This window comes from Ambystoma mexicanum, chromosome 2q (genome assembly GCF_040938575.1).
Source record: "Ambystoma mexicanum isolate Mex_15411 chromosome 2q, UKY_AmexF1_1, whole genome shotgun sequence".
NCBI lineage: Eukaryota > Metazoa > Chordata > Amphibia > Caudata > Ambystomatidae > Ambystoma > Ambystoma mexicanum.
The window spans coordinates 872,516,861-872,588,949 of record NC_090924.1 but is presented as its reverse complement, the minus strand read 5'-3'; positions in this window follow the sequence as shown (position 1 = coordinate 872,588,949).

The window sequence follows — 72,089 nt, the reverse complement described above, 5'->3', positions numbered from 1 at the left end:
CGTTGACCTGGTTGCATGTGCAGCATGGTCTGCCTGAGGTAAGTGATGACTATGAGCCTGGCGCCTTAGGCGCCAGGACTGATTCCTACTTTGAGCCTGGCGCCTAAGGCGCCAGGACTGAACCCAGATAGCCCCTAGCCGGGGCTTCTGAGGTTTTACTAAATTTCTGGATGCCTGCTTCCGGGGCGGATGGGCTTGGTCCAGATGCCCGAGGGTAGGCATCATGACACCAATATGGATAGCAGTGTTTCGGGTATGCCCCAGCTTCGCAACTTTTGCCATAATAGAACTCTTTCATCTTGGTCAAAAGCCTTTGACAAGTCAATCCATGCTCCATATAAAGGGGGAAGAGTTATCTTTTTTTGTCTGCTCATTTAAGAGGTTTAGAATTAGACCATTTATTGTGGTCGACATTCCCTTCCTGAAGCCTGTTTGATAGCGTGAGAGTATTTCATGTTCTTCAACCCAGTATAGGATATGGTTTAGGAGGAGCTTCATGAAAATTTTGCTCTCTACGTCGAGCAGGGCTATTGGTCTATAATTAGCCGCTGCTCGACGATCTCCAGTTTTAAAGAGTGGTATTACCAGCATTGTTTTCCAAGAGATTGGAACTGTTTGATTCCTCAGAATTTCTCTAAAGAGACATGTCAGTAATTGTGACCATAGTTCTGGTTCATTCTTGAGTGTTTGGTAAGTTAAGCCATTCAGGCCTGCTGCTTTAGAGGTTGAAGCTTTAACTATAATCTCCTGGATTTCTTTTGCATCAAAATCTAAATTCCAGGGTGTGTCTGGGTTTATCGGAAATTGTTGAATATTTTGGCTGCTAAAGGTTTCTCTTCCGGGAACAGATTGCATAGTTAGTTACCCGTTTCCCCTTCTAGATGACTTATCATTGCCCAAAAGTTTTTTGAACTGTGTTCTATTAGGGTTTTTAGGACACACTCCCCATCTTTTTGCATTTGTGCTTCTTTCTGCAGATATGGCCAGGATTTACAATTAATTTTCTCTTTTTTAGTTCTGTTTTATATAGCTCATCCAAAAGTCCTTGAGCTCTAATTTCTCTTATGGCTTTTCTATGTTCTCTTTTTCTTTCTTGAGTGATTTAATCGAATGTATGTAGATGTTTCTGCTTTTCTATACCTGTTATTTCGCTTGGGGGAAGGGTTTCCCAGAGAAAGTTGGTCAATCTCTGTGGATTGCATTCTGTTTCCCGAATAGGGTTTGGAATTTTTTTTAGTTGTTTATTGAGCTTTATTCCTCCACTTTTATATTTCATAACCCTCACATTGCCTTTCATTTTCTGAAGGTTCTGAATATTTACATTTGGTGTGCGACTGAAAATATTAGGAAGGGTCAGCTCCAATCTACTATGATCACTACCCCCATCTTGCTTTATTCCAAATACTAAAGAAGATGTGAATAGTCTCTGGGAAACAAAGATGTAATCCAGGGTGGAGGCAGAGTTTCCTCTGTGCCATGTTGTAACTGGTTCTTGGCCTACATCTGTGGATCAATTTACCATTCTCAAATCCCAATGTTTCATAAAATCTAGCCACAGTTTTCCCCTTCTTGATTTCTCAATTCTGGGAGAGTTCAAAGTATTTTCTTTTTGTTGAATGCAATTTGCATTGAAGTCTCCAGCTAGAGTTATATGGCTGCAGGTCGATTCAATTTTTATCCTTACGAGAAGGAGACCTAGATTTCCCAAAAAATTGATCCGTTTAGAACTGGCGGGGTTCCAGTAAATATTAATGAGATTCCATATTGAGGACTTACCCTCATAAACTGTATGTGCTTTGCATGCTTGAATTCCTATATGGTTTTCCCATATTGGGACTATATTTTTGAACATTTGATTTTTTTTAAGCCATAAGGCCACCTGAAGGTCTACCCTGTGCCTTTTGGGATGCTAAAAGTCATGATACTGTATACCCCTCAATATTAAGTGGATTAACTAGCCAGGTTTCTTGTAATAAAATTATATCCCCATGGGTAAATAAATGTGTGCTCATATTTTTAGATTTGATGTTACTCCAAATGATCACATTTGGGCTCTCTTTTCTAAAGTTGCTGCAGGCTTAGACCCATTTTCTGAAACACTTGGGTGAGAATTTCTGTTAGATTGGAGAGTACACTTTCCTGTATCTTGACTTCTTGTTCTATGGTTCTCCTCTTGCTGAGTTTTTGTGCATTCAAGGTCATTTCTTTCTCCTGATTTGAGGCAGAGGTTTCCGTGGTGATGATACTTTTGGTAGTTGCATTTCCAAAGCCACTAACCGAAATTTCAAGTCCATAGGTTTCTAATTCTGTTGATTCTTTGAGCACGGCATTCATAGCATTGAGTGAACTAAAGACTAGTACTACAAAAAAGGAGTCTTGTGACATTGGGAATGTTACACTGGCTATATCTTCCGATGAAAGAGAGTAAAGATTTCTTACTTTCTTTGTTATGCTAAGTATAACAGAGCGGTTTTATCGATTTGTACTGTTTGGTGTTTAAATGAAGTCTAAGCCAGATTCTGGGCATTGCAAAGTCCTTGGTGTTGTTTGTGATTGGACTCTCCAAATTTTTTGTCAGGGCTTTTACTGGCCAATTTGCAATCTCTTGTTTGTCCTCATCATTTAGAGACACACATTTCCCTTGACCATTTTGCGTCGTATCTGTTTCCACTTGATTTAATTTGGAACCACAATTGTGTCTAACAAGTCTGTTTTATCATTAGCTGGACCTTTGATTCCCCCTGGCCCCTTGCTCTTTGTTGCTAAAAAGATCGGTGCTATTTTTGGCTTAGAGACATCATGTGCCGATAGGGTGATTGAGTTATTTTTGGCCTTTGATTTAAGTCCTTTTTGCAGGAAAATTTGGGCCCATTTAATTGCAGTTTGTGCCACATTTTTTGGGGGAGCTTTTATAACTTTTTTTTGGGCTCACCGAAATGTGAGAGTTGTTTGAATCATCAAAGAAGCTCGGTTCTCTATCACTTCTTGATTTGCTTCTGCGCCATGGTTTATCATCGTTTTGCAGTCCAATGCTAATTTTCTGCAGTGTAATGCTCTCTCCAACTTCCTTAGCAATGTCTGTAGAACTTTTTCCACTAGTGTTGGAGTTTATTTTTTGATTTTTCTTCTTTCCCCTTTTCATGTTTTTCTTTAAGGTGTTCGATACTTCTCGGGATTTATTAGTTGGATTTCCCATATCCTCATTTTTTTGGGTGATTTTAGGGGTTAGTAGGTTTTTTGATTTTTCCATCATGTTTTTGTTATTGGCGTTGCTTTGGTCCCCTTTTTTTTCCTTCGAGATCTTGCTTGTTCCCAATGCGTTTTTTTTTTTGTCCTTTCTTTCTCCGCCTGGCATTTTCTGAGTTTTCTTCTTCCTCTGGAAGTTTGACTATTTCAGGGTAACCAGCCGAGAGGTGGATCTTTTTGCTCTTCTCTTGGGGTTTCCTGATTGCTTTTAACTATTGTCTCAAGAATTTCAACTTCTTCATCCACTATGTTGGCCAGTCTCCCAAATTCCTCCAATATAGAGTCTGACAGTGGTGTATCGTCAAATAAAGACTCCTGAGTGTTTTCATTTCCTCGGTTTGGTGGATCTGCCTTTGGATTTCCTTTCAGCAGGTTTAATGTCTCTTCTAATAACTTTGTATTCTGTTCTTCTCGTTTGCTTCTTTTATGCACTGTATAGAGGAAATGTCGAGACCTTGTTTCGTTATTTCCAATCGTATGTCCCGCAGGGGCAGGGTCATATTTGTATTAATTGCAGAAACGAATCCCACCAATGTTGATTCGCTCGAGGATACTTCTTTTGTGACTTCTAGCAATGTACCAGTTTGTGTCTGTACCTCCATCCTGAGCATTTCAAAAACTGACACTAGTGAGTTCAGAACGGAATTCAGTGCTTTTAGTGTATCTTGTCTTCGAATCTGCCTTTTCCATGGAGTCTTCACTCTCTACTGAATTTTTTGGTTCTCTTGCATTCTCATTTGAGTTTGTAGATGATGTTATTTCTTCCTCTGCACCTATGAGGCTTAGACCAATCCCTGTCCTTTCTAGCAAGAGGGGGATTTCTGTGCTTGATAATGGGACTTGGGGGGGGGGGGGGGGGGGGGGGGTTGTGGATGTTCCCAGCATATAATTGAGACTCATTCAACATCATTATGGCTCTTATGTCTTTTTTTGCCAAAATGGTTCTTAATTTTTTGCTGGATCTTCTTTGTAGTTATAGTGTATTCTAGCCCCCGTTTCCATTTGTTTGTCAGTATGGTGCATGGGTTTTTTTTCTCCGTGCTCTGAAGTGTCATATTTCATTCGCTTCTTCAGCATGTATTTGCGTCTGAATATGCTCTGGTGTATTCAGGCATACATTGCTTTGAGTTGGCTGACTAATGAATTCGTTGTCAGCTTGGTCGTCCGCCAAATATGACCCATCTTTCTCTTCCTCTATTCCTTTTGTGCTTCGCAGTCTCATTTCTGTCAGCCAGGGGAGTTTCCTTATTAAATGGACAAAGTCTTGATGGTGCTCTCAAGGCAGAAACTGAAACACAATAGTTGTTTCTCCTCACTCTCTTATTGACTAATAATGGGTTCTGGTGCTTTATTTAGCAGATATAGGGGTACATTTTCATTATGCCTAACCTACTGAGCACTTGCTCTGTGTTTTAGTTCAGATGAACCCCTCTTATGTTGTTACTTTCTTACAATATGTCGAGAGGAGGGAAAATAAAAAGAGGGAGAGAGGAAATGAACGTTTCTCTTTCGCATATAATGGTCACTATGCTAATACAATCTTTTGACAATTTCTTTTAACAGTCTGATCTGTTAGAAAGGTGCAGCGGTATCAAAGGAGAAACCTCCCGCAGTCTCCCACTTCCACCACAATCCAATTTGGTAAGAATATATTTTGAATTGTACCTTTCCAAGCCGGGCCTCCCACAGTCAGCGTTCAGCGTCTCCCAGCAAACGTGGCACGGCGAAGCAGCAGCTGAACACTGCTTTTATTCACTGCGCTTTTGCGGAGGCTTTTTGAAGATACGGCGCGGGATGCACACGGTACCCCGCTTTTGGGTTCTGAGATGCGCCGGTCCCAAATGCAACACAGCTTTTATTTTCTGTCGTTTCCTCGGTCTTGATCCGTGCGCACCTTCACCAACCAGAGCCAAACAGCAGCTCAAACAGTGTTGTAAAAAAAAAAAAAGCACCGCCCTGTACTTCGCACTCGGGCTTCACCTACTTACTCTTTAATTTCTCCAGTAATGGCGGATAGTTCGCATGGTACAGCACCTCCACCTTTGTCGACAATTTTATTCCCAAGTCGGTGAGGGAGTGCTCCACCCATCTATAGGGGGAAGTGTGCTTCAAGGAGTGGGCTGCTGAATTTCTGTTTTAGAGGTGTTTTTTTTCAGTCCCGCCACGCTGCCAAAGCGCGCCAGTTTGGCTTCAACTACTGGTATAGCCGTATTCGGGAGGGTCAGAGAGAGTATCATATCGTCCGCAAATCCAGCTATTTTATGCGATTGCCCTGCGAAAGGGATGCCGGTTATGAGGTGGTTGGCTCGGACTGCCTCGAGAAATGGTTACAAATGAAGGGTGTACAGTATCGGGGACAGTGGGCACCCCTGCTTGGTGCACCTCTCGACATGCACCGTATCTGACAATTGCCCATTCACCGCTAGTCTGAGGGTTGGGTGTCTATAATTGGCTCTAATCCCACCCATGAATTTGGGGCCAAAACCCATCCTTAGCATAGTTGCAATGAGGAATCCCCACTCCACTCGATCAAACACCTTCTCGGCATCAATTGCCATCAGGAGGGCGGGGATTCCTCTCTTGCAAGCCTTCAGTAGTAAATGGGCCAGCCTCCTGACGTTGTCAGAGGTCTGCCTGCCTCTGACAAATCCCGATTGATGTAGATGGACTAGCTTAGGAACCAGGTGATCTAATCTTTTTGCCATGATCTTAGCCTGTATTTTGAAGTCGGAACTGATCAAAGCTATGGGGCGGTAGGAGGTGCACTGTGTTGGATACTTGCCCTTTTTGTGAATGAGGACAACTTTCGCCTCCTCCATAGATCTCGTGATTGCGCTATCCTGCCCTATTTGGTTAAAGAGCGTGGTTAAGATAGGGGTAAGTATTTCCTTATGCCGTTTGAATAATTCCGCGGCGTAGCCGTCCGGGCCCGGCGATTTAAAATAAGGCAAAGCTCTAATTGCGTCCCTAACCTCATCCTGTGCGATGTCCCTTTGCAGCATTTCCATCTCATCTTGCATTATGCGGGGCAATTTAACCCTATCCAAGTAATTTACTTGGGAAGTGTGCACCAGAGTGTCAGATGTGTACAAATCTGAATATAATCGGGTGAATTCCCGAAAAGAAATTGTACACAGTTACAGTTTTTGAACTGGTAGCCCCAACCCCACCTTAATTTTTAATATCGTTTTCTCCTTCTGCTCCTTTCTGAGCATTCTCGAGAGGAACCGGTCTGCCTTATTAGCTTTAATGTTAAATTTCTGCTTGAGGTATAATAAGCTCCGTTCAGCCGCTCGAGTCTGGATCAGGTCCAACTGGCCCCGGACTGCCCTGTGTACTCCCTTTTGGTAGCCTGGGTTTGATTTCTTTCCCATTTTTGCCGTTATCCCCCTTAGTGTTTCCTCTAGCCGCGCCTCCTCTACTCGCAATTCCCTATCCCTTCTCGCTTAAATCGCTATTATGACCCCTCTGAGTCGCCTTAATGGCGTCCCACCTAAGCTGGAGTGTCGTGTCCCCTGCTGAGTTCTCAGTGAAAAAGGTTTCTATTTCCTCCTCAATTTCTCAGACCAGGACTTGGTCTTTAAAGAGAGCAACCGGGTAGCGCCATTTCCACAGCCCAGGGGGTCTTCCCTTCGCTTTCAGGGTTATCGTTAGGGGGGCATGATCAGACGGCGTTGTGGAGCCCATGGAGATGTCCAACGCCCTCCCCAAGATGTTGGCTGACATCCAGATATAGTCTATTCTCGAGTGGGTCCGATGAGGATGGGAGTAAAAGGTATATCCCCCTGCATCTCCCTCCTGGCATCCACCAGACCCAGGTTACTGATTTTCTCCTTCAAATCATGTGTTGGTCTCCCCTGTGGGCCAGGCCCTCCCGCCGTTCTATCCTTCGCAGGGTCCAACGCGATATTGAAATCGCCAGGAAGAATGATAGGGTGCTTGGCAAATTTCTCGAGCTTCCCCCACTACCCTCTGGAGAAAGAGATCTTGGGCTGTGTTGGGGGGCGTATATCGTCGCGACTGTGAGAGGGTGTTCGCTGCCCTCCAGAGAACCTGCCAAAAACCTTCCCTGGTTGTCAGTGACCTTATCAGTGATATGTAGTTCAAGGCCATCTCTAAAGGCCAGCAGGACGCCAGCTTTCTTTTCAGCTTTATTTGCTTGTAATGACCTGGTGTAGCCCCAAAGCTTGACCCTTCCTCGATCAGCCGCTCTAATATGAGTTTCTTGGAGCGTAATAATGTCCGGCCGGTCGCGCCTAATAAAGCGCTCTACTTTCTTGCGCTTAATCAGTGAATTGAGACCATTCACATTGAGGGAGAAGATCTTCAATACTCGTTGGCTAGACATGGTAGTTCAGTGGGGATTACATAGATCGCGCGGCGCCCCCACCCCCCTGCCTCCCTTGGTGTCCGGAGCACCTCTCTTGAGCTCCCCCTATTGGGTTACGCTGTACCAACACTTCATTTGCTTCTGGAAAACTGGTTCTCCAAACATCCCCCCTCCACTTTTGCACCCCCTCCCCCCCTTCCCTCTGGCAGTGTGAGACAACTGGCCTCAGCCCCCCTCGAATCAGAACCTCGAGAGTCGTCCCATCAAATGCTATTCAACTGTTCCAACGCAGGACCGCCCTGTCCCATTCCAAGAGCCAAGCCCCCCCCCCCCTGAAACCCTAAAGGTATTGTTGAATATTCTCGAGCTTGCCAAACACTTTATCTGCTTCTATGCCCTCCCCAGGCATCCTTTCCTTGCACCGTCCTCCGGGACGTGTGCTGGAGCTTGCTCCCGGTAATGTTCTATTCACTTCTGGGGTTCCTGGTCCTTCCTTGGTGCCAGACCTTTCTGGAGAGATTAGTTGGCGTTTTTCCTTGACCTCTTTGACCGGGCCGTAGACCATTCCCATTGTCTACGTTCTGAGCGCTGAATTGAGGGCGGAATGGGAGAAGGTGGAGGGTCCTCTTCCAGCCCCAACAGGGCGAGACCATGTTCACAAGTGGTAATCTTCTGAGCTTTCCATTGCAATTCAAAGGCCAGACCGAAAGGGTGTAACCATCTGTAGCGGGTGCCTTGGGCTCTTAGGTGGGAGAGCACTGGGCCCATTCTTCGGCGTTTGTTTAGGGTTGCTTGTGCCAAGTTTGATTTAGCGCCATCTCCTTGCCATTATACGTGAGACGGCCTGCCTTCCGAGCTGCTGCGAGGCTCCGTTCCTTCATCGCGTAGCTATGCATAGCCACTAGGATATCTCTGGGTCTAGCGCCTGGCTCTGCTCGCTTGGGTCCCACTCGATGTAGCCTATCTAATACCATGTGCTCCGACTCTGGCGCTTCCAGAAGATCCACAAAAAACCCCTTTACTGCCTGGGACAGATCGTGATCCTGGGTATCCTCCACAAGGGCCTTAATACGAATGTTCGAGCGCCTAGACCTGTTTTCTAGGTCTTCCACCTGGAGTTCCAGGTTGTGAGTGGCTGTCGCCAACGTGTCTAGGAAGGAATCCGTCTTCCGTGCGTCCTCGGCTAAGTCCTGAATTGCCCTCTCGTTCGTGTCCACTCTTTCTTCTATCTTGCCAATATCTCTTTTGATCTCCTGCAGACCCTCTGCCAGATCCTCCCTAAGGGCGTCCATTTGCTTTTGACCTGCTGTGGTGATCTTATCCACTATGTCAGCTAAGAGGAGCTTCAGTGCCGCTTGCGTAATGGTAGTTCTTGAGCCTCAAGGTCCGCCTGGGGGTCCCCCACAGGCCATTCTTTGGAGTTTGCTCCCGGGACGTCCTCAGTTTCCTTGGCCCATATCCTGGTGAGTGCATTCTCCTGCGGTCTCCTCTGGGGTCTTTGGAGGGGTTGTGTATCCTTGATTTTATTCTTGGGCATGGTGAAGGCGACTCAGTGCTATGCTGAGCTATGGGCTTCCGGTTTCCACCAGTAGAAGGGAGAGCCCACCGGATCTCCGCCTAATAGGTCCACTTCCCCTGGTCAATCTGGGCTGCACGCTCTAGGTGGAGTCACCCCGCTTGCCCGGGAGTGAGTACGTCTGGCCCCTGTCGTGTCAGTGATCTGCTCTGGGTGCCGCAGGGCTGGGGTAGTGTGCGTCACCGTGGGAGGCCCAAGGGGGCCTGTGCTACTTCGTTTGGTGTGATTACAAGTGTGCTTCAGTCCAGGGCAAAAGCGCTCGTGAAAAAAAAGGGGGTCACATAGAAAGGGGGGGACACCCAACCCCCCCTCTCTTCTCCCTTCCCCCTCCGTGAACCTCCAGCTCGCCAGCTGCCTTTAGGTTCCAATCCCAGGCGAGGGCGGATCAGTGAGGAGCGCAATTTGGGGCAGTTCTGAGGGGTGGAAGTGGGCCCGGTGAGGAGGGGCCAGCAATCTCACCTCTTTCAGCTTGTAGGCCTGGGATGTTCCTTGGGGTGCGGCGTCCTCTGGTGCTCATGTGGGCCCTGTACTGCGCAGCCTCTCCTGGGTACGCACACCGCTGGAACCGATGCGTGCTGTTGTCCTCGAGAGGCGGGGCTCCGGCTGGATACCCCCTCCACTGCCGTTTCTTGCAGCTGGTGTGGGCAGCGTTATCGGCATGCAGGGGCCGGCTCACGCTCCCCGCCGCTCAGGACCCAGTCCCCGGCCCTTCCATGGGGGCGAGGTAGGCAGCTGTTCCGATGGAGGAGGGGAGCTGCAGGGGAGTTGCCACAGGCCGCGCCGCCGATCCGCCAGGCCTCGGCACGGGGGTTCTTTATGAGGTTCTGCCCCTGCCTCTTCGTTTCCTGACAATGTGCAGGGTGCTGGATGTGCTCCGAATGCCGCGTGGGCACAGCGGGCGCCACTTGCGGGTCCACAGCATCGCTCCCTCCGACCCACGCTAGACCGGGGACGGTCCCTGTTTGCTCCCGTACACCCAAAGGGGGGGTCCGGCGTCAGCTGCTATCACCTGGGGAGGGCTGTAACGCTTAGCAAGCCGTTATGCTGGGCTTCGGGATCGGGATCTCGGTGGCTGCGGTGTTTACAGCATTGCGGCCATCTTGGAATCCCCAGAAAAGTAAATCTTTAACCGTACGTCAGACACACATCGCAAACACGTTTCTACGTCCCTCGAAGGTATGTCGAAAAACACAAAAATATACATCTGCTTCATCTCCTATATCGGAAGCTTTACATTCACATCACACTTTTCAAGCTAGAGATGATTCTATTGCTTTCAATTTCCAAAACGCACCTAGTACAGGGTATTGGACTAAAGAAAAGTTTGAGAAGACTATAAATAAAATTTCATGTTGTGTAAACATTTTGGAAAAGGACCCTTTAAAACAATATTTCGAAGGGATTGTGTCCTCGACATATTCCTCATTTTAGATATCTCCTTCCAGCTCTGCTGGCCTCGGAAAATGTTTTCTCTCTAGAGGGTGCTGCGCGTCGACGTCCTCCGAGTCGATGTCGCTCGACTGCCGCCGTGTCGACGTCATCCTGCCTATAAAGGCTGCGCGCAGCGTCCGTTGCTCAGTTCCGTTTTTCCGCGCTTACTCGGTGCCTCGGAATACCGTTGCTCAGTTCTTGTCAGATTAATCCTATTTACTTCGAGTTATTCGATCCGTACTCGATGGCTTCCTCGTCGGAACCGACAACTCCTCGATCTGGCTTCAAAAAATGCGGAGATTGTGGGAAAAAGATGTCGCTGACTGACCCTCACAGAGTTTGTCTGTGGTGTTTGGGAGCTCAACACCATTGTTCGGAATGCGAGGACTGTATGTCCATGACGGCTAAGGCCCTGAAGGAGCGTAGGGGGAAGCTGGAGAAAGGTAAGACTTTTAAAGCTTCTTCTTCGTCGACGAAGTCGAGACACTCGTCTCCTCGTCACCATTCGCGCTCCAGGTCTCGGAGTGGGTCTCATCACTCCTCGAGATCGAAGCACTCGAAGAGGAGACGTCGAAGATCCCCTTCTCCGTCTTCCTCTTCCTCTGTTTCGCCAAAAAGAATCCCTTGCCCCACGAAACATAGTTCCCGGGCTGAATGGGAGGAATTCCGCAAAAATATGATGAGCGTCTTCGAGAAAGCGGCCTCGACCCCCTCAAAGACTGCCGAGAGCGATGCTCTGGTCGAAAGACCCGAAGGTCAAAAACGCTGCGAGTCGCAGTACCCGGCGAAGGAAACCTCTCGACTATGACCTCCAAACCTTCCTCGAAGGTTCCGTCGATGCCGTCGACGAGGGTTCCGTCGAGGTCGATGTCTTCGACGCCGTTGTCGAAGGGACCTTCGACACACGGGTCTGTCGACTCGACGCCAGCTTCGACACCGGCATCGACGCCAAGAAAAGTCACGGTTACGACACACCCAGTGACTATCCCCAGGTCCTCGAAGTCGATGGCTTCGAGATTGTCGAGTAGAATTCCAATTCTGTCGAGGTCTTCGAGGCCTCCGCCTTTGTTTTCGACGCCACGCTCGAAGCCTTTGGCGTCGACGACATCGACGTTTTCGAGGCCGATAATGACAAGTTCGGCTCCCTCTGCCTTGGAAATGGGATTTACTCCCTTTGAGTTCAGAACAATTGAGAACTATGTCCTCAATTTTGGAAGAGGGTGAATTGTCTGAACAGGAAGACACATTTGAGTTGCAGGGACCTGTAACCCCAATTAGAGAGGAAATTTCCTCTGAAGAACGCAGGTTAAAGGATCTTCATGATTCCTTACATGAGGCAAGTGGGTTAGACACTTCCCCTGAGGTGGAGTTTGCTAGGCCAGACCCGGGGGAGCATGCTGAAACCCCCTATAGAGCCTTAATGGCCAGGATCACAGAGTTCATGGGGTGGTCTGCACCTTCAAAATCTTTCCAACAAGATGACCTCACGGATATTCTTGACAAAGGCCCACAGGAGGATCCTGTGGTGCCTTTTCATAAAGCTCTTCAGAGGAAGATCATGACAAACTGGGAAACCCCAGATGTAGTACCAGCAGTAAATAAAAAACTGTCTACAAAGTACAGGGTATCTTCTACAGACCCAGAGTTTTTGTCTAAACACCCATCCCCAGAAAGTCTGGTGGTACAGGCAGCATCCTCTACCGATGTCAAAACGGCTTATCCTACCGTCCCACAGGACAGGGACGATAAAAAATATGATGCTATGACAAAGAAAGTCTTTTCAGCATGTAGCATGGCGTTAAAATCTGTTAATGCTACTTGCACCCTTGCTAAATTCAGCCATACACTTTGGGAGTGTGCTTCTACAGCGGCTGACTGCATCCCGGAGGGAGAAGAAAGGGATGCGTTCCTGAATATTATACAGGACGGTAAAGATGCCATGTGCGAATCCCTCCAGACGGGCATTGATTCGGCTGACAGTATCAGCAGAGCAATGGCGGCAAGTACATCAACCAGGAGATTCGCTTGGTTGAGAAAGTCTGGTTTTGCCCCAGATGTGCAAGCCAGGCTCTTGAACATGCCATTCGATGGCTCTTCTTTGTTCGGGAAAAAGGCGGATGACAGTTTAGAGAAACTGCAAACTTCAAAAGCAGCAGCAAAATCCCTAGGAGCTGCAATCCGTCAGACTCCTTTTCGTCCCACAGGAACCTCTGCGAGGGGCAAGTCCTTTCGCTTCTACTCCGCATTCGGAAGAGGTAGAGGACGACCGGCTCAAAGGGGACAAAGAAGAACTACCCGAGGTGGACGGGGTAGATATTCAAAAGCCGCAGCAACAGCAGGTGCCTCTTTACCATCGGCATCTGCATCAGCCGTCCCAAAACCACTCTGAGGATTTCCCTCACAGGACACCTGTAGGAGGCAGGTTGACTCAACATCTGGCGGTATGGCAGGCTATCACGTCAGATGCTTGGGCATTGGAAACAGTTGCCCAAGGTTACTGCCTGCCTTTCCTACGTATACCTGAGTCATCCACCGGGGATCAGCTCTCAGAAATCTCCAGATCCGCTCCTCTTGCAGGAAATTTTGGATCTGCTAGAGAAAGGTGCTATAGAACCAGTACCTGTAGCGGAGAGGCTGGTACTCCCCTTACTTTCTCATTCCAAAGAAAGACGGAGGACTGAGACCCATCTTGGACTTGCGAGAATTGAACAAATTCCTCAGGAAAGACACATTCAAGATGGTCACTCTTTCTCAGATCCTCCAGGCCCTTCAGTTCCAGGACTGGTTGGTATCTCTGGACCTTCAGGACGCTTATTTCCATGTGCCTATCCATCTCAAACACAGGAAATACCCGAGGTTCGCAATTGGCAACTCTCACTATCAATTTCGAGTGCTGCCATTTGGCCTGACCTCCGCCCGAGGGTCTTCACCAAGTTAATGTCGGTAGTGGCTGCAAGTCTAAGGAGGGAAGGGATTCACGTCTACCCCTACCTGGACGATTGGTTGATCAGGGCTGTTTCTTCGGAAAAAGCTCAGATCCAGCTAAATCACGTGTGCCACTTCCTTCACAGACTGGGCTTCTCCCTCAATTTAAAGAAGTCACAAATGATACCATCGCAGAGACTCCAGTTCATAGGAGCGATCCTGGACACTTCCCTGGGAAAAGCCTCGCCACCAGAGGTGAGGGCTCAAGATATTCTACAGATGGTTACCAAGTTCCAACATGCCCAACTTCTCCCAGCCTTCGACTTTTTGAGGTTGCTAGGCCTCATGGCATCCTGCATTTTCCTAGTGCCAGAGGCTCGCCTGAGAATGAGATCCCTCCAGTGGGCACTGAGGACTCAGTGGTCACAATTCTCAGGGAGAATGACAGATCTTCTTCAGGTTCCCGGCAGGGTGGCTCGAGACCTTCAGTGGTGGGCCTGTCAGGAGAACATTCTGAAAGGAGAACAGTTTTGGCAACCCTGGCCGGAGATAACAGTAGTCACGGATGCCTCACTCACGGGGTGGGGAGCCCACGCCAACGACTTGACCATCAGCAGTCGTTGGTCTCCATCGGAGTCCAGACTACATATCAACCTGTTAGAGCTGAGAGCCATCAGACTTGCGCTGAAGGCGTTCCTGCCAGCTGTACAAGGGAAGAACGTCCTGATAATGACGGACAACACGGTGGCCATGCATTACCTCAACAAAAGAGGAGGCGTTGGATCACTACCCCTGTGCAGAGAGGCGATGCAGCTCTGGTTTTGGGCAATCCAAGAAGGAATCTCTCTATCGGCAGTTCACCTAGCCGGAGAGAAGAACTTGACAGCGGACGCTCTGAGCAGGTAGAACACAGTCTCCCACGAGTGGGAGCTAGCTCAGGAAGTCCTTTAAGAGATCTTCGCCCTTTGGGGAACCCCTCAGGTAGATCTGTTCGCCACCAGCCTAAACAGGAAATGCGACCTGTTCTGCTCAAGGGAATTCCCCCCGAGAGGAGCTCTGGGAGACGCGTTCATAGTGGACTGGGAGTTTCCGCTTCTGTACGCGTTCCCACCGGTCCCTGTCATTCCTCAAATGATCAGGAGGTTGAGAAGATTCCGGCGAACCATGATCCTAATTGCCCCGGATTGGGCCAGGAGAACGTGGTACCCGGACCTTCTAGACTTGTCCATCTGCCCTCCAATTCGACTTCCACTCAGAGAGAACCTACTCTCACAGAAGGGAGGTCAGGTTCTCCATCCAGACATGAAAACCCTCAACCTTCACGCTTGGCTTCTGAAAGGCTGAGGTACAAGGATTGGGACCTCCCTGATGATGTTATGGAGGTGTTGCTTTCGGCAAGGAGGCCAGCAACAAAGTCTTTATACCGCTGCCGTTGGAACAGATTTTGCAGCTGGTGTAGAGAACAGAATATCAACCCTTTTTCATGTGGTACACCAATGGTTTTGTCCTTCCTACTATATTTGGCAAATTCAGGCCTTCAAGTTGGCACCATTAAGGGCTATCTCGCAGCGCTATCCATCTTTAAGCGTACTGCGGAAGAACCATCCTATTTCAAATTACCCTTGGTAATACAGTTTCTAAAGGGGCTAACCAATGTTTATCCCCCAAGACCATTCAAAGTTCCCCTATGGGATTCAAACTTAGTACTAACTTTCCTGATGGGCACACCTTTCGAACCTCTCCATTCTTGTTTGTTAAGATTCCTTACCCTTAAAACTGTTTTATTAATAGCACTTACATCTGCTAGAAGGGTGAGCGAATTACAAGCTCTTTCTTGTAAACCCCCTCACACAATATTTCACAAAGACAAAGTTGTCCTGCAAGTGAAGCCTAATTTCCTCCCAAAGGTGGTTTCTGAATTCCATATCACTCAGAAGATTACCCTACCATCTGTCTATCCTCCTCCTCACCCGGGGAAAGAGGAAGAGAGGTTACACAGGCTAGACCCTAGGAGGGCTTTAAGTTTTTACATCAGTAGACTAGCCAGGATAAGACAGGCAGACCAGCTGTTTGTAGGTTACGCAGGTCACAATGTGGGGTTACCAATAACTAAGCAGACCATTTCCAGATGGATCATTCTAGCCATTCTGGAATGTTATAAACTGGCAGGGAAAGAGCCCCCTCAAAACCTTAGGGCTCATTCGACTAGAGGTATTGCAGCTTCATCGGCCCTCAAAAGAGGCGTGCCGGTTAAAGACATCTGTGCGGCCGCTACATGGTCGTCTGTCCATACCTTTACACGTTTTTATAATTTGGATTCCTCCTCCAGTTGGAAGGGCTGTACTGCATTCTATTCATCAATAGAAGACAGCATGAAGTCAGTACTCCCTCCTCCGATAATAGAATACTGCTATGGGAGCCTATCTAAGATGAGGAATACGTCGGAGGACACAATCCCTTCGAAGAGCAAGTTACTTCTTACCTTGTAACGTTCTTTCGACGGGATGTTCCTCCGACGTATTCCTCATCGACCCTCCCATCCATCCCCGCAGTTCTACTTCCCTTGTTGTTGCAGCTTACGCTCCTTCAGGGTGATTAGTTTAGTCCAGAAAGTATTATTGTGGGCTACAAAACGGAACTGAGCAACGGACGCTGCGCGCAGCCTTTATAGGCAGGATGACGACGTCGATACGGCGGCTGTCGAGGGACATCGACTCGGAGGACGTCGACGCGCAGCGCCCTCTAGAGAGAAAAAAATTTCCGAGGCCAGCAGAGCTGGAAGGAGATATCTAAGATGAGGAATACGTCGGAGGAACATCCCGTCGAAAGAACGTTACAAGGTAAGAAGTAACTTGTTCTTTGATTTAGGAGAGGATGAACCTCCTGCTAAATATCAAAGGTTGTAACCTCCTGTCCAACCTACAAGAGTCATTTCAATACCAGATGATGAACAGGATCAACATCAAGGTGATCAAGGTTTAGGTGATAACGTTTATACGGATAATTATCAAGGTCAGTTTGTTTATCAGTATAGTCAGGATCGCAATGATGATCCTGACATTTGTGTGGCCATCCCCCGACAATGTTGATCAGCCTATAGCAAATTCACCAATGCACAACCAAATTCAGTACAATGAGCTGCTCATTAAAGCAGCTGGTCATTTTAAGATCCAGACTCAAGAAGTCCTGTCAGAGACAGATTTTGTCGATGACCTCTTTGGGGGGAAAAGAAGTCTGTTGGCCATTTTATTCCTTTACTTCAGTCAGTTGCTAAACATGTTCGGCCTTCTTTGTCTACTCATTCCCCAACCAGGACAGTCAATACCTGTATTGAGAAAAACTTTAAACCTTCACCTACTGATCCCCTCTATATTATAGGACAGCTTAAACCAGATTCTGTAGTGGTCACAACCACAAGAATAAGGGTGGGCACTGCATTCTGCCGAGGCACCGACTGAAAAAGAGAGCAAATGATATGCTCTAGGTAAGAAAGTATTAACATATGCAACTTATTGGGTACACATCGCTAATAGTACATCATTATTAGCCAGCTACGACAGTTCACTTTGGGATAGTGTCAATGATGAACTTGATGCTGTTTTTGATCCATTACATTCACACATTTGCAAAAGTGTCTGAAGGCTAACAAGTTGCCAACAACATTATTAAAACATTGTTTAGATGCAGTAGACACAGCTGGTCGATTTTTAGCTGAAGGTACTCTTTTAAAACATCTTTATTGGTTACGCCAATCAGGTTTTAAACTATAAACACAAGCAATACTACCAAGTATACCCATTGAACCCAATGTCTTATTTGGTAAGGCAATAGCTTATGCTCTTCAAAATGCTGAAGTGCATGATACTCTTAAACCCCTAGGGCAAATCTCGAATAAGCCCTATATCCAGAGTGGCGTTTTCAAAACGCCACTCATTTTTGAGGGCAAGGGTACCCACGCACATCACAGGCAGGTCATAATCGGGGACCTTCCACTCATCGGTATGCCTCCCAAGCTCAGTCGTCCCCTTATCCGTCCACCTTTCAAAAGGGTTACAAAAGGGGAAGCGGTAGAAATAGGGCTGCAGCCTGCAGAGACTCTGCAGCCCCTAATCAATGACGCACACATTTAGATTCCCTCCCATGCCTCCCCAGTAAGAGGTTGCATTTCTCTATTCACCCACGCATGGGACCCCCGAAATCATCCACCAAGACACAGGCAGGTGCTGCTAGATCATCAGCGGATTCTACAAGTAGAGATTGTCTCATCTACAGATAGGCGCAATAGAGCTGGTCCCATCTCACAAGGTAACCAAAAGTATCTCTCGAGTGTACTTGGTTCCAAAAAAGGACTTTATTTTTCACCCTGTGTTAGACCTGCGTCCAGCTAACAAATATGTCAAACCACAAATGTTTTGAAAGACAACTCTTCAAGAAGTAATCCCTCTCCTAAAGGAAGGAGATTACATGGCAACGTTAGATATTCAAGATGCATACTTTCATTTTTCAATGTGAAAAATACTTGCACTTCCAGATAGGAGAAACACACTACTTTCAAAGTGCTCCCTTTTGGCATTTCCTCAGCGCCAAGTGTGTTCACCAAGGTACTGGCAGTAGTGGCGGCAAGCCATCCCAGTGCACCCTTATCCAGATGACTGGCTCATAACAGGGGACATGCCACAAATGTGTCAACAGCACACTCAAACCACAATCGATGTTTTGTTCCAAGTGGGGTTCTCAACGTGAAAAAATCAAGTCTTGTCCCCAGCCAAGTAAAACAACTCTTGGACGCATGTGCATTGATACGAACACAAGAAGGCTTACTCTTCCCTTCCAACAAAAGAGTGCAAAGCTTGCTGTTTCAAATTCCTCATTATGTAGGATGTCCAATAACCATACGAATGGCAATGTGCCTTCTCAGGATGATGGCTTCATGCATATACCTTATCCAACAAGCACGTTTGTGCATGCATTCAGTGCAAGAGTGGCTAGCGTAACATTGGTCTCGAGCAAACGGTCTAATGGAAATTTCACAATCGCTGGTACAAGCACTGTAGTGGTGGTCAAAAGAAAGCCTGTTGAAGGGGAAACCCCTTTTGCAGCCTGGCAGTGCAAGCCACTCCTACAACAGATGCCTCACACTCAGGGTGGGGAGCTCATTATCTCCACCAAACTGGACACAGTGGGTGGACACAGTCAATGTCAAAAAACCACATCAACCTACTAGAGTTGCTAGCAGTGTTCAAAGCACTTAAAGCTTTTCAACATCAGCTAGCAGGGAAGACGGTTTTGGTCCTCTTAGACGGCAATACTGCCATGTTCTATATAAACCAGCTGGGTGGGACACAAGCTAAGTCTGTCCAAGTTAGCTCAGAGAATTTAGAATTGGTCTCTCCGCCACAACATATTCCTTATGTCTCAACATGTTCGAGGGGAACACAACTCTCTGGTAGACATTTACAGCTGCCTGCAGAGCACGAGTGGCAAATACACGCAGATATTTTACACACATCTTCACACAATGGGGGCAACCTGACATAGATCTCTTTGCAACACAAAAGAACGCACAATGTCCAGACTACGCATCCGGGTATCCACAGACGGGATCAAAGGGAATTGTCGGGGAAATTTGCGTATGCTTTTTCTCCCAACACCACTTCTGAACAAAATAATCCACAAGATGCACCAGGAACAAGTCACTCATATCCTGATAGCACCAATGAGTGCATGACGGCGATAGTTCCCACAACTGCTTAGAATGTCTCTTTGCACACCAGTCAAACTACTGTGCCCTTATAACATGCTATACCAGCATCAAGGGATAACACTCCATCCATGCCCTCAAACACTAAACTTGGCAGTTTGGCTCCTGGAGTCGTAGAGTTTGCACATTTTAACCTGCTGCAAATATGTATGGACATCTTGAAGAAGGCACATAAACCCAACACAAGACACAGCTATTTCAACAAGTGGAAGGGCTTTGTCATTTGGTGTAGAACACACAGCATTAACCCCATTGACTGTTCACCCTCACACATATTACACTACCTGCTTTACCTTTTTGGACTCAGGATTAGTCTTTAATTCCCTTAGGGTTCGTCTAGCAGCTTTTTCAGCATACACCACCCCTCAGAGTAAGTTGTCATGGTGGAAAGTACCAGTGGTTAAAGCATGTATGGAAGGGGTTAAAATATTACGCACTCTCAATTTCAAGTCCAACCCCTGTATGGGACTCATGGGTCCCCTTTTGAGCCAATGCATAAAACCAGTCTTGAGCATCCCACTTACAAAACGTGTGGCTATTACATCAATTAGAAGGGTCAGTGAACTGCAAGCCCTCTCAGCTCAAGATCCATTTGTTATTCATAAAGACAAAGTGGATCTAAGAACGCACACACACTCTTCTCCTAAATGTACCTCAAAGTTCCATGTCAACCACTCAATAGGACTTCCATCTTTCCTCCAAAACCCAACTAATTCAGCAGAGAAAAGCTTCCACACATTAGACATTAGGAGAGCTGTAATGTACTACCTGAATAAAACAAAGCCAATCAGGAAAACAGATCAGTTCGTTGTTGCCATAGCCAGGGGAAGAGAAGGGGATCCTGTCTCCAAGTCATCTATATCAAGATGGGTTGCAAAATGCATCTAAATGTGTTATTCTCTATCCAAGAAAACGTAACCTTTCACGCCCAGCACACACTCAACATGAGGCACAGGAGCTACTCTAGCATTCATTGCAAGTGTACCTTTAGATGCCATTTGCAAGGCTGCTACTTGGACTTCAATTCATACCATCACACAGCACTACTGTTTGGATACACATTCAAGGGGAGACTCCACGGTTGGACAAGCAGTGTTAAGACATCTTTTTACTACTATACCTTCTAACAACCCACCATCTTCTCCAGGTACTGCTTGCTAATCTATGCAAAGCATGTGATTCTAAGGTGGGACGAGACCTAACCTGTGACGGCCAGTCTTGAACCCAGTCCTTCTGTAATTTCAGGCTTGACTTCCATCGAAGACACCATCGGGGAGAGGGTTCCAGTATCATCCAACCAGGGCCGAGTGGCTTCCCTGTGGATACCAGATGAGCATAACAGAACGCAAAGCCTACAATAACACAATCCACCTGGGCGCCATGGAGACTTTAGAAATCGATCAATTGGCTCAGTTATTGGGACAGTTGCGTGCTGAAGTTCATTCAGCCAGACAAGAGACCAATGCTCTCCGGAGGGACCTAGTTGTAACTAAGGATCGTACCGAGGAAATCAGTAGGCAGTTACTACAATCACAGGCAGAACAGACTCCATTGCCTGGAAACAACCCGCCGGCACAAGCATCCACCTTATCAACTGCTCCCGTACAAATAACTCTTCCTGGAGCAGTACCTTTAGCATCATCAGAACGATTCTCGGGAAACCCCAGGAAGTATGCTACGTTCATGAATCAATGTTGCCTTCATTTCCTTTGCAGACCTGGTGCATTCTCCAACGATCAAGCACGGGTAGCCTTTGGTTTGTCATACCTGAGCGGTAGTGTGGCAGATTGGTTGGTTCCGCTTGTAAGCCATGATGATCCACTGTTACATGACTTTGGGAGGTTCCAGGGAGAAACGGAGAAGCTCTTTGCTTGTCAAACCCAAGAGCAAGCAGTAGATATCAAACTTTTGTCACTCGGGCAGGGGAATCAAGACTTATTAACATACATTGCAACCTTCAATAGATTAGTCGTTGAAGCTGGGTGGCCTGAAAACAATATAACCACGTTGTTTCACCGAGGTCTACGAGGAGAACTGAAGGATGTTCTAGCCCATGTGGTGACCCACCCAGAGATTGTACCGAATTCATTAATCTGGTTGTGCAACTAGACCACCGATTGCGGGACCGAAAGGCGGATCGGTCTTGATCAGACGCTTGGTCCGTGTATGTTCGGCCAAGGGACAATGCCTCACGCGTGTCAGAAAACACTGTAGAACCCATGCAAATCAGAGGTGTACGACCTCCGTTAACAAAAACGGAAAGAGACAAGAGAAGGCAACAACAGTTATGTTTGTACTCTGGAAAACCAGGACACATCCTCAAGGACTGCCCAGTGAAACACCCAAGGATAATTGTAGGGGTCACATAGAAGGACGATAGCAAGGAGTCAGAAAACTACCCAGCTCGACAAACTTAGAGTTCAGTTTGTCGAGTGAGAAGAAAGAGCCACCGACCTCACACTTTGCAATACCAGTGATCCTAATTAACCACCAACAACTGTCTCGGATGCACGCCGTTGAGGCATACATAGACAGTGGCGCAGTTGGGAATTATATAGATCGAGAACTGGCAGCAGAGATGGGACTTCCCTTATGTTCAAAGCCGACTACAGAAAAGGTAAACACTGTGGATGGGACAGAAATTGCTTCCGGACCAGTAACCCTACTGTGCCGGGATGGACACCAGGAATCGATTTCCTTTGATCTCATCAAGGCGCCTCAGTTCCGGCTAATATTAGGGATGCCATGGTTAGTAGCTCACAATCCTCAGATAGATTGGCGTGCAAGGAAGTTGACCTTTCCCGATGACTGCGCTCCTTCCTGCTATTACCAAGAGGAGAACTCCGACTTCTGCACCCCTGCGACTCCCAGAATGGCGGCATTAACACTTGGTGTAACTAGCACTTTACCGAGTGAATATCAAGATTTCCAGGACTTGTTCCTGAAAGAACAAGCTAACACACTACCGCCGCACAGGCCCTATGACTGCCAGATTGACCTCATACCTAGTGCACAAATTCCTTGTGGCAGAATCTATGCACTCACAGAACCAGAGAACCTTCATTTAAAATCTCGACCAGTACCTGGCAAACGGGTTCATTTGCCTGTCTAAATCACCGGCAGCCAGTCCCTTATTCTTCGTACCAAAGAAGGAAGGGGACTTGAGGACCTGCATTGACTAACGTGCATTAAACCAGATCACTGTAAAGATTCGCTATCCCCTGCCACTCATTCCCGAAAAGTTAGACCAAGTCAAGGATGCCCAGATGTATACCAAATTAGACCTTAGAGGAGCCTACCACCTGGTCCGAGCAAAAAAAGGTGATGAATGGAAAACCGCATTCCGTACCATATACGGCCTGTATGAGTACCAGGTAATGCCTTTTGGACTTTGCAACACTCCCACGGCATTCCAGTACTTCATGAACGATGTCTTGCGGGAATTAATCGATGTTTGCGCCTTGGTCTGCATAGATGACATCTTGGTGTACTTTGCCTCGGGACCAGACCATGTCAAGCATGTCCGCTCTGTTCTTAACAAGCTCTGCCAACATCGACTGTATGTGAAGCTTGTAAAATGCCTTTTTCACGTAACCGAAGTGGAATTCCTTGGTTTCATCCTCACTCCGAAAGGCATCAGAATGGATATGCACAAGGTAGACGCCATTCTTAAGTGGCCATCGCCAACTTCGCTAAAGGGGATCCAGAGCATGCTAGGTTTTGCAAATTTCTACCGCCGATTCATCCCCGACTTCTCTCAAATTGTACATCCGATTACGTTACTACTGCGAAAAAACAATAAGAAGTTCAATTGGACCGAAGAAGCAGAAAGGGCCTTCCAAGAACTTAAGAGAAAATTCACTTCCGCCCCAATCCTACAACAACCCGTCCGGACCTCCCTTATATCGTGGAAACTGATGCTTCCAGCATGGCTATGGGGGCTGTCCTCTCACAAAGGGACCCTGAAAATGGGCAGCTATATCCCGTGGCCTTCTGGTTGCAAAAATGTTCACCCCCAGAACTCAACTACGCTATCACCAACAAGGAACTCTTGGCTATTAAATCCACTTTCAAAGCATGGCGACATTATCTCCTGGGGGCCAGACATACCGTCACAGTAATCACGGATCATCGAAACCTGCAATAGCTGAAAACAGCAAAGGCTCAATCCTCACGTCAACTGCGTTGGGCCCTTTTCTTCGCCGAGTACGATTATGTAATCACATATCGACCGGGAGTTCGGAATGGAAAGGCTGATGCCTTGTCCCGCATGGGCATTGATGAAAAGGTATATACAACTCCGGATCCAATAGCCATCATTCCTGAGGACAAACTCTTCGGTCTCACAACAGCTTTGACACAAACAGAACTCCAAACGAAATCCAGCTTGTGATGAGTCCTAACACCTTGCTTGAATGGCGGACTCAAGGAGAACAATACACCATCAAGGACCAGCTACCATATTTTAGGGACCGTTTATATGTGCCCAAAAAGGAAGTACAACAGCGAATCATTTCAGATTACCACGATTCCCTGATGGAAGGTCGCCCTGGAATCACCAAAACCCTCGCCAAGGTAAAACAAAACTATTGGTGGTCTACTTGGCGTAAAGATATCATCCAGTATATCCAGTCATGTGGCGTGTGTGCGCAAAACAAATCGCAAAATCAGAAGCCAGCTGGTCTTCAACCATTAGAAATCCCTTCCGCACCATGGCACACACTTTCCCTCGACTTCATTACAGACCTACCTCGCAGTCAGGGTGTCATGATGCGTGCTCTGAAATCCCTGGAGCGGTTGGGCCCACCCCAGTCCCTGTCACCCAGGAGGACTCCTGCAGCACTAGAGTTTGGAGGATACGACATCCCGGCCGACTGCAGAGAGGTTCTTGCGAAGGCCATGGCATCCTCAACTCTCAAGTGCTACGGACACAAATGGAAGAGGTTCTCTGTCTGGTGCCGTGCACAGAAGATTAACCCTCTGCGGATTACGGCCCCTCAAGTATTGCCGTACCTATTGTCTTTGGGCAAGGCTGGCCTATCTCACGCTTCCATCAAGGTACATCTGGCTGCCGTCTCACGTTACACCAGAACTACAGGACGGGAGTCCTTGTGGTCTCATCGACTGGTGAAGGGATTTATAAAAGGACTGTTCTGATCATTCCCGCCGGTGAAGGCCCCTGCCCCGGCGTGGCAGCTCAACGTGGTGCTAACTAGGCTCATGGGGGCCCCATTCGAGCCTATGCATTCAGTGCCGTTGAAGTTTCTGTCATGGAAGACAGCATTCCTCGTGGCCATCACCTCTGCACGACGAGTGGGAGAGATCCAGGCCCTGTCTTGCAAGCCTCGATACTTGACTTTTCACGACACGAGGGTGGTGCCGAGGACGCACCCCTCGTTCATGCCCAAGGTGCCGTCGGACTTCCACCTCAACGAGCCCTTGGTGTTGCCAGTTTTCTTCCTGTCGCCTTTGTCTCCGGCTGAGAGGAATCTGCACTTGCTGGATGTAGCTAGAGCGCTGACGTTCTACGTGGACCGCACAAAGAGTTTTCGGAAGACATCACAGCTGTTTGGGAACTTTGGACCTGTGAATCAAGGGAAGGCTCTCTCGAAGACTTCCATTTCCAGATGGCTCTCCGGCTGCATCATGCACTGTCACCGGTTGGCAAACCGACCGTTGCCAGGCCGTCCGAGGGCCCATTCCACCAGAGCGACCGCTGCTACTACAGCGTTCCTGTCTGGTGTGCCCCTGCTCGACATCTGCAGGGCTGCTACGTGGAGGTCGACGCACACCTTCACGAGATTCTACTGCGTCGACCGGGATTCCAGGGAGGAGTCCAGAGTCGGCCAGGCAGTGCTGCGCAACCTGTTCGCCTAAGGTGAGCCTGGTGAGGAGATAAGAGTTGCTTAATGTCGAGTTGTTGTATTGCTTGATGTTGAGCCTTTTGCCACCTCCCGTGGTTGTGCATGTGTAGACTGCTATGTATTCTTATATTCATGAGCATGTGAATCCATACCAGACCCCATGCTGGAGAAGGAACAAGTTACTTACCTGTAACTGTTGTTCTTCAGCATGGGTCTGGAATGGATTCACATGCGAACCCTCCCGCCTAGCCCTCTGTGGCTCTTCACTTGGTCGTGCTGCTACTTCATGTACTACCAAATCTGAGGATGGCTGCCAGGGGTGGGGCTTAGGGAGAGGGCAGTCATTGGCTGGGGGCAGTATGACCCAGAGACCAGTGATTGGTTACTACTGAGAAAGACAGATCAGAAACTAAACTGATACTGATTTTTTTTCTATACCGAGGATTCCCGGCCTGACCTTAGCACGCGACAAGGCGAGACTCTCGAGCACAGCACACTCCTGGACTTCTCCAGCACGAGCTTACAGTTTGTTTCCAAAATATCAGGGCCTACTGTGGCCAAGTCGCTTTTACACCAAGGCTTTTGCCTCAGAGGGTCTGATGTACTATTAACAACAAACAAAAAGTTCCTTTCAGTAACCTTTTTGTTGGTTGATTTCCTTTCACCCATGGATCCTCCTCAACCGGGCCCCGATCCTTTTGCAATGTTGGCTTCCCTCAGTCGGTTCACTGCAGCCTTCCCTTCGGAAACCCAGCAACTAAATTTCTTTTTAAGCAACCGTTCAACCGTTCAAACCGTTTTAAGCTGCACCTCCTCAGAGGTATTCTTCCCTTCCTCTCCTTCCCCCAGAAGCTCACTGTCTCCCGAGCCCTGGTTCTCTCAAGGCTGGACTACTGTAACAGCCTCTATCTTAATCTCCCTGCCTCCGCTCTCCGCCCTCTGCAACTTATCCAGAACAGAACTGCGAGACTTGTCCTTGGCCTCAAGCCCAGGGACCGTATCTCTCCAGGACTGAAATCTCTTCACTGGCTCCCAGTGGCTGCGAGGATTAAGTTCAAAACCCTCTGCATTGTCCACAAGGCCTTCTGGGGCCTGGGGCCTAAATACCTTCAACTCTCTCTTCCTAAATATCTTCCTTCACGAGCCCTTCGCTCATCCGTCTCCAACTCCCTCATGGTCAGCCGCTTCTCGAAGCAACGAGCTGGGGGTAGATCTCTCTCCGCAGCAGGGGCCCTCCCTCTGGAACAGCCTGCCTGCCTCCCTGAAACTTGAGGAGAACCATCTCCGGTTCCGGAAGCACCTCAAAACCTTCCTCTTCGCTTCTGCCTTCTCTCTCCCTCTCCCCTGCTAAACCTGCTTAACTCCCCACTGAATTCTGCACCTAACCTGCATCTGGGCCACTCTCAGCGACCTCGGTCCAGGGCCCAGCCACTCTCCACTTGCACTGCCTCCCTGGCTCCCCCTGCACTGTGGGACTGTCACTGTATCCCTACAGCCCCCTTCCCAGCACTTGCTCTGCACTTACCTCGCACTTGCCATCAGCTGGCCCTTTTTATTTATTATTTATTATTTTATTACGCCACTTACCTTTTACTGCACTTACCCCCCCCACCTCCTCCCCCTGCACTTTCTCCTTTTTCCCCTTACCTCTGCACTTGCGCGATCTGAATGACACCTGGCCTAGTAGGATCGTTTGTCTGTCTTCCCCTTGTTTCCTCCCTCCCTGCCTCGTCGCGCCTTGAAACACTTGTGTATAGGCGCGTTACAAATACCATATCATATCATATCATATTGTGGATATCCCTCAGCTGGGTTCGCGCTTGTCGACGCAATGTTTACGGGGTGTTAATGTTTTGCTCTTATTCACGGGCATCCCTCAGCCGGGTTCACATTTGCCAGTTTCACACAGTTCACTTATTCGTAGTACCTTGCAGGATTCACTCCCCTTAGCTTTTCTAGCCCCCAGTCAGGTTTTCTCTTAAGCACCCAGTCAGGTTTTCCACATTTATCGGTCATACAGCGTTCTTCCTCATCGGGTGCACACGCCTGTTTCACACTGTCTCAACTTTGGTAATGGGTTAAGGACTTTCAATAGTACAAGGGATTTTGGCCTGACCCTCGTAAAACCACCTTAACTCTGCCGACCTTTCCTACGGCCTCTTGTTACTATCTTATTCACAAGAAAAGGGGACCAGCCAGAGTCTTTCGAATGGACGGCCACGTGGCGCCGGACCACTCTGCAGCTGGTCTCTCCCTCTGTTTTAAAAGTCGAGCAGTACACAAGTTCTTTGTTCATAACAGGTTGCTGTTTACAACCTTTGCTCTACACCGTCTGGTTTACTATAATTTCTCCCTCCGACTCACTGTCTGTGCTGACCTCCTTGTTGTTTCTTGTCTCTGGTGTCAAGGACGGTACCACGGTAGCAAGTGAGCCTCCCCGCCTCGTTTATCAGTGCGGCAGGGTCCTGTGCATCTGTTACACCACACGTCAGCTGTAGTTCCCGTCTTATGATTCCTTTCGCGGAGGCTTCGCAGGCCTGGGTCGAAAAGGGCAAGGGCACTTCCCTCCTTGTCCCTTGGAGTGTTTCAAGAAATCTGGATTATACTTCTAGCAGCAAAATGCCCAAAACGGGTAATGCCCATGCCACTGCAGTCACAAAATATTAAAAAAGGCCCAAACTGCGGGAATCGGCAGTAAAACTCCTTCTACGGGAGACAGCAAGTAAGGCAGTGAGTTAGGGGTGGGGAGAACAAAAATATCTCTGCAAAAGCAGGTTGGCCATAGGCCATCCAAAAAAGAGGCTGTCCGGTTGGTCACTGGGACTGCCACCCAGCCAGGGAGTGAGAGGGCATGTCCAGGGGTCTATATTGGCCTTAACCAGATGTGACCAATATGGAGGCTGCCATGATGGGCTCACAAAGTGTGAACATGGTAAGAACGGCCATTTTAAGCCTACCTTATTGTACCCTAGACAGAGGTAAGACCTAGAAAACAAAATTGTTGTGGGCAGAATAAAAAAAATTGAATGGCTACCAAAATACTAAATTAGCCTAACAATGCAGCAAACATTAAAATAGTTTGCACCCTTGGTGAAGCCAAATTTAAAACAAAAAGGACTATGGGCTTGGCTTCCAAAAGCCCTAATAAACAAACCCACGAGATAGTAATCATTTGTGACCAAAATCAAACATCTCTGGACATAGAATCACAATTCTCCGACAACTTCACAACAAAAACATTAACAATGGGGTCTTGGAATACCAGAGGCCATCTGCACTTGACAAAACCAGGGGGCCCCGACCTGGGGCCTTCGACATCCTTTGCCTGCAGGAGACCTGTCTGGCTGAAAAGCCATTGCTAGGTGGTTTTTCAGTCGTAATCTCGCTGGCCCTTAAAGGACCATTGGGTCGCCCGTCCACGGGCCTCCTGCTCGCCGTTCAAGCGGGCTCAGTGATCAACATCATAAAAAAGCTTTTGGCTTCTTACGACCAGCTAGCAACTCTAGTAACCTGGGATTATCCTCAACCGCAGTCAAAGAAAATGGTAACTACTCTGATGGCCATTATCACTCTATATTGGAACCCTCAAAAAACCACCAACAGAAATTTCTGTTCATCAGTAGCAGAGACAATTGACGAATTATATGTAGATTACCAGGTAACGCATAACATTATTTGCGGCAACCTAAATGCAAAATGCATCCAACCAAACCTGAGTGGGACAGTGCAAAAGTCGCGGCCGCTCGCAGAGGAGCGTGGGACGTTGTGGTTAGATCTAATGAATTCTCTGAACTTTCACAACGTGGCACTGCTGCACTGCGACAAGCCCCAGAACCCCACGTGGAAAAGAAACCATTCTACGGCCATACTGGACTATATCTTCGTGTCGCGCACACTCCTACCCTTAATTCAGCCTTTAAGGTTAAAAGAACTGAGGAAATTGACCATAACCTGTTGACCATGACATGGACCACAACGTGTCCACAGAAACCAACATATAAGAACAAAATTGAAGTCAACAAACAGCAGACTCGCCTGCGACTTACGGCGACAAACATATTAGACATAACAGAAAAGTATAAGCGACAAGCATCTAGCCGGGAAGACAGTGAAATTATGCCAAGAGTAAACTCAGCCTCTGCTATCGGTATATAAAGTGGGACAGACTTCTTTCAAAAAACTGATTTTAGCAAAAAAAATGTCTATAATAAGACCCGAGTTGAAAAAAGGCGTCATCTAAGACAAATGAAAAGAATGGTATTGAAGCATAACTCATATCAAACCAGAAACAATCTTCGCGAGGAGACCAAGAAATATAAGTCATGGCTCAAAAACTACCAGATCAGCCTCTACCAACACGACACAGAGGAAATGTTAAAGATTTTGAGCGATAAGAAATCTCGGGAATTCTGGTCTCTAATAAAGAAAACAGACACCCGAACTGACGAGATGTTAACAAACTCTGTAGGTGAAGAGACATGGGTGAATCATTTTACGAAACTCTTAAAATCCCCAGGAGGACCAATCCCCATAGTAGAAAAGAAAATACCCACAACATGGGAAGACTTAACTGATGAAGATGACATTAAAAGAGTTATTCGTAAATTAAAAACATCTAGAGACCCAGGGCCCGACAGTCTGACAAACATATACCTAAAGCTTCAACCGGAGGAGTGGACAACTTTTATCAGTAAGATCTTCAGTCGATGTAAAGAGTTGAAATCCATCCTGACTTCATGGACTTCTGCGGTGGTGGTACCTATTTTCAAAAAGGGCAGGAGGAAAGATCCGAAAAACTATCGTCCGATCGCCCTTTTAGACATCATTGGAAAGGCCTTTGCAACGTTACTTCTGACAAGATTCCAAGCATGGGCAAGAGCTTCCCCATGTGCAGACACATTTCAAACCGGCTTTATGAAGAATGCGGGCACGTCAGTGAATATTATGCCTCTCGAGCATAATTAAAAGTAAGATCAGAGAACGCTCCCCCAGGGTCGTCTTAGCTTTTATTGATTTGACCCAAGCGTTTGATCAAGTGGATCGTGAGAAACTCTGGAACAAGCTGGAAGCGCCTGCCTTCTATCTTGGGCACTTTGATTGCATTATATACCAACACAAAAATGCGTGTGAACCTCAGCCAACAGGGTCTTCTGTCAGATGAAATACCCTCTAAAAGGGGGGTAAAGCGGGGCTGCCCTTTGACCCCATCTTTGTTCATCGCCTTCCTTGGGGACTTCAAAGAAACTGAAACCACAGTAAGATTATTTCCACCAAAAATAGGAGATTGCAGTGTCTCTCGAATGCTCTACACTGACGACTTGATCCTTCTGGATCAAACTCCTATCGGACTTCAAAGGCAACTTAGAAATATACAAGGAAAAAACAAAAATCCTGATCTTGGAAAAATCCTCAAAAAAAAACAGAAAAACTAAGTTGGACTCTGGAAGGTGCAAAAATCGAAACCGTCTACCAATTTAAATATTTGGGAGTTATGATCGATCAAGAATTGAAGCCAAAATGCAACAATCCCTATGGGATAAGATGCAAAACCTTGCATCGCAAACTAGCGATAGATAAAAAATTTGGCAGGTTTTCCTTACTTCCTTCAATTCCACAAAGCAAATAAGGTTCCATCTATTCTCTGCGGGACGGACGCGATCCCCAAAATTTCAGTCACAATATGGCCAAAGTTGGAAGGATACCTGTGGAGATTAGTTCTTAATGTACCTAAGTCCACTTCTATTGCAGTTATAAGATGTGAACTAAGCCTGCGCTCTCTATCGGCAACAGTAGAATCGAGCAGCATGCAGTTCTACAGGAAAACCTTGATGAAAGAAAGTCCGCCAGCCTACCACCTGATTGCTCAGGAGATTAAAGGAGGCCGTTGTTAAATGCCTGGGTGGCCGCAAAAAAACTCCAACTAGAACTTAACACCTGCACCGAGGAAGATCTAAATTCCAATCCACTGAGAGTCCAAAAAAAGTTGAAGAATTGGATTGGATTAACACCCAAGAAAAAGCTTCAGATAACAAATTGTTAAGTCACCTTCCAAAGACGGTACAAAAACTAACGAAAGTGCAAGCGTACATCAATAAATTACCAGACAAGATCTTGAGAAGCATCTTTTTGAGAGCACTACTGAATCTCCTGCCTACGCATGAAATCTTGGAAATAAGATCTATGTCAAAATCAAACGAATGCAGACTATGCACAGATCAACAGAAATGGGAGACAATAAGGCATTTGTTGACGTCTTGTCTGGAAACCAGAGCTGTGAGACTCACATACCTGACCCTGCTGTTCTCCGACTGTAGGCTGCATGAAGAGGAGATCTGGTGGGCACGCCTGATCTCGGGTGAAAAGACAAGATGGACCATTGCTACAGCAAAGATTTTAAAACATGCTATGGAAAGAATGGAGGCCCTTAGTGGCTAGGAAGAAACATCCTTTTCGTCCTTGTAAAAATCATATTGATTAAATACAATTAATTAAAAAAAGAAAAATCTATTTTATTGTCACACAATCACACTTGGACAGAAATGGGATGGCTGAGGGGGCATCACTAGGACTGGGTGCATTATGGGCAACCCAATACCATATACATTATATAAGGGATAAAGGGACATAATGTCAGGACGACTTTAGGATAAGTCCCTCTAGCCACCAAAAAGATCAATGAACCTCAAAATATGGGTGGGTGGGGCAAAGTTGAGGAACCTCAAAAAGTGGCCCTAAAATCCCCAAAATAGGAATTCTAGCTTAACAATGGCCAATGAGGAATAGCCATCTCTGGGTTGCCAACCAACATCCCAGAAACTGACCTGGGGGAAATGGAAGCATTAGTAGAACAAAGCACAGAGTCTCATATTCTCGTGATCGAAGAGCGATGAACTGGCAAAGCGTTTTGGGGACATGACATGGGCTGCTGCCTGGAGGGCACTGTGAAGGGGGTATCTTGTCGCCATATTGGTCTTTTAAAGGACACTTGAGCAAGGCTCATTGTTACACAATATTTGCATAGGCTCTGCAAGCATTTTCCATATGCCAGTTTTTTTTTTCTGCATGAGATTAGAATTTTGTGATCAGCATTCATGTTTGACTACTCCCCCTTAAGATGATTTTCCTTGTTGTCATCACTTCCACGAGACGGGTGACTGAGCTCCAAGCATTTTCTTTGAAACCTCCCTACTTGCTTTTTCCCAAAGGCAAGTTGACTTTGAGAGTGAGATGCATCTGTCTCAGAACGGTATACTCACTGTGACCTCAATGCCTTCCTACTGTGTGAGCAGCACTGTAGATCCTAATAACCAAAGGAAGGTATCTAAATATGTGTCCAATTTCAGCTAATTCCAAGATCACCAGGGATCTAGACCCTCGGTGCTAACTATACTTCAAATCATTTAATACAAGTCAATATGTGAAAATAATACACCTCAAAATGCTCATACACAATTCTAAAAAAATACATAAAACATTCCAAACACAAGTGTTTGGATATGAAAAAAACTGCAAAACATTGAAATTAATGTCACAACATATCGTATGTTGTTCTTGAATATCATAAATACGCTTATAGTACTAGGCCAACTTGTGCAAGTTTCTGTCCTTTCGGCTGTGATGCCAGACATTCATCATGGGCAATTAGCACATCATAGGTGTAACATATAAAATTCTTATATTCTTTTGTCCTGGTCTCTTGGAAGACTTCCCTTAGCCAGAGTCTTGCATCTCCTTGTTTATGTCGGCCAACAACTTAATATGTTGTACATCTGCTGACCTCTTTCATATTGAGGTTACAGTCCACTATCCTCTTGTATGCCCTCTCATGAAATTGTCATTGCCTGATCCCCTGATGGTCTAGTGGGTCAGGAAATGCTTTCTTGACTGATGTCAAGTCACTAGTGAATTTGAAAAGTTGATAGCAATTATCCTGGTGGAAAGATTTCTTAGGCTCAGATTAGAGACAACAGGATCCAAAGTCCCAAGATGGAGTCCTCCTTTGAGTGCAATCCACTCTGGAAGAAACGAGGCAACCCTTGGCTTGAGGACGCTGTTGGGGCTTCTGACTCCTCTTCCCTACATAGCCATGCCTCTACCAGGATAATTGAGCCATTATGGACTCTCCACCATATGAAGTGGGGGTTTTCCATGTGCTCATGAGCAGAGCGGGCAAGATGTTCGGCCTCACCCCGGAGGAGCAACGGAAGGACAGTGACTTGTGCCACCCAAGGGAGCAGCAAAGGAAATCAGTCCTGTTCATTCCACTTTTGGAGGATACCTGGGAGGATGGCCTTGTCACCTTGGCACAGCCCGCAACGGCTCTCGGAAAAAAAGGACAGTTTTGACAAAGAATACAGGGCCCCAGACAGTGCTCCCGTCTGCCTCTGCACTCAGCCTACACCAGATCTGGTGGTCTTCGCTACTGCCAGCAAGAGGTCTGCCAGCCCGTCGACTTCCTACTCCTTTCCTCCGGACAAGGCGGGAAAATGCCTAGATGCCTTCGGCAAGAAATTCATAACCACTGCAGCCATGACTATCGGGGCTGCTAACGCAATGGCCATTCTTGCAAGATATGATCATGAGTTGGGCATAAACTGGGCCCCATCCTAGGCTTTCTGCCTGACTACAAGAAACAGGAGGCAATGGGCGTTTTCCACAAGGGCAAATTGGCTTCAGATCATGCCAATACAGTCTTGGTGGATATCGCCGACACTGGTTTTCCCAAGCTTGGTAATTTGGCGTCCTTCACAGACAAGGGTGGCTCAAGGCCACAGATTTTCAACCTGATGTCCAATCCAGAGTCGTCAACATGGTTTTCAACAGCAAGCCGGACAGACACTGCACCGCTCGTTCCCTAGGCACGCTGCAGCAAAGGCACCAGTCCTTTAGCTCCGGAAAAGGACGTTACAGTAGAACTTAACGAGACAACCGTTCCACGTACCAGTTGTCTTCCTCGTACAAGTCACCATACTCCTCAGGTAAGCGAGACAGGAAGAGGTTCCAGTCCTACAAGGCTTCTTAGCGCAGCTGTGGCTCCTCTTAATCCAGGGGCCAGTCCAACAAGCAGCCAAGACAAGCCCAGGGCTCAGCCCTCCCCCTTCAGCATCCTGGTGAGAGGACGGCTGTCAAGATCCGTCAGGGAATGGATAAACATCACATTCAATGAATGGGTGCTATCCCTTCTCCAGCAGGGCCACTCACTGGAATTCATACACTTTCCACCAGACATTCCAAATGCACACAAGCCAGAGAAGCTGCAGCAACTCCTGCTACTAGAAGTGCAGGCAGCATTAGCGAAAGGGGCGGTGGAGAAGGTGCCAAGGGCGAATTGATGACATGAGTCTACTCTCACTTTTTCCTGTTAAGAAAAAGGGCACTGCACAACAAGTCGGTGAGGTGGAGGCCCATACTAGAAATCATGGTGCTCAACAAATTCCTAAAGGTCCAGATGTTCCGTATGGTGACGCTGCAGCAGGTCCTGTCCCAGCTACAGAAAGGAGACTTGGCGTCCCTCGATCTCGAGGATGCTTTTGCATCCCTATTCGCCACTCACACCGGTGCTACCTACGCTTCGTATGGCAGGGATGCACTACCAATTTTAAGGCCATACCCTTTGGCCTTTGTTCAGCTCCACGGGTGTTTACCATGTGCTTCGCACCAGCGGTGGCTCGCCTGCAGCGAAGGGGCATCCACGTATGCCTGTACTTAGATGACTGGTTGGTGAGAGCCCTCTCCTACCCATTGATGGAAAACAGCACAGCGTCCACCATCCAGTGTCTACATCAGCTCGGCTTCTCCATCAACTCTCCAAAGTCGCGCAGAGTGCCATCAAGACAGGTGCTCTACCTAGGAGCGAAGCTTGACACTCAGACCTGCACCGCCACACCCTCAGATGAGAGGGTGGCTGCACTTCTTGCAAAGGTGCATCACCTCTGCAGTTGCCAGGTGACCCCAGACCGCAATTACAAGTCCCTACTGGGGGTGTTGTGCATTTCTCTGATCACTCACTGCAGGCTGTGCATGCGGCCGATGCAGGAATCCCTGGATTCCTGATGGATACAGGTGTCTGGGTCCTGGGATGATTGCATCACTCTGACACGAGACAGAGCCCATGCTGGTGGTCAGTGAGGGAACATCTGGTGAAGGGAGCCCCATTCAGGCTGCCAGACCATCAAGTCACTGTCACAATGGATGCCTCACTGTAATGCTGGGGTGCCCACTGTTAGGACCAACACATGAGAGGCCTCTGGTCCGCACATCAACCTACTGGAGTTGCAGGTGATTTTCTGGGCCCTAAAGTCTTTCCTCCCCCTACTAGCGGGGAAGGTGGTACAAGTCTACACCGACAATACAACATCAATGTTTTATGTCAGCAAGCAAGGGGGAACCAGGTCCCCACAGCTGTCCAAGGAAGCTCGGGCCCTCTGACACTGGGCTTTGCAACACCAAATGTTCCTCTTTTGCCTCCGTTTAACAGGGATTCAGAATACCCTAGCGGACTCCCTCAGGAGGTATTTGCACTCTTGCCATGAGTGGAAGCGGCACAAGGATCAATTTCACCTGTTCCAGACTTGGGGCACACTGGAAATTGACCTTTTTTGCCACTGACGACAACTATTGGTGCAAGAGTTTTGCCAGCCGATTTCCCCACCCAGAGAGCTTGGGGGCCACGTTTCCATGGGAGGGGAGGTTCCTGTACACATTTCCTGTGATCCCGCTGGTGCAGCGGGTCGTCCACACGTTCAGACTATATCGGTGCAAACTGATATTAGTGGCCCCTGCGTGGCAGAGACTGTTTTGGTACTCCAAACTCCTCGCCCTCTCCTCGGCTCCTCCTCTCAAGTTGAACCCACACCTGGCTCTCCTGTCGAGGATCCAAGGGGCAGTGCTGCATCATGACCCAGCCTCACTCAATCTGATGGCCTATGTTCTTAGAGTTCGGAGCTTTGTCCCTTCCACAAGACTGCCAAGAGGTTCTGGCTAGGGCACCCTCCACTTTGGTGTGTTACAAGAGCAAGTGTATGGGCTTCTGAGTGTGGTGCATATGTCAGCAATTGTGGCCTCATGCCATCCAGTCACAAAGCATCTTGCCATATTTGTTATGCTTGGCTAAGTCAGGCTTGACGCACTCTTCAATCAAGGTACACTTAGCTGCCATTTCCAGGTACAACCGTTCTGCAGGCTTGCCATCTCTGTGGTCCCACTGGTTGGTGAATGAGTTATTACGTGGGCTGTTTGGGTCTTTTCCACCTGTTCGACGGCTGGCCCCAGATTGGGAATTGAATGTACTGCCATCCAGGCTCATGAAACCGCCTTTTGAGCCCTTTAGCAGGGCATCCATCAAACATCTTTCCTGGAAGACTGCTTTCTTTGTGGCCATTACATCAGCCAGGTGAGTAGTGTAAATCCAGCATTTTCTTGCAAACCGCCATATTTGACTTTTCACAAGGAGACGGCCATACTTCGTACTAGCCCCCACGTTCATGCCTAAGGTGCCGTCCTCCTATCTGAATCAACCAGTGGTTTTACCAGTATTTTTTGCCACACTGCCTCCAGTTGAGTCGGCATTGCATCGTTGGATGTGGTGCGCGCCCTTAAGTGTCACAGACAAATTATTTTTGTCATTTGGCCCGACTGTACCAGGGAAGGCTTTGTCGAAGGTGGATTGTGGCATTTCCTTCTGTCATCAACAAGCTGACAGGCCCGTTCAGGGCAGGCCCTGGGCTCACTCCTCCAGAGCGGTGACTGCTACCACTGCCTTTCTCTCCGGTGTCTGCTGCCTGACATCAGCTTCGGTAGAAGAATCTAGAGTTGGCCAGTCAGTTCTGGGGAACCTTTTTGCTCGAGGTTAGTACGTCTCCAGTGGTAAGTTGTGCTGGGAGCTTGCCTCTGTCTGTATGTGTTTATTAATACTGCTTTATAATCGATTCACAGCATGTGAATCTATGAAAGATCCAAAGCTGGAGAAGGAATACATTACTTACCTGTAACTCTGGTTCTCCATCATTGGTATCTTCCATAGATTCACTTGTGACCCTCCCACCTACCCCGCATGGCTCATCTTTTGTCTCTTACTGTCACTCATGTGCGCTTGCTAAATCTAAAGATGGCCGACAGGGGACGTGTTAAGGGAGACGTTCCTATTGGCTGTGGGCAGTATGACCCAAAAATGATTGTACCAGAGCACAAAAGGGACTGCAAGTTTAAGTTTAAACTGCTCTGTTACTGAGGATTCCCTGCTTCACGATGGGGAATATTCACATCATGTGAATCTATGAAAGATACCAATGCTGGAGAACCCGTTACAGGTAAGTAACTTATTCCTTCCTACACCTCAACCATCCAAGCTTGGGGATCGAAGTTTTCAGCAGCCTGGGGCAAGCCCTCAGCTACTACGGCTCTCGAAGAGGGACATCAAAGATGACCAGCTTTTTTTGGTTATGCTGGTTCCTATACTTGCAGGGCTGTTATTAAACGAACCCTGTCAGGGTGAATCATCCTCTGCATCTTGGAATGGTGCGATCTGGCTTAAATGTCTCGGGGCTCATTAAACCAGAGCCTGGCTGCCACCTCTGCCCTGCAGGTGGTGGTCTCTGTCTTGGACGTTTGTCAAATAACTACGTGGGCCTTGCTGCACGAGTTTGCCCAACATTGCTACTTGGATTCTCTTTCAGGGCAAGATGCCTATTTTATTAGACTGGTACTCCAGAGTCTTCTGGTCTACCTGGTGTGCTTTCGCCCTCCCCCGGGTCTGTGTACTACTATGTGAGTCTATCATAGAGGAGGAATCTGTGAGGGGAAGAAAACTATTTTAAGAACTAATTACTTACCTTTTGGTAATGTTCTTTCTGATAGATGTTCCTCCCTTTGATTCCTCCTCCCAACCTGCCCTTCTTGGCAGATAGCGTATACAGCACATCTTCCCTTCTGTCCCTCAGTGGCTAGGTGCTAGGGAAAAGGGGAAGAACTGAGCTCATGGGGCTTAGCATCATATACACTGGCTATGATGTACATTCAGCATGTGGCATGTAGAGGCACGGAGCGTGGCTGATGCAGAGCCATGCTGTGCCATTTGGTGGCAAAAATGTTTTCTGAAGACAGCTCGTGCTAGTGAATAGGATACCACAGATGAGGAATCTTCAGGAGGAGCATCTATCTGAAAGAGTATTGCAGAGAGGTTAGCAATTTGTTAATCTCCCTTGATGCCACTTTTTCTGTTCAGACAACATGCTGTTGTTATAGACAAAAACATTGATTTCAAACACTGGGCCCACTGACTGCCAGCCACTGTTTCCATGGAACTCGGGAGATGTATCAGTCTGGTAGAGTGGACTGCTGATGTTTGCAGATTTTGCGACACCGGAAAGCCTTTGTTTAGCCACAGCTTACACACAGGAGCTCTGGCATCTAAAAAGCTGCCGCAACAACAACTAAAATACATCCAAGATGGTGAACAGTACAAATGTTTTCTTAGATTGGTGGGCCAGGTACGGGCCCACCCCCATTCACAGCTGTGAAGTTTGCAGTTCCTTGGCAAGTGCACCAATCACATCACTTGCATCAATAATAAAAAGTGAAATAAATACAACAATTAAGAGATAAGCTCACCAGACTATAACAAGAAGATGCCAGAGTTGGAGTTGTTTGGAGGTGAGAGATGAGGAATAGTTGTGTCAGAGTGTAAACCGGTAAAGAGGTGTGAAAAGGTGGAGGAGGTGAAGTGTTGAGGATAGGATGTACAGAAATTAAGTGTATAAAATCTGTGATGGGAGTAGAGTTAAAGAGCAGAAACGAGGGATGGAAGTAGAAGTGAAGGTGGTGAGGAGGAATAGAAAGGCAGGGTGAACCTCAGAAGTAGGAGCAGAGGCAAAGGAGGTGAAGAGGAGCTGCAAGGTGGAGGGGGAGGTATCAAGATCAAAATGGAGAAGCATTAAGGACCGAGGAGAAAGTATGCAACATCAGAAAGGAGGTTGAGTGATGGGGATTGTGCTAGTCATACCAGAGGAGGAGCAAGAGAAGATGAGAACAGGAAAGAGGGCTGCAGGAGTACCGGTTTAGGGGAGGAAAGGCTGAGGGAGAAATAATAGTGGGAAGACTAGTTGAAAATGGGAAAGGAAGCGGCAAGATGAGGGAGAGGTGGCCAAAGAGAGAGGCCACAATAGAGGACTAGTTGAGACCTGAGATCTGTGAGAGCCTCCTGTGTTTTTGGAGGACCAGTACCCAAAGAGGTCTCAGACTACCTACCAAGGAGTCAAGCCTGACATCATATAGGACCAAAAGAAATACCGAGGCTTAGTACCACCAAAGATGAAATATGCCAGTCACAAGTTCAAAAAGTACATGTACAGTTTTATTGGACGGGTAGCTATCTGGTTCTCAGCGCCTCACAGTGTTTACCAGTAAACACTGTGAGGTTGGAGAGTGCTGGACATTACAAAGTCATGGGTTTATATACACTTGGCCACAATCCCTGTTACATCGTCCAGCCCATCTTCGAGTTACATATTAATTAAGGGTTTGTAGCCAATTCACATAACTAATACAGAATCAATGTCTTCCTCAAACACTAGACCTGTTTTTCTCCACACATAGCACAATGGTAACTTTTGTTTTCAAGCTTAAAGTAAGTCCAGTTTCAAGGAAGGATCACAAAGATTTCTGCAAGGGTACACGGTTTTAGCTATTTACCATTCTGTTCACTGTTTGCACGAGGATGACGCTATTGGTACAGACTAAATTACTGTTCAGTTCAACTCTAGTTTAGCTCCAAGGTTTCTTAGTTCAGGACAAAAAAATCCACTCTCAGCAGCCACAACATGTTTATCTGCGTTGATACAGTGCAAAGTTCATTTTGCCCTGCTGGAGCTGAAAACACAAAGTTTAACATGAGGCAAAAACAGGAGTTAAGCAAAAGTTAAACAAAATGGTGGATAATTCTAAAATGGCGGCGTAGTCACCCTGATTCAGGTTCATTTTAAATGCGATTTTCAGTGCAATGCGAATGTTCGTTATCAAGCAGTATTATGTGAAATATAGTTTAACAAACCCTCCATTTAGCCTAAGCCAAGAGCATTAAACATTAGCATCATCTGAAGACCATGTATCATCGTCTGAACATCCCGAATCACTTTTTTCAGAGACATTAATCGCCATTAACTCCTTGATGGTAATATCCTGCATTACTAAGGCATTTGAAATTTTCCCGGGCATGTGTGTCTTGGGTTCTAGTCTACCTATTGCCGCTTACAACTTCCTCCTATCATAGAACAAATGACAGGCAGACATTGTATGGGATAACAGCAAAACAATATAAGGCCAAGGATTACCATTAAGACTACAAAGATTTTCCAACCCAAAGATCGCAACACGTCTGAGAACCATGTACTATTATCCCAGTTTCCCTCTGGAACGTGTACTTCAGTACTTAAGACATGTACATTCTTAATCACCTTAAATATGGTGGGGGAGGAATCGGGTACAAAAACGCAACATGCAGATCCCACCATTTTGCATACCCCACCACGCTCACCTAGAATGATGTCTAGCACCATCCTATTTTGGAAAGCCACTAATCTAATAGCCTTTTGCTTTAGCGTCATGTTATACAAAATGTCAGTAGTCTTATTGACGATTTTCTCCAGTACCCTTGCCAATCTCCTAATATGTTCAAAATTCATTATCTGTCCCCAGAATGGCACGAAGGATTTGGCAACATCACCCAAGACATCTGTAGAAATATCACCACCCGCATCCCGATTGGGGCGAGTTTGAGATTTCAGCGGTGGTGGCAACATATACTCCTAGTAACAATATACCCAAATAACAAGTTCTTTCCCAGTCCCTGGGTAACCACGGATATGTCGTATTGCCACAAACAAAGTAAACAGGATCTCCTACATTCAAAGGTCTATCCTCACTAGTTAAAACGGCAATATTTGTACATCCCTCAAATCTACCCATTGGTTGAGAACCTTCCCTTTGTATGCAGAATGGAACAGAGTTTGGACTATGATTGATGGTATAGGAAGGAGGCACAGCATCCCTATTGCCTACAGGAACCATCTTAAAGGAAATCAATGATTGAAAAGGTCTAGAGAGTCTGTCAGAAGGCCTAATAGAAGCAACATTCAGCTTGCTCCTATTTGCAAACAAAGAACATCCTAGAGGTGTTAAAACTTGTTTCTCAAATTTGTTAAGATTAGTCCTATCAAAATTCCCAGTGGCACTATCATTCCAACGGCCAAAGAAGAATCCCCTCAGTAAGGCATAACAGGCGGTAGTTAAAGGAAGAGGATGTATATACCACCCGAGTCCCTTTTCCCCATGTTGCAGCAAATGCGAACAGATCCAGCAGTTTGTCTTATTTAGAATGGCATGGGTTGCATTCATTATTATCAAAAGTGTTATTATGATAACCCTCTCTATGTTGGAGGTCTTGAGGAGGAAGAGTGTGCAAATGCACGTAAGGTGGAGACACAGTGGAGATACTTGCAGTTGGTAACAAAACATCAAGCGGATGTGCGTTTTCTAGATACCAAAAAATGATGCGTGCAATTATAATAAATACTGCGATTGTAACCGGTAACCATTTGGTCTTCGGGGACCATGACCCTTGATGGGCAGATTCATCATCAAACAAGTGACCAGCATCCTTTTTAGTACGAGTGGCTTTCAAAATGGGCATCGTTTCTCAGCGTCAGTTAAGAAGCCTCACTGCTTTTTTAGTTCATCCATCGGTGGCCCCTGACCACGTGGCTTATGTTGATTGAAGGTAACTTTGCCGGTTTCTGCCTCTTATTTGATGCAGCAGAGGAATGACGAGGGACTGGCTCAACAGTGGTTTCTGGTGGGTACAGCCTAGCTCCACTTTCCTATCCTATTTATATTAACGTAAATGTCAGCAACTCTAAATCTAAATTCGATTCTGTGGTCGCAAATCGTACCTTGAGACGCCAGGTACGGAATGGTCGGTGAACAAAGTGTTGTTGTTTCCTGAAGAAAGTGAAGAAGCAGAAGCAAGATCGATCAACGGTGAAGAAGAATTTGAAGAAGCAACAATCTCCCCAGCCCACACGGGCTAAGGAAGGATTTTGGATCCATTGCTTCTTGCCAGACACTTGTACGGCCGTCTGCGTGGCCAAAAGGATTTGATGTGGTCCTCTCCGGCGAGGTGCAAGACAGGAGCCCCTTTCAAAAATGTTAAGCAGGACCCACTGGCCAGGTCGGCCCCATGACAATCTCATAGGGGGAGAGTCCTGTCTTTGATTGTGCAGTCGTCCGCATTGATAATAAAGCTATTGGTAAAGCGTCAAGCCATTTCAAATTACTATGTGCACACACCTTTGCTATCTTATTCTTTAGTATTGCGTTGTGGCGTTCTACAAGTCCGGCACTCTGAGCGTGCCTGGCCGAATGGAACCGTTTATCGATCTGTAATCCTGCACATACTTGCAGGATGACAGCAGCAATAAAATGTGGACCATTATCAGACCAAATGACTCTCGGCAAGCCAAACCTAGGAAAATATTCCTTAAGCATGGTTTTTGCCGTTGACATTGCTGTGGCATCTTTTAGTGGAAAAGCTTCAACCCATTAACTGAAAGCACAGATGGCTACTAAAACATAATTATTGTTTTGACAACGCTCCATCGCAGTAAAATCAAAATGTATACCCGCAAAAGGCATGGAGGGGGGACCAAAACGACCCTTTGATGTCAGTGTTCCTTTTCCAATATTATGTTGCAAGCATATCATGCAATTTTGGACAAAACGCTGAGCAGTTTTCTGAATATTTGTATTGTACCAGACAGGATCTAACTGTTTGCAAATCTTTTTGGCACATATATGTGTTGGACCATGAGCCATGGTAACCATAGCAGTAACATAGGCATTGGGTAGCATCCATCTTTGCTTTACACTATCCACCCAACAACCCTCATCATCTAGACCCGCCGGACCCTCAGCCCACTGTTTGATTTCTTCTGGAGTAGTGTCAGCCTGAATATCTTTTATACAAACAATTCCTTTATTTATCATTCAAGTGTCAGTGACCCCCTTGTTGGATCTAACACATAAATATTTTAATGAAAATCAGTAGCAGTCTGTTTAGCTATACTGTCAGCAAAAGCGTTTCCTTTTCCTACATCATCCATCACTTTCTGATGTGCGGTGCATTTCTTTATTGCTTACTGTGTAGGAAGCGCAAGTGCTGAAAGTAACCGAACTATTAAGGTGTCATGCTGAATCTTTGTACCATGCGAGGTCAACAAAACCTCTCTCAGCCCATAGTCGACCACAGTTGTGAACTACCCCGAAGTCATATTGGCTGTCTGTGTATATATTCACACTATAAACCCTTCAGAAAGTTTACAGGCTCTGGTTAACGCAATAATCTCTGTGGCCGGCGCAGAATTATGCGGAATTCGTTTGGTTTCCACAATAGTGCTTAATGTGGTGATTGTGTAAGCAGCAATGGATGTACCATCTGGAAGTTTAAAGCAGGAGCCATCACAAAACAGCTCCTCTTGTGGATTCTTTAAGGGTGTATCACTTAAATCAATTCTGCCCTTAGTTTCTTGTTCTGTGGTATAAAGGAAATCATGTGATATCTTGTCACTACCATCTGTTTCTTACGGAAGAGGAAATGGGTCAGCCGGATTTAATGAGCAACATCTCTTAATTTGGATATGCAGAGCAAATGGAATCAGCTCGTACCTTGTTAGCCGAGCCAATGTGAGATGTTGCATCTGCGTTCTGTTTAATAGAATGTCTACGGGTGGGGTACCATCACGGTTAAAGAATGACCTAAAACCATACCCTCACTTTGTTTTACGGATACAGCAGCAGCTCTCAAACATCTCGACAGAGCACATGCAACAGTGTCTAACGTGGAGGAAAAATAACCGCACTGTCTATTCTTGCCCCCATGTCCCTGTGTTAAAACAGCCAAAGCACATCCTTCACATTCATGCACATGCAACACAAAGATCTTTTCGTAATTTCGTGTGCCCAAAACAGGTGCTGAACACAACACAGCCTTGATCAAAAGCATTCTGGCAATCCATGTTCCAAGGTAAAGGCAAAGAAATGCCCTTCTTTGTCAGTACCAACATAGGTTTTATCATTAATGAACAATTCAGGATCCACTGTCTACAGTATGAAGCCATTCCTATTAAAGATCTGACCTCTTTCTGTGTTTTTGGGACAGACATACTAGAGATGCTTTGTATACGTTCAGGTGTCAGTATTCTTCCCTCCGACAAGAGATAGCCTAAATAGGCAACCTCCTGTTGACAATACAAACTTTTTCAATGAAGCCTTATGCCCATGTTCCGCTAAATGAATAAGCACCAACATGGTGCACTCCTTGCAAGCAACTTCAGAATCAGCAGCTAGAAGTAGATCGTCAACACATTGCAACAACGTGCAAGTAGAAGGTAACTCAAGCGTATCAAGCTGTTCTTTCAATGCTCTACCATAGATGCCTGGTCTCTCAGTGTACCCTTGTGGCACACAAGTGAATGTAAACAAGCGTCCCCCTAGGGTGAACGTGAACAAATATCTACTTTCAACATGTACAGGAATACTGAAAAAAGTGTTTTCCAAATCCACAACACTAAAATGTGTAGCTGAGGCTGGAATCATGGTATGATATGGCATTTATAATGCGCCTATATACAAGTGTTTCAAGGTGTGACGAGGCAAGGGGGGAAACAAAGGGAGGACAGACAACGATCCTAATAGGCCAGGTGTCATTCAGATCGCGCAAGTGCATTGGAAGTGGGAAATGAAAAGTATGCGGGGGAAGGGCGAGGGGAAAGTGCAGTACATGGGAACGTGGAATAATTAAGATAAATAAAATGGCCAGCTGGTGGCAAATGCAAGGAAGTGCAAACATAAGTGCCGGTAGGGGGATTGTAGGGATACAGAAAAACGGTCCCCAGGTGCAGGGGTTGCCAGGGAGGCAGTGCAGGTGGGCAATTGACGGGGGCTGGGCCAGAGATCAGAAAGGGTAGCCAAGTAACCAGTGCAATTTCAGTCAGGAATTCAGCAGGGGAGAGGAGGAGAGAAAGCTGAAGCAAAGAGGAATGTTTTGAGGTGCTTCCAGAACCGGAGATGGTTCTCCTTGAGTTTCAGGAAGGCTGTTCCAGAGAGACGCCCCTGCCGAAGAGAGTGATCTGCCGCCAACTCGTTGCTTGGAGAAGCTACTGACCCTGAGGGAGTTGGAGGCGGATGAGCGAAGAGCTCGAGAAGGAAGAGAGAGTTGAAGGTATTGCGGCCCCAGACCCCAGAAGGCCTTGTGTACAATGCAGAGGGTTTTGAACTTAATCCTTGCAGCCACTGGGAGCCAGTGCAGAGATTTCAGTCCTGGAGAGATACGATCCCTGGGCTTGTGCCAAGGACAAGTCTCGAGTCCTGTTATGGATAAGTTGCAGAGGGCAGAGAGTGGAGGCAGGCAGATTTAGATAGAGGCTGTTACAATAGTCCAGCCGTGGGGGGACCAGGGTTCTGGAGACAGTGAGCTTCTGGGGGATGGAGAGGAAAGGAAGAATACCTCTAAGGAGGTGCAGCTGGTAGTGTGACTTCTTAGAGACGTCAGAGATGTGAGGGGAGAAGGAGAGTGCAGAGTCGAAGATGACCTCAAGGTTTTTAGCCTTGCAGGTGGGAGTAGGAAGAGGGCCAAGAGAGGCTGGCCAGAGAGCTGCAGGGAAGGAGGGAGAGGGTGTGCCGATGAGTAGAATCTCAGTCTTGCTGGCATTAAGGCAGAGGTCGTTGGTGGCACACCATTCCAGGATGGCAGACAGTCAGAGATGAGGGAAGGAGAAGAGTAGGAGGCCGAGGGTAGCCTGAAAATGAGCGGGGTATCATCCGCATAACACTGAAAGTTGGGACAGAGAGTGACAATGCGGTGGGCAAGGAGTTCCAGGTATTGGTTGAACAGCCAGGGAGAGAGGTTAGATCCCTGGGGGACACCACAGGTAGAGAAAAAGATGTCGGAGAGGAAGGACCCAAGTTGGACCTGGGAGGGTCGGTTGGAGAGGAAAGAAGTCAGCCACGCCAGAGCCTGACCAGTGATACCCAGGTTATCACGGAGACGGTTGAGCAGGATGGGATGGTTGACAGTGTCAAAGGCAGAAGAGAGATCAAGCAAGATGAGAACGCACAGGGTGTTAGAGTGAAGGTTGGTGAGCAGATCTTCACGGATGTTCAGGAGAGCAGTTTCCGTGCTTCTGGCAGCTCTGAAGTCAGACTGATGGTCATGAAGACAACCAACAGATTCAGTGTAGAGATTGAGCTGGGAGATGGCCCAGGAAGGGAGTGATGGAGATTGGGCAATAGTTAGCCGGGCAGGAGGGGTCGGCAGAGGGTTTCTTAAGAAGAGGGTGCACAAGGGAGTGCTTGAGGGGGGAAGGGAAGACTACAGTGGCGAAGGAGTGATTGCAGAAATCAACCAGGGCAGGAGCCAGGGAGTCGATGTGGTCCTTGATAGTTTTGCAGGAACAGGGGAGAACCTGTTTCGACAAGACTTTCATAGATCGGACTTGTCTAGAAACCTCATCTGCAGAGAAAAGGGGAAAGGCAGAGAAGGAGGGAGGAGGGGCGGCTGCAGAAGGGCCAGAGGAAGAGCAGTGAATAGCGGGAGGGAGGCAAAAGGAGGAGAGTGAGGACAGGATGTCCTGAGTTTTAGAAATGAAGTGAGAAGCCAGTGCCGTGCAGAGGGCCTGGGAAGGGACAGGAGAGGTAGAGACTGTGGCAGGATTGGCCAGTTCATTGCAGATTTTAAAGAGTTCAGCCGAGTTGTTAGATGCCGCAGAGACGCAGGCTTGGATATGAGCTCTCTTCTTGGTGAGGACAGAGAGCCGGTATTGCCTTTGCAGCAGGCGGCAGGCCAGTTTGTCAGAGGATGAACTTGAAGCGCGCCATTTCCTCTCGGCCACCCTACACTTGCGTTTTAGGGTGATGAGGCCTGAGTCATACCAGGAGTTACAAATGACTTTGGGCTTCAGGCGGATTCTCATGACAGGGGCAAGGCTATCAAGAGTATCAGATATAGAAGAGTGGAGCGTGGAGAGGGCTGTGTCAGGGTGAGAGTCAGCCAGGTGGGGAGGAGAGGGTGAAAAGGTGGCGGCGAAAGCCTCAACTGACACGCGCTTCATGGGTCGGATGACCGAGAAGGTGGGTGGCAGTGACAGAGATTGCTTGGCATGCGGGGTAGGGAGGGTGAGGTGGGAGGATAGGAGAAAGTGGTCACTCCAGGAGAGAGGAGTGGAGAGAGGGACAGAGAGGGGAAGGTCTGAAGAGATCAGAACATCGAGAGTGTGCCCTGCAGAATGAATCGGCCAGAGAGGAGAATGGTGAGTGAGAGAGAGTCACAGAGGTCGCGAAAGAGTCCAGGGGGGGGGGGCAGGAGGCATCCAGGTGGATGTTGAAGTCTCCAAGAAGGAGGAGTTGAGTGGTTGAGGCGAGGAGTGAGGAGGAGAGGTCTTCCCACTCAGAGCGGAAGGAAGAAATCTGACCAGGTGGCGGATAGTAGCCACAGTAAGGGAATGGCTAGGGGAGAGAGAGAGCCTGCAGACGAGGCATTCAAAAGAGGAGTAAACCTGCATAGGAGTGACGGAGGCAGGAATCCACTCAGGGAAGATGAGGGCTACGCCCCCTCCAGAGTGGTTGGGCCTGGGCGCGGAAAGTATCTTGTAGCCATCAGGTAGGAGCGAGTCAAAGATGGTGACAGAGGTGGCCGTGAACCATGCCTCAGTGAGACCGAGGACATCAAGGTCAAGTTCTTCAAGAAAGCGGCAGATATCAGAGGAATGTTTGACAGTGAAGCAGGAGTTAAGAGTGGCAATGTGGAGAAGGTTGCCCTCCTTGAAGGACTTCCGGGGAGGGGCACAGATCAGAGGTACGCCCTGTGGAAGTGTAGAAAGTGCCCGAGACGGGGCAGAGAGCGAGGGAGAAGGCAAGGTAGCCAAGGAAAGGGGAGATGGGACAGCAGGAGAAGAAATGAAGTTGATGAGGCGCAGAAAGCGTCTATCAAAGAGATGAAGGTTGGCCTGAGGGCCTTGGACCAAGATGGTCCCATTTGAGTAGACATTAATGATGACCTTAGAGGATAGGAAGGAGGCCAGGAGGGCGTCCCAAAGGGTGCCACCATTAATGGGAGAAGAGGCGAAAGGAGAGAGCACAGAGACCATATGAGGGGTCCATAGATCTGGTGAAGGAACGACAAAGAGGATGTCGGTGAGAGTTTCCTTGGAGGAGGCACTGATGTAGGTGTCGGCGATAGGGAGGCCTGGGTTGGAGACCAGGATGTCCTTTTTAAACTTCTTCCTACCAGACTTAGTGAGGAGAGCAGGATAGTCAATAGAGAAGCAGTTAGAAAAGATAGGGGAGACAGAGAGCACCATAGATAAGGTGGGAGAGGAGGGGGGATCCCATGGGTAGACAGACAAGACAGCGAGAGGCAAGTGAGTAGAGCTATGGGACAAGACAATATGGTCAATATGATATGATATGGCATTTGTAACGCGCCTATACACAAGTGTTTCAAGGCGCGACGAGGCAGGGAGGGGGAAACAGGGGGAGGACAGACAACGATCCTACTAGGCCAGGTGTCATTCAGACCGCGCAAGTGCAGGGGTAGGGGGAAGGGAAAAGTGCAGTACAAGGTAAGTAGAATAGAAATAAATAGATAAATAAATAAATAGGGCCAGCTGGTGGCAAGTGCAAGGTAAGTGCAGACAAGTGCTGGGAAGGGGGGGCTGTAGGGATACAGAGAACAGTCCCGCAGTGCAGGGGTTGCCAGGGAGGCAGTGCAAGTGGAGAGTGGCTGGGCCCAGGAGTGCAGGGGTAGGGGGAAGGGAAAAGTGCAGTACAAGGTAAGTAGAATAGAAATAAATAGATACATAAATAAATAGGGCCAGCTGGTGGCAAGTGCAAGGTAAGTGCAGACAAGTGCTGGGAAGGGGGGGCTGTAGGGATACAGAGAACAGTCCCGCAGTGCAGGGGTTGCCAGGGAGGCAGTGCAAGTGGAGAGTGGCTGGGCCCAGGACCGAGGTCGGTGAGAGTGGCCAAGTTTCAGATTCAGTGCAGAATTTTGTGAAGAATTAGCAGGGGAGAGGGAGAGAGAAAGCAGAAGCAAAGAGGAAGGTTTTGAGGTGCTTCTGGAACCGGAGATGGTTCTCAAATTTCAGGGAGGCAGGAAGGCTGTTCCAGAAGGAGGCTCCTGCCGCGGAGAGAGATCTACCCCCAGCTCGTTGCTTCGAGAAGCGGCTGACCCTGAGGGATTTGGAGACGGATGAGCGAAGGGCTCGGGAAGGAAGATATTTAGGAAGAGAGAGTTGCAGGTATTTAGGCCCCAGGCCCCAGAAGGCCTTGTGGACAATGCAGAGGGTTTTGAACTTAATCCTCGCAGCCACTGGGAGCCAGTGTAGAGATTTCAGTCCTGAAGAGATACGGTCCCTGGGCTTGAGGCCAAGGACAAGTCTCGCAGTTCTGTTCTGGATGAGTTGCAGAGGGCGGAGAGTGGAGGCAGGCAGATTAAGATAGAGAATGTTACAGTAGTCCAGCTTCGAGAGAACCAGGGCTCGGGAGACAGTGAGCTTCTGGGGGAAGGAGAGGAAGGGAAGAATACCTCTAAGGAGGTGCAGCTGGTAGTGTGACTTCTTAGAGACGTCAGATATGAGGAGAGAAGGAGAGTGTGGAGTCAAAGGTGACCCTGAGGGTTTTTGCCTTGCAGGTAGGAGCAGGAAGAGGCCCAAGAGAGGCTGGCCAGAGAGCTGCAGGAAAGGAGGGAGTGGGTGTGCCGATGAGTAGAATCTCAGTCTTACTAGCATTAAGAGCATTAAGGCGGAGGTCGTTGGCAGCACACCATTCCTGGATAGCAGACAGACAGTCAGAGATGAGGGCAGGAGAGGAGGAGGCCGAGGGTAGCCTGAAAATGAGCTGTGTATCGTCCGCATAGCACTGAAAGTTGGGGCAGAGGGCGGCGATGCGGTGGGCAAGAAGTGCCAGATACTGGTTGAAAAGCCAGGGAGAGAGATTAGATCCCTGGGGGACACCACAGGTGGAGAAAAAGATGTCAGAGAGGAAGGACCCAAGTTGGACCTGGGAGGGTCGATTGGAAAGGAAAGAGGTCAGCCACGCCAGAGCCTGACCAGTGATACCCAGGTTATCGCAGAGACGGTTGAGCAGGATGGCATGGTTGACAGTGTCAAAGGCAGAAGAGAGATCGAGCAGAATGAGAACACACGGAGTGTTGGAGTCGAGGTTCAAGAGCAGGTCATCACGGATGTTCAGGAGATCAGTTTCCGTGCTTCTGGCCGCTCTGAAGCCGGATTGGTGGTCATGAAGACTACCAACAGCTTCCGCATGGAGGTTAAGCTGGGAGATGGCCAGTTTCTCCAGGAGCTTGCCCAGGAAGGGAGTGATGGAGATTGGGCGATAGTTAGCCGGTCAGGAGGGGTCGGCAGAGGGTTTCTTAAGAAGAGGGTGCACAAGGGAGTGCTTGAGGGGAGATGGGAAGACTCCAGAGGCGAAGGAGATGTTGCAAAAGTCAGCCAGGGCAGGAGCCAGGGAGTCGATGTGGTCCCTGATAGTTTTGGAGGAACAGGGGTGAACCTGTTTAGACGAGACTTTCATAGATCGGACTTGTCTGGAAACTTCGTCAGCAGAGAAAAGGGGAAAGGCAGAGAAGGAGGGAGGAGGGGTGGCTGCAGAAGGGCAGGAGGAAGAGCAGGGAAGCGAGGGAGGGAGGTGATAGGAGGAGAGTGAGGACAGTGCAGTACAGAGGGCCTGGGAGGGGACAGGAGAGGTAGAGACTGCAGCAGGGGTGGCAAGCTCCTTGCAGATTTTAAAGAGTTCGGCCGAATTGTTAGATGCCGCAGAGATGCGGGCTTGGATAAGGGCTCTCTTCTTGGTGAGAATGGAGAGACGGTATTGCCTTTGGAGCAGGCGGCAGGCCAGTCTGTCAGAGGATGAACAAGAAGCACGCCATTTCCTCTCTGCCACCCTGCACTTGCGTTTTAGGGTGACGAGATCCGAATCATACCAGGAGTTACATTTGGCTTTGGGCTTCAGGCGGATTCTCATGACAGGGGCAAGGATATCAAAAGTATCAGAAATAGCAGAGTGGAGCAAGGAGAGGGCTGTGTCAGGGTGGGAGTCAGCCGAAGGGGGAGGGGAGGGGGGCAGAAGGTGGCGGCGAAAGCCTCAACTGACATGCGCTTCATGGGTCGGATGACCGAGAAGGTGGGTGGCAATGATGAGGGTGGTTTGGCCTGTGGGGTAGGGAGGGTGAGGTGGGAGGATAGGAGAAAGTGATCACTCCAGGAGAAAGGAGTGGAGAGAGGGACTTAGAGGGGAAGGTCAGAAGAGATCAGAGCATCCAAGAGTGTGCCCTGCAGAATGAGTAGGCCCAGATTGGAGAATAGAGAGTGAGAGAGAGTCGCAGAGGTTGCGAAAAAGTCCAGTGGGGGGACAGGAGGCATCTAGGTGGATGTTGAAGTCACCAAGAAGGAGGAGTTGAGTGGTAGTGGACAGGAGTGAGGAGGAGAGGTCAGCCCACTCGGAGAGGAAGGAGGAAATTTGGCCAGGTGGCCGATAGATAGTAGCCACGGTAAGGGAATGGCTAGGAGAGAGAGAGAGTCGGCAGACAAGACATTCAAAAGAGGAATAGGTCTGCATAGGAGTGACAGTGGCAGGAATCCACTCAGGGAAGATAAGGGCAACACCCCCCCCCTGCACGGTTGGGCCTGGGCACGGAGAGGATCTTGTAACCGTCAGGTAGGAGTGTGTCAAAGCTGGAGACAGAGCTGGCTGTGCATGTCTCAGTGAGACCAAGGACGTCAAGGTCCAGTTCCTCAAGAAGGTGACAGATATCAGAGGAATGCTTGATGGCAGAGCGAGAGTTAAGAGTGGCAATGTGGAGAAGGTTGCCATCCTTGAAGGACTTCCGGGGAGGGGTACAGATCAGAGGTACGCCCTGCGGAGGTGTAGAAGAAGGAGGTGAAGAAGGAGCCAGAGAGGGGGCATGGAGGGAGGGTAGAGGCAAGGTAGCCGAGGACAGAGGAGGGGGGGACAGCAGGAGAGGAGAGGAAGTTGATGAGGCGTGGGAAGCGTCTATCAAAGAGGTGAAGGTTGGCCTGAGGGCCTTGGACCAAGACGGTCCCATTAGCGTAGACATTAATGATGGCCTTAGAAGAGTGGAAGGGGGCCAAGAGGACATCCCAGCGGGTGCCACCATTAATGGGAGAAGAGGAAAAATGAGAGAGCACAGAGACCATATGAAGGGTCCATAGGTCAGGCGAAGGCACAAAAAAGAGGATGTCAGTGAGAGTAGTAACATCAGGTACAATCGGAAACTGTGGAGCAACAACCTTATTAATGCCGTGTAAGTGAATAATGAAAGGAAAAGGAATTGCATGATCTCCTTTTCTTATAAACTGGTAGAATCGCACTATTGCACATTGTTAGGCAGAATCCTGTGCAGTTCCCTTAGGGAGCACTACAGAAGATTAAGACTACATGTATATGCAAAAAATCCCTTTTGGTATCAGTCTGTACCACAAAGATTTAGTTGGTAGCTGTGGCTAAGCAGTCAGACTTATCTCAAGAGGGAGATGAGCAGTATTCAGGGTTTACACATTAGGGCTTCAGTACTATGGAACAAGGAAACACTGACCAAAGCTTTGTATCAAAAAGAATATACATATTTATTTTACACACTCTGATGTTCACACACACACATTACTATTATTAAAGCAAGTTAAATCAGTCAAGAAAAGTATACACAACTCCCTATTTAAACTGTAGACAAGTTTGAGCAAGAGTGAAAACTGAGCAAAACGGCACAGTGAAAACCACGCAGAAATGGCACTCTATCAATTTTTCAAAAGGGAGGGAAAGGACAAGTTACACAGGTTTAGACTCTAGAACACACCAGCAGCACTTCCCAAGTAGATTGTGAACAAGTTAGGCAAGGCAGTACTTGAGCATATGCAATACTGAGGTGAAAACCGAGCAAAATGGCACTTCACAAGTTTAAAAAGAGGGAAGGAAAAGGTGGTTATAAGAGTTAGGTGCACTAACACATTTCTAGGTGAGAAGCAATCTAGAGAAGGCAGTTGTAACAGATTTAGCCAGAGTCAATAGGCCTGTGCCAGAGTCAATGGTACAAGGCAATGTGCCCAGGATCAAACTGTTCTAGTAGCTGCAGTCAAGTCTTTGTTTAACGATTTGAAAAGGCGGTTGCAGAAGGTGAAAGACAATTTCAGATGATCGGGCGGCCAACCCAGTAGGTAAGTAAAGGATTTAAAACACCTTTAGCAATACCCCACGAAACGGTCGGCCTGGCGGAACAATGTACCTTAAAAGTGGAAGCGGCTCCTGCGGTGGCGGTAGTTCCTGGCAGTTCCTGCAGTTCGGGAGATCCAGCAGAGGAAGAGAGACTCTCGTTGTGGAGGAAGGTTCGAGTTACTGCACTGCCCAGGGATGAAACTAGCCGTGGTGCTGCCAAAATGAATGAAAAGGTAAGCTCCTTTAAATCGCGGTCGTGGTGGACGGGTGCCTGGCTTTCCGGTCTCCGAGTTCAGGGCACTGGTCATTTGACCAAGGCAGGTCCTGGAAGGCGATTGGCGAACTGGTTGGCCCCACCAGCTCAAGGGAAGAAGACTCTTGCAGAGGAAGATCTTCTCAAGTCTGAGAAAAGTGGTGAGGATCTGCAGCAGGGCTTCACTGGTGGTTCAGTCATTGCAGATGTCTTCATCTTCTCTCCTCTTCGGTGTCTTAGTTCCAGTGGCAACGTCTTGTCCTCCAGTCCTCAGGACCCTGCTTTTATGCAGCAAGACCCCCATTTATACAGCCTAGCTGTCACTCACACAGTGGGGTGGCTCTCATGGTGCGACAACCCCCCAGCCTATCAGGGCAGATTGCAACTTGGGTTGCATAGGCAACCCTGTCCAGGGTGCCTATTCCCCCTCCCACACATCCTGTCTACCCCAGACTCAGTGGCGCCGAGAGGAGGGCTTCTGTGCAGAAGCCCGCCAAAAGGACGAACAAAGGATCCCCGACCCGGGTTAGGATTTCAGAGAAAGACACGAGAAAGAAATATTATTAAAGTTCTGGCAAAAAAAAAACACCGGATTAAAATTAATAAAATAAACCGGCGGTATGTTAGAGGCTGTCAGTAAAAGTGGTAGACTCGAACAATGGGGAAAATCCCATAGTAGAATATTTGCGGTCGAATATTTATGGTAGTAACACTGCCACCAGCCAGAAACTTTTGAGAGAGGGACTATACGGTACGCCCTCGAAAATAAACACTATGGAAAAACTATTAACCCTTTCCAGTACTTCCATTTTAAGATAGGTTGTACTGGTTTAGTTCATAATTATTGACTAGTAAAGTCAATGGGGACTTTACATGCCCTGGGAGACAGTAGTCCGTCCCAGGGTATGGAGTCTATGTTTGGGGGTCGCTACAACACCCCTTTGGTACGGCACGGAGGGTGCTGTGTACCACACATGTTAAAAAGATGATTCCTGTGAGGGTGAGAAAAACCCCATAGACCATAAGTGGGGAAAAAAGGGTCTCACTATTAGCAGGAGAAAAAAATAAACCCTTCAAATCCAGCAAAGCTGCTGGGGGACTCTATAGGTAAGGGAAATTAGCCTTAGAAGAGAATTCTCCCTAACACACACGCTCCCTGCAATTTCCTCAATCACACCTATGTGTACAAAATCTGAAATAAGCCTGCTCACCTTCAACCGTATTGCGGAATACGCATAAATTTAACACCTTGTTCCAACACAATTTTAACTGGTTCAATTTGTAAAATGCCAACGTCATTATCATTAAATGCCCATAAACATGTCGGAACTTTATTCAATTCTGTTGGTAAAGGTCTAGACAAAAATTGTGAAACGGAAGTTTGTGGAGGGGAAATCGTTAAATGCACTCCATCCGGAGAACAGTAAATTAAAGCATTCAATTCTTTTAATAAATTTAATCCCAACAAATTTTCCCCACAATTTGTCGTCAATAGAAATGGACAAGAATCAGTAAATGGACCCAGTCAAATCGGTACCAGCCAAGAGACCGGACTAAGCACCGGCGTACCAGAAAACCTTACAGAAATGTTGTGACAGTGTAATATCTGGAACCTGTGAATGATCAAAAGAATACTTCTGTGCTCCTGTATCTATCAAGGATAGATCCTCCCTATTCCCCCACCTTCATTTCAACGTAGGGCTCTTTCTGATCGACGCAAATAGGTACCGGTTCCAGACTCTGCTTCGGGCTGTCCTAACGGAACAGTATATCATCAAATGCAAGATCCTCACAAAAATGAACAGTTGAAGGATTATCAAAAATGTTCCCACTATGAACACTTTGTTGCTAAATATCTTGTGAAGATGTCTGTTGATTCTGAGCAAACTGACTTCTACCAGGACCCCCTATCCCAGGATGGCCTCTGGATCATCTACCCATGGTACCATATGTGCTATTCGATCTCTGCTGATGGATTGGGCATTGTGCTCGCCAATGGTCTTCCTGTCTACAATATTCACACTGATTCATGTGCACAGAACCCATTTGCGCATTACCCTGTGGTGTAAATCTGCCTCTAAACTGTGTATACCCACCTCTGGCTCCTTTAGATATCTGCGGAAATAATACTTTAGTTTTCAAGTTTCCCTTCTTCTTTTCCGCCTACTCCTTCTCTGTATTAACTCTATTTTCATAGTTCTGAGCCATATGTAACACTTCAGATTGTGATTATGCTTGCCAAGCGCTTTCAGAAGTCATAATCTGTGATTGGATTTCAGGCAACAATCTGTGCACAAACTTGTCTACAAACAGCCTTTTTCCTGACTCTGTACTCAAATCTTGACCACTCAAATCTGAAAATACTTACTCAAAACTATTAAAATACTCTGTTGCACCCTCTGACTTCAATTGTATGCAAGCCGTAAGTTTATCCCATATGATTCTTTTCTCAGGAACCAGAGTTTTTAATTTGGCTACTATTCTATCTGGCAACATCCATATCACTTGTGGCAGTATTTCACCGGCATTCCTTTCCCCATCTATTCGTACTAAGTTATCCCACGTATCACCTATCCCTGCCTGATCGTCTACAGTTCTAATCTGCTTCCATAAATCAGCAGGTACGATCACGGTAAACAACAAATCTATATCACCCAGTGTGAAAACCGACGAATGCAAGACAGATTCAATTTCTTTATAAAATCCTGTTGGATTCTTCCTAATATCTGGAATTGTTTGTCTAACGGTATTCACTTCCTGTCTAGAAAATGGGACATGAACAAAACTATGAGACATAATGTACTTCAATAGCAGTGGCAGGTGTTCCTGCTGCGGCATTAGCAGGAATTTCTACTTTTGAAACAAATGTCAGGGGAACCTACCTAATCAGCAATTGTAAAGTAGGAAAATCTGAACGCTTATTAAGCAACAAAGCTAAATCAAGTGACAAAGTAGTTAAAGCAGTATCGAAAATGCTCTCTTATAAATAACCATTAAATCTGCATTACAGCAAACCTTTCTCTTCAGAAGCTCATCTTGTAGATACTCTACCATCACCTGTAACACTTTCCTTTGCATTGCCTGAGCATATGGACTAAACGTGTCATGCACTTCAATGGGAGAAATTGAAACATCCGAAATCCATCTAAGAGCGTCTCATGTGCAAACGCGCATTTCTTCACTCATTGGTTTCAATGGAGGAAGAAATTGCTTCTGCACGTATGAAGCTTCCCGTCCATTACCACCCATTTCATCTTTCTGTAACCAATCTAGCTCCCTTTTAAACTCAAATACCTTCTCAACATGCTCATGTACTTTCTCCGCAGTGTCCCTTGAGCGGGATAGGACATTCAAATCCTTCAACCCCTGTGGGACATTCATGTCCGTCCGATCACTCCGTTCTATCAAAATAGCCTGTTTGGTAATATCCCCTTGGACAGAAATCACAACTAAAACAGCGGACTCATCACCCTCTTCTATGTACTTTTTAGCCAACGTATGCAATTCTCTTTTTCTAGCTATGGATACTGTACCACGAGTCACTATTCTTGAATCAACTCCTGCCCCCTCAACTACCACAGGTGGAGCAGAACCGCTCAGTAAGGAAGCAATAGGTAACAAAGGCAATACCGTTGGAGGTGCAGATGGAGTTATGGGGATGGCAACTGTCGGCAAGGGTGGAGGTGCAGGAGGGGGAACAACAACAGGAAGAGGACCAATAACAGGAAGAGGAGGAACTACAACGGGAGGAGGCACATAAGGAGGAGGTGCAGTGGAAACATTTCTACGTTCCTTTAACAATTTATTAATCAACTTATCTGAGGTATGAAAATCCTGAGACGGATATATCTATTGCACATCAAGTGAAAAAGCCCTATACACACTTCTAATAGATTCTGGCTTTTTTCTGCTGATCATGCAATAGTGCTTTTTCAGCATTTGTCATGTATATACGTGCATGTTTTTCTTTACTTTTAAGTTGCTGCATAGCTTCCTTTCTCCAATCTTTAATTGCATCAAATGCTGCAGGCCTAGGCTTGTTCTTTAACAATATAGATTCTAAATATTCTAGGCGGGCAATTTTCGAAAATGCCAAAAATTGGCCACTGAAGTTCGGAAACATGTCTAGTCTGTCTGTGTCAAATTTCATTAAATACAATATTTTCTAGGCCGTACTTACAGTACATTAAACAAGCCGGCGACCCAATCGGTGGCGCCGGTTGGCCTTGTCCCAAAGATTGTTTATCTCTGCAGAATAATACCCGGAAACAGGATGACAATTTCCCAGGCATGTCAGATTACTGGTGTTAGCTGGCGTTGTTTGTACTTGCAAGTGCAGATCTGCAACCAATATCGGGATTTATAGGAATCTGGGCACGACTCGGATTTCAAAGGATCGTCATGGCTGGCGATTACGTTGAAACTGGCCTCGACGTGGGGACCCTCATCATGATGTCTTCCTAAATTGCTTGCTCACCCTCCAGGGATCGGATCATGCAGTACTGCTGAGGAGTCATGTCTCGTTTTGCAGAGGCCCCTTCACTCTCCGATCCCAGTCCGGTAGCCGCGTCTCTTGTTCAGCTATGTGACATCAATCTTGAGGGTCCCTATTCGGACGCCATCTGTAGGACCAAAAGAAATATCGAGGCTTAGTACCACCAAAGATGAAATACGCCAGTCACAAGTTCAAAAAGTACATGTACAGTTTTATTGGACAGATAGCTATCTGGCTCTCAGCGCCTCGCAGTGTATACCAGCAGACACTGTGAGGGGGTAGAGTGCTGGACATTACAAAGTCATGGGTTTATATACACTTGGCCACAATCCCGGTTACATCGTCCAGCCCATCTTTGAGTTACATATTAATTAAGGGTTCGTAGCCAGTTCACATAAATAATACAGAATTAATGTTTTCCTCAAACACTAGACATGTTTTTCTGCACACATAGCACAATGGTAACTTTTGTTTTCAAGTTTAAAGTAAGTCCAGTTTCAAGGAAGGATCACAATGATTTGTGCAAAAGGACACGGTTTTAGCTATTCACCATTCTGTTCACTGTTTGCACAAGGATGACACTATTGATACAGACAACATCTAAATTACTGTTCAGTTCAACTCTAGTTTAGCTCCAATGTTTCTTAGGTCAGGACAAATAATCCACTCTCAGCAGCCACAAAATGTTTATATGCGTTGACACAGAGCAAAGTTCATTTTTTCCTGCTGCAGCTGAAAACACAAAGTTTAACATGAGGCAACAAGTTAAACAAAATGGCAATGATTCTAAAATGGCAGTGTAGTCAGCCTTATTCAGTTTCATTTTAAATGCGATTTTCAGTGTGATGCAAATGCACTTAGGCCAATGTTCCTTATCAGGCGGTACTATGTGAAATATACTTCACCAATCCCTAGGGCCAAATGCAATCCTGCAAAGGATCTTAATTTGTCTAATGCCTGACCTACGTTCAGATGACCGAAGGCACTAGGGGTGGTGATGGCGTTTTATGCCTCAGAAGAAGTGTAACATCCTAACATCTACGAAAGCTGAGCAGGCAACTTCAATAAACTTCAAGTAGTGTGGGGCATCCAAACCTCAAACACTGTGAATTACTTTTGTGTTTCTGTGAGAAACCAAATGGTGTTTAACTTGCTAGTCTCTGGGGATCCCTCTCTCAGGTGGCCAGGGCATGGCCATCGCCTTTGGATCCAGACCCTGGGCGTGGACCAGTGCGGGAGGATCACCTCGGTGGGGGAATCTTTGGGGAGTGGGAGTGTGGCAGCCGATGGTGAGATGCAGTATCCCCTGGCTCTCCCGTGCCCTTACCCCATCCTATTATATAGGATTCTCCAACCCCTCCGCCCCCCTTCTACACAAACACTGGGCCGAGGAAGAGGGTGACTGGGAATAAAGAGGCTAACACATACATATCTTATTGGACATGTTCGGCTAATCAGGTCAGGCACTTGACCTTAATTACATCTATCTGATACCCATTAGCTCCCCCCACACAGATAAAAGCCGGAACATAGAGATACACTCCGAGCAAGGTGGAACACGAGAAGGAGCAGATCTTACGGGGCAAAGGCAAACCCACTGGAGCAGGATGACTGATCGAGGGACGAGAGCGAAGGGTAGAGAAACCATTAAGTTCCCTGCAGGTTGTTGCCTCTGGGAAGCCGTGAAGGATAAGCAGAGAAAGCCAAATCCGGGACGAGAAGAAACCTGCATTGTTTCAAGGATGTTAGTGGCCCTCCCGGGTGAACAACATAGTTGGGGAGGTGAGGCCAAGCCTGTGGTATCAAACCTTGACTCGTGAATCAAAGCTGCAGAGACAAGAAAGGAATGCACACAACCGGTGAGTTAGTGAAAGACATGAATGGCAGATCTTTGTCAAGGAAAGATTGAAGCTGCAATAGTGTATCTCACAATTGAAGGTTGCGCACATGCTGATGAGACGTGAAAGAAAGCGAAGCCAGTGAAACAGAGTAGCGGAGTGGTCAGGCGAAAGAACCATGGCGGGACCCCCTTTGAAATACTTCCTGGGGACAAAATTGCACAGGCAATTCTTGAGAAAGCTTGATTTCCCAGTTTTGAGGAAGAACCTGAACCCGGGGAAAACTGAGGGAGGTAACTTAGGCTTTGGAGAGGCCAATGAAATACCTACCACTGAAGCAAAAGGGGAAGATGAACCTACCATCCTTCCCGACCTAGCATTCGCCCAGCAAAATAATCCAGTTCTCGCAGAGGCTTTCTTGTAAGTGATTCCTGAGGGAGAAGAACAAGAAAAGGGAAGTCCCTTTTTCTGCCTGAACCAGCGATTACTATATAGAAGGGAAACCTCCAGGGAAGGCCTAAGTAAGACCCAATTATTAATGCCCAAAACCCCTCGCAAGATTGTGCTAGAGATTGCACACTCTCGTGTGACATGGGGACACTTGGGACAATCTCTACAACCCAAGCTCACATCAGTGGGAAATTCTATTGGCCGGGTATCCATGCTGACATCAAGGACTTCATTCAGGCATGAGATATGCCAAAAACATAGTTTCCATATTCCCCTACCTGCCCCTCTAAACCCACTAGCGACAATAGAAGTCTGTTTCTCTAGAATCGGGATGGATATTATTGGACTGTTGGAAACTTCTAAACTGGGCAATAAATATGTTCTTGTAATCGTTGATTACGCCACCCGATACCCAGAAGCCTTCCCCATGCGAAACAACACACCCCAGCAAATTTTATAACACCTGCTACCATTCTTTTCGCGCCTTGAAACACTTGTGTATAGGCACGTTATAAATGCCATATCATATCTTTTCTAGGGTTTGTTTCCCCGAGGAAATTCTAACGGATTAGGGATCCAATTTCACGAGTAAGCTCATGGGTGAAGTTAAGCAATTACTACACATTACCACCTTGAAGAGCCTCAGTTTACCACCCCCAAACGGACAGATTGATAGAGAGTTTTAGTAAGACCCTCAAAATGATTCTGAGAAAGTTAGTAAACGAGGATGGGAAGGACTGTTATCGTATGATCCCTTGGGCCCTGTTTGCAATAAGAAAAACCCCTCGGGCATCCACCAGTTTCTCCCCATTCGAGTTACTCTACAGTAGAGAACCAAGAGATGTCTTAGACATGCTCCGGGAGACCGGGGAAGAAAGAGTAGAGGCGCCAATACCCCTCTCACAGACAGCTACCTGATTGCAAGAGCATGTGAAACTTGTCCGAAGTCTAGTTCACACTCGTGGAGAAAGCTCAAGCCCAACAAAAACTTACCTATGACAAGAAGGTAAATCTAAGGTCATTTTCAGTACTTCAGAAAGTGTTAGTCCTCTTACCTACCTCTGAAAATAAACTTGTTTCAAAGTGGCACGGGCCTTATGAGGTACTAGAGCAAACCGGTGCATGTACCTATAAAACAGTCCAACCTGATAGAAGGCAAAAGCCCCACTTCTACCATGTAAATCTCGTGAAAGAGTGAAAATAAAATCCTTCCACTACTACCCCACTATATTATCCTGTTTGGTACCCGAGGAGATTCACAACTTAGAACGTATTCTCCAGGAACTTTCTAAAGATAAGCAAAGGGATTTGAACGACCTTGTTAATGCATACCCCAATGTATTTTGTGAGAAAGCAGGGAGAGTACATGGTACTTGCCACTATGTTAGAATTCCAAAGGGGAAAGTGGTCCATTTGAAGCCATGTTGACTCCCAGAAGCACGAAAGCAGGTAGTGACTGACAAGGTTAAAACAAGATTAAAGGCAAATATCATCGAGCCCTGTTCAAGCCCATGGTCCTCCTCTATTGTGTTGGTGACTAAAACCGATTCCCTCCTGAAGGTTTTGCATAGACTTTAGACAGGTTAATGCCATATCCACCTTCAATGCCTATCCTATGCCACATATTGATGATTTAGATAAACTAGGAAATGTCACATTCTTGTCAACCCTGGAATTGACCAAAGGGTATTGGAAGGTCACTGTGCATGGACCTGATAAGGGAAAAACTGCGTTCCCGACGCCAATAGGGCTATTACAATTCAAAGTCCTTCCTTTTGGATTGTGTGGGGCCCCAGATATTACAGCCTTATTCTGATTTCTGTGGGACCTATATTGACGGCAGTCATTTATAGTAAAACTTGGGAAGACCATCTTTTCCATCTTTCAACTATTATGAGAACCCTCTGAGAGGCTGGCTTGACTGCCAAACCAACAAAATGTAAGCTTGCTCAATCAGCAATGAGATACCTAGGCTTGTTTGTAGGGAATGGCAGTGTACAGCCCCAACAATAAAAAGTGAAAGCCATCCTAGATGCCCCCACACCCAAGACCAAGAGAGATCTAAGGGCATTCCTATGTTTGATTGGGTATTATCATAGATTTATCCCAGACTTTTCAGATAGAACAGCCAGACTGACAGATAAATTAAGATAAAAGGAACCCCAGAAAATGTGGTGGACTGATGAGGATGGTGCTTTTTACAATAACCTGAAACCAACCTTTTGCCAGAATCCCATATTAAAAGTAGTAGACTTCTCAAAGGAATTTGTATTAGAGACCTAAGCCTCCCTCACAGGGTACGGAGCGGTATTATCGCAAATACAGAATGGATTAGAACACCCCATGCAAAATTCACTAGTCGTAAACTCTACTTCACCCCCCGAGAGAAGAACTACTCTAAGTTGGAACTGGAAGCCCTTGCCATCAAATGGGCAATTATCCATATTAGATGCTACGTTCTAGGGAGACAATTCACACTCATCACGGACCACTCACCTTTGGTATGGATAAGTCAGCCAAAGGACTCTAACCCTCGAGTCATGCGATGGTTCTTAGACCTGCAACCCTACTGTTTCATTGTGGAACAACAAAAAGGTAAAGAACAGGGGAAAGTTGATTTCCTTTCCCAATTCCCCCGCCAAACAGATGCAGCTACATCGCATAGGGCAAGGGTATATGAGAAACCAAAGGGTGTCTCACTTACTAGTCCCCAGGGATATTTCTGTCGGGTGGCCAGGGCACAACCATCGCCTTTGGATCCAGACCCTGGGGGTGGACCATTGCAGGAGGATTACCTGGGTGGGGGATCTTCGGGGAGTGGGAGTGGGGCAGCCAATGGTGAGATGTGGTATCCCCCCCCTTTCCCGTGCCTATGCCCCATCCTATTATATAGGATTCTCCAACATCCCAACTCCCACCTTACCCCCCCTTTCTACACAAACACTGGGCTGAGGAAAAGGGTGACTGAGAGTAAAGTGGCTAACTCATATCTCATTGGACATGTCCCTTTAATCAGGCCAGAGCAAGTCAGGCACTTGACCTTAATCACATTAATTTGATATCCATTAGCTCCCCCCAAACGGATAAAAGGCGGGACATAGAGGCACTCTGAGCAAGTTGGAACATGAGAATGGCCAGATCTTCCGGGGCGAAGGTGAACCCACTGGAGCAGGATAACTGATCAAGGGATGAGAGTGATGGGTAGAGAAACCCTGAAGTTCCCTGCAGGAGGTTGTTGCCTCCGGAAAGCCATGAAGGATACGCAGAGAAAGCCAAATCCCAAACAAGAAACCTGGATTGTGTTTCAAGGATGCCAGCGAACCTCCTGGATGAACGATGGAGTTGGGGAGGTGAGACCCAGCTTGTAGTATCAAACCTTGACTCGTGAATCAAAGCTACAGAGACAAGAAAGTAATGCACACAACCAATGAGTGAGTGAAAGACATGAAAGGCCGGTTTGTGTCAAGGAAAGATTGAAGCCACAACAGTGTATCTCACAATTGAAGGTTACGCACATGCTGATCAGATGCAAAAGAAAGCGAAGCCAGTGATGCAGAGTAACGGAGTGGTCAGGTGAAAGGAAGTAGCCCACTCGAAAGTCTCCACAAAATGTTTGATGTCTTGTTTAAAGTGGCAAAGTGAACGAACTCTGGAATGTGCAATGGTCAAGATTAACCCTGACAAAAAGGCAAGTTAAAAGGTGATTACTTTAAGAGGATGATTCCTTTTGAACTTTTCTGATTGTGGTATAGAACTACCAATGCCTAGAGACACTGGGGAAACTAACTTAAGTTAGAGCTGGAGTGAAAGTCAAAGTAGTCTGGCAGCGGTTTATGGTAAAAGCCTTGCACATTCGAAAGTTTTCGACATCTGTGAAAGGTTTGAGCCTGGCTGAGGGAGACTAGAAACATTAAATAAGCTAGGGGAAGGGAACTCCTGACGAATGTGAATAAAACTTTGGCAAGGGATACCCTGCATGTGCTGTAATTGCGAGGTCCGAGCCCAGCTGAGGGAGATCTACATTGAATCAGGTACTTTTGATTGAAAGGTCCAAGCCGGACAGAGGGAGACCTAAGTGAACTTTTGTTGAACTGTGAAGGAACTTTTGGAAAGCTGGAATAAGTGACTTTAATAAAGAAGACCATGCGGGCCTCGAACCACGTTTTGAACTGCTTTTTCTAACCTGAGCCAGAGTTTGTCATCCTGTTTACGGGAGCCACCTTACCTAGTGCTGTCCAACATGGGATGAGAGCCCACTCAGCCACCTTGATCCTTTGTTATAACACTGACTTTTCTTTGCATACACATTCCTCTTTACACACTTTTTGTATAAGAGATAGGGCAGGAATTAGGTTTTGTTAGTATAGGCCATTTTGATTTGACTGAGGCCTTTGTTTGTCTTTATTATTTGATGGTAGAGACTACTCCAATCATAGCTATTGGAGTTTTTCAAAACCCCAAGAATTGAATAAAGGTTTTGAAACTTGTAACCTTTGCATCAGTGTCATACTTGTGATACCATGCCTCCCTTACATTTCCCACCAGGAAGGTTGAGCCTCTCAGAAAGAGGCAAGGACTGAGGACCATGGTCCTGTATAGAGAGATTTGATTTGTTTGTTGATTTCCCACCAAGTCGTCTCAGTTGAACTTAATCCATTGGCAGTCTTTTTGTTTAACTCTTGAACGATAGATCTTTGCTTCAAGTCATCTGTTAATCCCTTTTTCTGTTGCACCGTTCAATATACATGGAAAGCTACTGTTTTTTATAACATATTAAACGTGGAGACCTGCACACAGCTCTAATTATGAGAGACCATGTAGGGCAAGGCTGTGACATTTGGGATTCAACCTTTATTGGTTAGCAAGGTGTCTTTTCTAGGTGGAGCGTTCCTGAATGGTACTGTATAGTGGTTGGTCACACATCAGAAAACCAAGGCTTGTTATTTTCAGGATTTATCCCTCTTAAGGCGCCACTTGGGGTGCTGAGTCAAACACTTAGTACCTAGGCCTGCTTACTCTAAATCAGGCGTCTGCAAACATTGGTTCTACTGATGTTTTATACAACTCCCATCGGCTGTATCCAGCAGGGTCAATGAGCAGGTATCATGCCAGTTGTAGTCTAGAATATCTGGAGAGCCACTGTTTGCAGACCCCTGCTCTAAACAGAAATAGCCTATACCTTGACACCCCAATTCTGGTCACATACAGTAGGCACACCTAGAGCAGGAGTGAGCTCTGCCCCCTTAAGAGAGGTTCTAGTAAAGATGCACTACTTGAAGGAAGGGGCGAATTAATGCTCATCAATTTTGCCACTTCTTTGTGCATATCTATCAAGATATTACATGCTTAACGTTGCAGAGGTCTGACGCTGTACACACAATTACAGAAGATCAGGTGAAAGGAAACATGAGCAATTAACTGCTACATCTGTTTGGCTTCATTTTTAAATAAGAAAGGGCATTGTTGAAGCTGGTTCTGGCAATGAATCTGAACAGGTTTGCAAGAAAAACCAAACAGTCTTGCATGTGTTACAGCCCCCACAGGACTAGCTGCTTATAACATAGGATGTATGACATTACATTGGCTCCTGCGGCCCTTAATTGAGCATCAAAACAAACTACACTACCACAAACTACCTGCAGAGACAGCATTTTAAATATACAGAATAGTATGTCAAATGAGGTTTCTCCTAATATATGTGATGAGCATGGTTTCTACCTTAATGCTAGCCTTTATTGGCCTCAGAATAAAGTCCTCAAAGGGGAAGTTCTCTCAGGAATTGTACTGACCCAATGGACCGTGCATGTATTTTTGAGCACATATCTATCTGAAAAATAAATTCCAATGCTTCTCCATCATGGGGTCTGGCATCGATTCACATGCTCATGAATATACCCTGTTGTCAGACTGGGAATCCTCAGAAAAAAGAAAAAACAGTTTCACTTTCACTTTAAAACTGTATTTATCCTCTAAACCAATCACTTTCCTCTGGGTCATACTGCCCCCATCCAATGACAGTGCTCTCCCTAACCCCCCGCCTCTGGCAGCCATCTTCAGATTTCTACAACACGTTTCATTGTTGGGCGTCCTCGAGTTGCTCTCTGAGCTATTGGTATGTTTTCTCGGCGAGAAAAATTCAATTTTTGTTCCAAAGAGCCTCTGTGCTCTTTTCCTCATCTGCCGGCAATGGGGACCTGTTGTCAGTGAAGTTCTGCGCCCCTCAGGGGCGAAGATTCACCGAAGATTCTAGATGGCCATCTTGGACCTACTTCGCGCCCTCCGACCATGACGTAGGAAGAGGAGGAGGGAAGGTCCCTTTTCAGGCCCTGCACCAAATGCGGTCTACAGAATGTGTTTATGTTTGTGGAAGAAAAGCACCTACAATGCCTCTACTGTCTAAATCCGGACCATAAGGAGATAGAGTGCGAGATATGCCTGACTTTCTCTAAGAAGATTACGAAAGATGGGCATAGTAAGCTGGCGGGATGACTTAAGTTGAACAAGGCCTCTGACCTGTGCTCCATGCAAGGTCATGCCTCGTCCAGGACTGGCCGCTCCGAGGAGCGGTCGTCTAAGATCTTTGAGGTTGCCCCATCAGTGGGGATCCAAGTTAATGCTAAGATCTGCAAGTCTGAGTCCACCGGGTTTGCTGCTAATGCCGGTCCCAAGTTGGATAGGTCGCCATCAGCATCACCTTCCGCCTCCATAGCCAGCCTATCGTCAAGCTCCTCTTCAAAAAGGAAACTGTCCAACTAGGGGAAAAATCCAAAAAGCCAAGGACTGAGGAGAAGGCCGAGTAGCCCAAACAGGCTCAACCTGCACAAAGTCCTTGTCAGCGACTTCGTTGACGGCTACTACTACCACAGCAGCTACAGGCACTGATCCTACGAGGGTGGTTCCCGCAGCTCACCTTTTCCCTGCCCCCACGGCGCAACACCACCGCAGAGGCCTTTGCAAAGACTGCAGGCTCTACAGATGGGGTAAAGGTACCGGCCCATTTCCCGGTCCAGAACCCTCAGTGTTAAGGAGAATTCTCATTCTATGGCTAATTTCCCTCACCTAGTGAGTCCCCCAGCAGCTTTGCTGGATTTCTGGAATTTATTGTTTCCACTTGGTAAGAGTGTGAGCCTTTTTCCCACTCTTACATGTGTTTTATCATGTGTATCTTTACTGTTTGTGTAATAGTGGACACCACTCCATGAGACCCACTTTCTATGTGTGTTGCACAGCACCTTCAGTGCAGTGACACAGGATTGACTTGTAGACCTCCCACTGACTCAATTTTTCTGGGGCTGATTACTGTCCCCCAGAAACAGGTAAAGTTGCCATTTACTTTATGTAGTCATTTAAGACTATAGACCCAGTACACCCCATATTACATTGAGTACTGGAAAGGGTTAATTCCTATCCCTTTTTGTCTGTGCCTCTCTGAGCTTTGTTTTGCTCTTTTAACATTTAGACTTGGCTGGTGGCAGTGGTATCTACCCTAACTTTTCTACCGCGATTATATTATATAAACGTGGTATTGTTCCAGGCTATTATAGTAGCCTCGAACATAAACCCGCTTGACCAAATACTCTTTCATTTGGCTCCGGTTGGGTTTATGCGTCATTTCTTTTTGTTAAAGTCTTTCTTGTGTTTTAGTTTGCGCGGCAAACCAGGTTTGCCTTCTTTGTTCACCGTCTTTTGACGGGCTTCTGCCAAGAAGCCCTCCTCTTGGCGCCTGGTTGTCTAGGTGGGCTGAATGTGAGGGAGGGGTGTAGTCACCCCCTGCACAGGGTATCCTAGGAAACCCAAGTCGCACTTTGCCATGATTGGCCAAGGTGGTTGTCCGGGCCAGACAACCCCCCTGCTGCGTGATTGACAGCCAGGCTGTGTGAATGGGGGATTTTTGCATAAAAGGCAGGACTCTTGGGCTGGAAGTCAGTCGCCACTGGAACTACAAGGAACCGAAGAGACCTGTTTTAAAGGAGCACACCTTTTATTCACTGTTGCTGCTGCTGGCCACATCCCTGGGTCCTCCTTCTTGTCACCACGACTGAAGCTCCAGGAAGTGTGAGTCTGCACGAAACTACCAGGAACAACTGCCGTGGCACCTGCTTCTTCAAAGAATAAGGTACTGTATCCAGCTTCGAGGAACGAGGGTGAACCCTTTTCTCCTCACCCAAGGCTTGCCCTTGTCTTCCTTCCCTCTTATAACTTTTGCTTCCTCTGTTGACAATATCCAAGTACTCCTGGCAACGTTGAATCCTGAACTGTCTGTGTGATCATCGACAACAGGAACCCTGTTTCACTTGACACTGGCGCAGGTCTATTGACTTTTATCTTCCTGTCAGCAAGTGTCTCTGATTCTGTCTTCCTTGACAAAAGCATTGCCTATGCTTTTTGCCCCAACTCTCTTTTGTTAACTCAGATGCTAAGTGTGTTTTTACCCCGGTAACATTTCTTCCCGCAGATACACGTATCTTTAGAAAAACCGAACTGTCATTACTGTCAAAAAGTGATCATATATGTATTCCCCTTAACGTCTTTTGTTTCACAACACCGGTCCATCAAATCATAAGGTACTTACCTTGAGTTGTTCTGCACAAAGAGAATTGGTTATGTGTAGTGTATTTTACGTGTGGTTTTAATTTAATAGAAGTTAAGTGTTTTACAAACAGATGGTCTAGAAATAAATGTACTTTTACTTTTCAACCAAAAACCTTAAGTCAGTGTTTGCTTCGGTCATAGTACTTGTGGTCCTGTGTGTAATTTCTACTACTGCTCATTTGCTCTTGAGATAAGTCTGGCTGCTACGCTACTGCTACCACTTTAACAGTGTAGTACAGGCTTGTAACAAAGGTGAACTTGTATTACCACTTGTAGTCTTAATTGTGTGTAGTGGTCCCTAAGGGCACAGCACAGGATTCTGCCTAAGACTGGGGGAGGAAAAGGGGGTCGGGGGGAGAGGAAGCCTCGAAACAGTCCTCCCCGGTCGCCGCTCAAACTATGTTGGTGTCGTCTACGGACGGTGAAGATCAAGAGTCTATGCATATGGTCCACAAGGACGATGAGGGTGACGGTGGCACAGGGCTGAGTTTTCCTCCTTTGCCTTCTCAGCTGAGGGACATTTCATTGGACATCCTATCAACTCTCCACACCTTGGTGTCAGAGATCCAGCTGAGAATGCCACTGGTACCTGTAGTGCCCCAGGTCCAGATCAGCCTCCATCTAAAAATAGGAAGCATCACCTGATGCCCCCATGTCAACCTCCTCCAAAGTGTCGGGCCCCTACTCTCCCCGGCGGACCCAGAAATGGAGACGCATACGACCACGAGCACGGTAAAGACAGAGACTTTGTCCCAGAGGAAAATGAGCCACCACATTTGGATGCTCCTCACAGGTTTCCCCACCGGATGAGGTGGGATCGTTCCACTCCGCGGTCGCCAGGGCCTCCGAGCTATTCCAGCTGGTGTCCGAGGAAACCAAGAAGGAGGGCTTCTTGTACCAATGGCGAAAAGGCTAAAAGGAAGCTAATCATGGCCATGCCCTTTCTGTATGATATTTGGGAGGAGGGCCAGGCCCTCATGAAAAACCCTTGAGCAGCTTCAGCTAAGCGGGATAGGCTGAAGAAGTATAGGGTGCTGGACTCTGCACCCTAGAGCCTGAAGTCGCAACCATCGCCGGACTCGATAGTGTGTGTGGCCATGAGGAAACTGTCGGCTAACCCATCCCCATCGTAGTCAGTCCCTCCGGACAGCGAGGGGGAAAAGGGATGGACATCATGGGGGAATAAGGTGATTTACACGGCGGTCTCCACAATCATGCAATCCTAGCCAGGTACGACAGGGAATTGTGGTACAAGCTAGGACCGATCCTGGAGTTCCTTCCTTCCGTCCTTCCGTCCTTCCGTCCTTCCTTCCTTCTGTCCTTCCTTCTCAGAATCTTATTAATTGGCTTAAAGAAAATGACCACTAATGTACGAACGAACCAGTTATACTTTATCTGTCTCCTATTACACCCGCACTGTAAATAGTCTCCAGATTGCTATCTTAAATGATGTTCTTGCTGTACAGTGTTCTTCCTTCTGCATTGTATGTACCTACCATTACTTCTATTTCTTGTATTCTTGTACTTGTATATCATTACTTGTATTTCTGTATTTCTGTACATTAATGTGTAACCTAAGCTGAAAGTTTTCTTGTATCTCTTGCACTATGATACCCCCTCGGTCTGGCACGCATTACAAATAAACAAACAAACAAACAAGAAGATGGAAGCCCTTGTCACTCTTCAAGGACCGGAAGTGGCATCGGACCATGCCATCACAGTGGCAGTGGACGTCGCCAACACAGGGTTCCGGCCGATGGGGGAAAAAGTGTCTGCCTTCGTCGACAGGGATGGATGAAGGCCACTAACTTCCGTCAGGGGGTCCAAGCGAAGGTATTGGACATGCCCTTCAACTGGGAGAATCTGTTGGGGAAGGCTGTCGACGAATCCCACCAGGCCATCAAGACAGATACAGAGACGGCCCGTTCCATCAGCACTTTTTTTTCGCTCCCGGGGAAAATCGAGCAGGTCATCAAAAGGTTTCTCAAATTCTTACAGATAGCCTTCCTGGTCCTCAGTGCAAGAAGCCTACAGAGGCTGCTCCCAGACCTACGGTAGCAGAGGACACCGTCGCCCGCAGGGCAGAACACCAGCACTCAAGCCTGAACCGGCCAAGACGTCAGGGCCCCACTTGTGCACCCCGGTGGGAGGCTGGCTGACGAAGTTGATCAGCGAGTGAAGGAAGAACACCACCGACAGATGGGTGCTGGATGCTCTCACCCAGGGGCACACCTTGGAGTTCCAATGCAGGTGTCCTCGTATTCCGCTGGCTCCCCATCAGGAGCAGCAGATCCCTCAACTTCTGGAAGAGGTACGACCCATGCTACGAGAAGGGGCAATAGATCTAGTTCCCCAATGGCTCTGGGGCTCCGGAGTCTATACCAGATACTTTCTAGTCAGAAGACAGAGAGCTGGAGACCCATCCTGGACCTATGACATCTGAGAAAATACTTAGTCCCAGGATGCTCATGTTGCAGCAAGTGCTCGACCAACTGGAAAAAGGGGATTTCTTGATGTCATTGAACCTGGAGGACGCCTATTTCCACGTCCCCATTCACAAGAAACATCAGACATTTCTACGTTTTGTGGTGCAGGGCCAGCAGTACCAGTTCAAGGCCCTACCATTCGACTTGAAGTCAGCCCCAAGAGTGTTCGCAAAATGCCTGGCACCAATGACGGCTCATCTAAGTCTGCAGGCCATACACGTATACCCATACCTGGACGATTGGCTAAAACACGCCCGCTCTTAGAAGCTGGCCGACGAACACAAGAAGGCAACCGTCCGACTACTGACGGATCTGGGACTCTCTGTCAACTATCCGAAGTCGTGCTTAACGCCATTGCATTGGTGTGCCTCAGCGTCAGACTCAACACAGTGTCTTGCCTGGTGTCGCCCTCGGAGGAGAGGCTAGCAGCCATTCAAGGAAAGGTGCAACGACTGTTGTCGGCGAAGATGGCCATGGTGCGGGCCATAAAGTCGTTACTGGACATGATGTCCTGCATCTACCTCGTCCATCTCTGCAAGTTGAAAATGC